At 37.3% G+C, this 72089-nt stretch overlaps 1 protein-coding gene and 2 long non-coding RNA genes across 3 annotated transcripts; all 3 read left to right on the top strand.

Moving 5' to 3' along the window:
- The first annotated feature begins 22449 nt into the window (after nucleotides 1-22449).
- On the top strand, nucleotides 22450-26821 carry LOC107771284 (uncharacterized). Its single transcript, XR_001644788.2, has 3 exons — nucleotides 22450-22586; nucleotides 22746-23035; nucleotides 26561-26821. It is a non-coding gene; the product is annotated as an uncharacterized LOC107771284 (long non-coding RNA).
- An 8094-nt stretch (nucleotides 26822-34915) lies between these two features.
- On the top strand, nucleotides 34916-35632 carry LOC142174607 (secreted RxLR effector protein 161-like). Its single transcript, XM_075240433.1, has one exon. The coding sequence runs from the start codon at nucleotides 34916-34918 to the stop codon at nucleotides 35630-35632; it is 717 nt and encodes a 238-aa protein (XP_075096534.1).
- Nucleotides 35633-43337: 7705 nt separating this feature from the next.
- LOC142174743 (uncharacterized) lies at nucleotides 43338-46839 on the top strand. The gene is made up of 2 exons (XR_012703790.1): nucleotides 43338-43911; nucleotides 45654-46839. It is a non-coding gene; the product is annotated as an uncharacterized LOC142174743 (long non-coding RNA).
- The last annotated feature ends 25250 nt before the right edge of the window (nucleotides 46840-72089 follow it).

A 72089-nucleotide genomic window follows, 5' to 3' on the forward strand; every position in this document is an offset into this window, starting at 1 on the left:
ATCAGGATCGTGATGGTGCCTAACTCTTAGAATGCTAGGCAAGCCAACAGATACAGTTCTAACACATTAATCATTAACCAAAACAGTAATTAACAATAATTTAAACTAAACAAATATGCGTCGCACCTCCTTTTTCCGCACCCGAGGGGCGCAGGGGAGTTTTTTCCAATTAAAGGACAATCGAAAGGGGATTGGTTTATTTATTTCAGAGTCGCCACTTGGGAGATTTAGGGTGTCCCAAGTCACCAGTTTTAATCCCGAATTGAGGAAAAGAATGACTCTATATTATAGTCTGCGTACCAGAAATCCGGATAAGGAATTCTGTTAACCCGGGAGAAGGTGTTAGGCATTCCCGAGTTCCGTGGTTCTAGCACGGTCGCTCAATTGTTATATTCGGCTTGATTATCTGATTTTATACAAGTATGAACTTATGTGCAAATTTTAACTTTTAACCGCTTTATTATTATTGTTTTTACAAGAATGTGAACATCGCTTAAAACACGTCTTTGGACTGCGTCACATGAAATGCACCCACAATCCGGAACGCATTTTATTTGATGTTTTGAGATTTGGATTTGGGTCACATGAAATGCATACCCGAGTTTAAGAAAGTAGATTATTAAACACGCGCCTAAAGAGACTATCGTGTTATTATTTTGGGAAGGCCACGAAATTCGCTAAGCGGCCCTCCTGAATTCTAAATATTTTTAATATATATACATTTAGAGGGCCCCGCAGCTTCTACATTTTTGTTTGTCGAGGCTCGTCTCATTCATTATTTTTAAAAGAATTTGCAACGTCATGGAAATGCATCTCGGGCCACGCCATAATCAATATACCCGCGTTTAGAGACACATTTCGATTCCGTCGAGATTTAGATTTGGGTCACATAAATGTGCACCCGAATTTAGGAAAAATTAAATTATTAGAGGCGCGCCTAAAGCCACTAGCGCATTATTATTTTTGGGTAGGGCCGTGAAATTTGCTAAACGGCCCGTCCTGGAATCTAAGTATTTAATATATACATTTGGAGGGCCCCACAGCTTGTATTTTTTGGCGAGGCTCGTCTCATTTTATTTATTTATTTATTTTTCTCTTTTTTTTTTCTTTTAGAAATAGGACAAGGCTAAAATAACTATGTTTTTTGCTACTTCGCGAGATCATAGGTTATAGATTGAACCTATTTGATGAAGCGAGTATTTTTCCACGGAATTAAAATTGCTACTATAATTTCAACATTACTACCACATGTATAAACAACTATTAAGACAAACTAAATAATTAACACCTTTCGGAATATGTGCAAACCTCTATTACGACAAATATTTGGATAACAACAATTTAAACATGAAGAAACAAAATGTCAAATAGCTACTTAAAATAACGAAACAACGGAAAAGACATTCACGGCCAAATTTCAATACCATACGGAGTTAATTATCAAATATAGCAATTCGCAATCATCATGTATATATGTCTCGCGTAATTTCGCGTACTATCCGCATGAACTAGGATTATATTTCAACAACGCATGTACATGTTACTAAACAGCAAATATGAAGGACACGGACAAAGATGACCTACTTGATATTATCGTCCGATGCGTTGGACCTGCGACGAAACCTCGGACAACAACCTCGAAGCTTCGATACTCGCCTCCGAACAGACCTCAACAAACGATCTCCAAAAATGGACTCAAACTAACGGGCTGGGATGCAATGACACTTTGAATGACAAAAAGAGATCGCACAACAAAATGGAACGCAGGGAACCAACATGCTGGACAGTAGCGTGAATGACCCATTATGGAGGTTCAACTGATCGTGTGGTTGTGGTGTGTGGGGGACGACGGACGAAGCAGAAATGGTGGACTGCTGGTGGTCGCCGGGGGGTGACGGACTGGGCAGTGACAACGAGGCTGGTGCGTTAGGGGGTTTGGACGTGGTGTTGGGTCGAGCTGGGGGTTTGGTGGTCGTTTGGTGGTGGTGTTTGGTCGACGCAGGCGAGACGGAGAGGGGTCAGCTGGCCGGGACGGAGTGGTCGTTTAGTGATGGGTGGTTGCTGGTTGGAGGTGGGTCGACGGAGGGAAGGTGACACAGCAGCAGCAGCAGCAACAGCTGCTGCTCGACGGGGCCGGTGGTTCGAGCGTCGGGGGAAGCTGGTTCGGGTAGGTTTGACGATGGTTTAGGGTGTAGGACTGGTTGGTTTGGACAGTGAGGGTTTTCGGTGGTTTTTTGGTCTGTAGGGTTTGCTTCTTCTTCTTTTGAAGAAGAAGAAGAAAGGTGAACAGTAGTCCCTCCCAAAATTTTTCAAAGTCCTCCCCTTTCAAAATGCTTTTGTCCGTGTATTTAGCATGGGTTTGCCCAGAAAAATGAGCCCACGCGTGGTGGGGTTCAAGGCATATGTCCCCTACGCGTGGTGGGGTTCCCCACGTGTCCTGGACACGGTTTATTATGGGCTAGGTCCGAAAATTAGGCCTAAAACCGGGTAGTTTGAACCCGAATATTATTCTTTTGCCCGGACCCGAGAAATAGGAACACGTTGCTTAACTAGTCCTATGTAAGCAAAATAACTACCAAAAATAAGACTAGTATTTAAACAAAACTATATCTTTTTAAATATTTTTCAAGATTTAAAATAGCTACAAAATATTAATGAAACTATTTTTTTGTAATTTTCGTTTTAAATATTAAGATAAAATATGAGGTAATATTTTTGTATTTTTCAAAGTTAAAATGACTATAAAACCTTAATAGAACTATATTTTATTTATTTATTTATTTGTAATTTTCGAAATTATATAAAGTACAAAAATAAAGTGCAATTTTTGTATTTTTCGAGTTTATGAGAGATACATAAACTAAAATTTACATATATATTTTTTTTGAAATGTTTTCCTTTTTTGCAACGAAATAAAGTAAAAATAGTTAAAATGGCTATATTAGACCCAATTACATATTTATGCTAAAAAGGTGTGAAAATCCTCAGGGAGGGTCAAAAATCACGTGCTTACAGCTGCCCCTCTTTGACTGGAAACACGAAGAGTTTTCCGACAAAGAACGACTAGACGTGTTTTTGACCCGACCATTACTTGGACTGACTACACTGAAGGAAAGGGAGGGAATGTGACCGAGCCCTGGTATCTGAGCTGCCTACATATCCTTGGTTATACAGGAATCAGGCCACGTGTAGTTCGGGAATGAGAGAGATGGTAAAGTGTACCGAGGTGAAGAGCCGATCGAGGTGCCGTTCCGTTGAGGTTCCGGTCCGCGGTCCTGTCATTACAACAAAAATGAAAACTGAAAAAGACTAACTAAGCCTATCAGCTACTAGTTACAAGGATTCCTATCTCTTAAGTCTTCTGAAACTTGGTCTTGAGTCTTGAATGGTGCTTCATACAGACTTTGGATTTGAACCTTGATACTTGCTAGTTGTAGGTGTTAGTTCTTGAGCAGACCACATCTGTTCTCCACTTCCGTATTTTTCTCTTTTTTGTTTTTCTCTTTTCTTTCTTCTTGTTTTTGCTTTTTTTTTGTGTGACCAGCTTCTGTTGATCATCCCAGACTGTTGACTTGCATTCTTGGGGCGAGCTTCTTGTTGCTTCTATCTTGGATTGAGTGCTGGGGATTTCTGTTGTAATCCTTCTGCTTTCCAGTGGGTCACTGCTTGATCTTTGACAGGCGGACTCCTGACTTCTTCGATCTTTGACATACCACAAACTCCGTTCTACAGGCGGGTCCCTGACAATCAAAACAAACAAAACAAACAAAATTTCCTAACCCAGTTTGCACTGGGAAGGTTTGTGAGTCGTTAGCAAAATCGTAGCCCACTGATACTACTGATGCAGTGCTGAGAGTGAACTAAACACTAGATTAGGATGTATTCCCTTGTTATACAGGTGGGCGCCTAACTTCAATGCTTGAAATGTAAGGACTGAAATGTATCCCTCTGTTCTATGGGCGGGCTCCCAACTTCAACACTTGTAATGAAAAAAATTGAAATGTATTCCTCTCGTTATACAGGTGGGCGCCTGGGTTTAGGAAAATGACTCTTTTTTTCAAAATGTTTTTTTTAGCATCTTAGGAGAAAGATTCATCGGACTAAGATTTTGATCCTAGGAGATGGTTCGTCAGACTAGGTCTCTATCTTAGGAGAAAAATTCGTCAGACTAAGATTTTGATCCTAGGAGAAGGTTCATCAGACTAGGTCTTTTCTTTTTGGTATCTTAGGAGAAAGATTTATCAGACTAAGATTTTGATCCTAGGAGAAGGTTCATCAGACTAGGTCATTTTTGTTTTTTGGTTATCTTAGGAGAAAGATTCATCAGACTAAGATTTTGATCCTAGGAGAAAGTTCGTCAGACTAGGTCTCTATCTTAGGAGAAAAATTCGTCAGACTAAGATTTTGATCCCAGGAGAAGGTTCATCAGACTAGGTCATTTTTTGTTTGTTATCTTAGGAGAAAGATTCATCAGACTAAGATTTTGATCCTAGGAGAAGGTTCGTCAGACTAGGTCTCTATCTTAGGAGAAAAATTCGTCAGACTAAGATTTTGATCCTAGGAGAAGGTTCATCAGACTAGGTTTTTCTTTTTGGTATCTTAGGAGAATGATTCATCAGACTAAGATTTTGATCCTAGGAGAAAGTTCATCAGACTAGGTCATTTTTTTTGGTATCTTAGGAGAAAGATTCATCAGACTAAGATTTTGATCCTAGGAGAAAGTTCGTCAGACTAGGTCTCTATCTTAGGAGAAAAATTCGTCAGACTAAGATTTTGATCCTAGGAGAAGGTTCGTCAGACTAGGTCTCTATCTTAGGAGAAAAATTCGTCAGACTAAGATTTTGATCCTAGGAGAAGGTTCATCAGACTAGGTCTTTTCTTTTTGGTATCTTAGGAGAAAGATTCATCAGACTAAGATTTGGATCCTAGGAGAAGGTTCATCAGACTAGGTCTCTATCTTAGGAGAAAAATTCGTCAGACTAAGATTTTGATCCTAGGAGAAGGTTCATCAGACTAGGTCATTTTTTGTTTGTTATCTTAGGAGAAAGATTCATCAGACTAAGATTTTGATCCTAGGAGAAGGTTCATCAGACTAGGTCTTTTCTTTTTGTTATCTTAGGAGAAAGATTCATCAGACTAAGATTTTGATCCTAGGAGAAGGTTCGTCAGACTAGGTCTCTATCTTAGGAGAAAAATTCGTCAGACTAAGATTTTGATCCTAGGAGAAAGTTCATCAGACTAGGTCTTTTCTTTTTGGTATCTTAGGAGAAAGATTCATCAGACTAAGATTTTGATCCTAGGAGAAGGTTCGTCAGACTAGGTCTCTATCTTAGGAGAAAAATTCGTCAGACTAAGATTTGGATCCTAGGAGAAGGTTCATCAGACTAGGTCTTTTCTTTTTGGTATCTTAGGAGAAAGATTCATCAGACTAAGATTTTGATCCTAGGAGAAGGTTCGTCAGACTAGGTCTCTATCTTAGGAGAAAAATTCGTCAGACTAAGATTTTGATCCTAGGAGAAGGTTCATCAGACTAGGTCTTGTTTTTTTTTTTTCAAAAACAACTTAGGAGGAAATGCATCTCCTATGGGTAAAACTTAACTTAGGAAGTGCGTCTCCTATTGGTGAAATCAACTTAGGAAGTGCGTCTCGTACTGGTGAAACTTGTCTTTAGGAAGTGCGTCTCCTACTGGTAAAACTTATCTTAGGAAGTGCGTCTCCTATTGGTAAAACTTTTCTTAGGAAGTGCGTCTCCTATTGGTAAAACTTTTCTTAGGAAGTGCGTCTCCTATTGGTAAAATAAACTTAGGAAGGAAATGTATGCCTCTGTTATCTGGGCGGGCTCCTAATTTCAACACTTGAAATAAAAAGACTGAAACCAACATATCCTATTTGAGGGCGGATGAACCCAACATATCCTATTTGAGGGCGGATGAACCCGACATATCCTATTTGAGGGCGGATGAACCCGACATATCCTATTTGAGGGCGGATGAACCCGACATATCCTATTTGAGGGCGGATGAACCCAACATATCCTATTTGAGGGCGGATGAACCCAACAGATCCTATTTGAGGGCGGATGAACCCGACAGATCCTATTTGAGGGCGGATGAACCCGACATATCCTATTTGAGGGCGGATGAACCCAACATATCCTATTTGAGGGCGGATGAACCCGACATATCCTATTTGAGGGCGGATGAACCCGACAGATCCTATTTGAGGGCGGATGAACCCGACATATCCTATTTGAGGGCGGATGAACCCGACATATCCTATTTGAGGGCGGATGAACCCGACATATCCTATTTGAGGGCGGATGAACCCGACATATCCTATTTGAGGGCGGATGAACCCAAAATATCTTTAAGACTTGAAAATGTCTTACCTCGAATACTTTCTGGGGATTGGGATGAGTTTTCCTTTTCTACCTTCCCCATTTTTATTATTATTCCTTTTTGAAGTCTAACCGCTGAGGATACCGACTTTCCAACCTTGTGTTGGACTACTCGCAGCCGCTAGGGATAACACTGTTGGGGAGTTATTTACTCACCTATTGGGGGTAAAATGTTATCAGCTGGGGGTACCTGACTTCCAGAAAATTTTCTAAATGGAAGGAAAATTTTCTGCCCCAGTCTGATAATATCCCTTGTGGCATGCGTTTCTGCATCAATGCCATTTCCTTTACCTGTTTCAAATCAAACAAAATTTGTTAGTTTAAAACATGGTGGTTGGTTGTGATACTCCTACTGGGATGGCTTTCCCTTTCTCCTTCCTTGCTCTGCGTTCAACAACTTGTTGGGGATGATATTATGTGCTGGGGATAATCCCTTCCTGCTGGGGGATATCCCTCTTCTTTTGTGGCATAGCTTGGAAACTGGCATTTCCCCGACCTTTTAGTCTAGTATGGATTTCGCCAAATCATGCTCACTGCTCTCCTTGCTTTGTTCACGGGCCTTGTCTTTGAGGTTTATAACCTTGGTTTTGGCAAGGATATCCCTCTTGACGCTCGTCAATCCTTTTGTCAATTCCCTTTTGCTGGGGATATCTTTATTGACACTGGCCTCGCGCTTGTTCCTTGCTGACTATACCATTTGGATGTACTAGTCAGATCTCATCTTGAAAAGCTGATGGCATATTTGAAGTCATTTCATACTTGTTCTGGCCAGACAGACTCTATTGGGGATTTTTCTATGAAAGGAAAAGGGAACAGAAACAAAATAAAAGACAAAGGAAACGAATGACTCTTTTACAAAAGAAACTATAAATAAAAATCTATCAAACGCAGATACCGACTCTAATGGCCATGACATGCGTATGTGGCCTATCCTCTGCCGTCAATCATCTTTTAAGATCTTCAATTGGCGATTCCCCCTCTGATTCTCAATCTTATTCGACTTGTAGTGCCCGAAGGGTTTTCACTATCAAGTCTCTCTCATCTTTGGGTTCTTCTCTCAGCTTTCATCGCCTTATGGTGCCTGTGAAGGTTTTCACCGATAAGACTCTCTCATTTGTATCACTTTCCAGCTGGGGATTTGGAGTGTCGCCGGTATGACTCTTTCTGCTGGAGATTAGAGTCCTTTCTGCTGTGGAACAGAATGTTATGTTCACCGGTAAGACTCTTCATTTGTCTGACTTGGCATCTTTTGAAGACTGATCGGAAGGTCTTTCTTTGGACCGTAATGTGGGTTTTGGATAGGGCTAGAAAGAAAGGGTATTAAAGGCTCAAAAATGCATTAATTTTGGGTTATTAATTACAACCTTCGGAATTAGATTTATTTACATCAAACGCAACTTTTGCCCCAGTTTCTTGCTTGGGGATATTTTAATTGATTTTTTCATTTTTCAAAACTATGACCGAGCCGTGAAGCGCCTACGTATCCTCTTTGAGGAATCAGGTCAAACGTAGTTCCCAATTCCTCTTTTTTCTTGTGACTTTCTTTTCACTCATTTCTTATTTTTCTTTTGCTTTTTTTTTCGCTTGTTTTTTGTTGTTTTGCTATTCTCTTTTTTTTTTTTTATCTTCCATGTTCGCATCTTCTAGTCGTTGCTACTGATTCCGAACGAGGGGTATGAAAGAAAAAATAAATAAGGCTCAAAAGGGGTTAACGAAGGATAAAGTGTTTGGGTAGCAGAACAAAATGCCTTCGTCATTCCAGTCTTCAAAACATGCTTAGTGCAAACAACACAATTTAAATTTGTAGTCTCTTCTGATGGTGCTGGACTTGACAATTATATTCAACATCTGTTTGTTCATTTGTCACTTCTAAAGCACCGTTGGGCGACACTCTCATTCTCATTATTATGAACGACCCTCATGCCAATTTAGGCGAATCTTTCTTTAATGGTTTTCTTTGTGTTTAACTTGCCCCAGTTCCACATGACTCGAGCTCTGAATAATCTCAAACCATCCTTATTTTCTTTAAATGGTCTGATCGCCTTTCCAGGGTTTTATGATTAACTTTAAAGATTAGGCCCAAACTGTGTGCGCATGTCATGTCACTCGAATCGGCGCTGAACAAAAATGATAAAAAGACTAAACAAAAAGGTGAATGGAAATAATAAAAGATTGGATTTTGTGCTAGACTACCGGTGAAATGGTTTGAATAACAAACAAACGAAATAAAATCCTAAACAACCTGGACAAAACTTAAACAAACCGCTATGACAAACGGAAAGATAAGCGGAAAGATATTGACACAAAACAAAATCCGAATTACAATCCTAATAATCCGAACAAACAGGAATGACAACAAAATAAGCCACCAACTGCTTCTTTCTTGTTAACCAAGGAACGGAGCGTCCTCCCATTTTATCAAACTTGGCATCGTAGCCACTGAGCTTTGCATTAGTATTGCAATGACCATTGCCAACTTCCATATCATTACCCTTAGTCAACAAGTTCCCAATAGGACTCGAATGCTTCCGTCATCAGGCCTGATCCCCGCAGAGTGTGCATCAGGAGATGCAAGTAAAGGATTCTGGGTGTCATTGTCCGGCTTACCACAAACCAACCACCTTAACTTATTTGCAAAACAAACAGGTTAGAATGGACTCAGTCGGTCCTCATTATTGACAACATCTTTTCTTTTTTTTTTCTTTCTTTTTTTCATTCTTTTTCTTTTCATTTTTTCATTTTTTTTTCATTTCGTTTTTTTCATTCTTTTTTTTTCATTCTCTTTTTCCATTCTTTTTTTTGTTGTGGTCGAATCTTATGGAGATTGCCTACGTATCATGACCCCGCATGAATCAGACCTTGCATAGTTCGTGCCAATAAAAGATAAACAACAGTAATCATTTTTCAATTTTCATATTAGAACAAACTGAGTTTCAAAGGTTTGAAGATGACCCACAAACTTGAAACTCAAGCAACCCACATTATTCTAATCAAGAGATTTATAAACTCAAAAACAAAAGGCTAACTCCCTTTCTCTGTTCGACAAATGCAACCAAACAGTTATTTTTGCAAATGTGGCCCCTTCCAATTTTCACATGAATTTTGAGGCCGGGGAGGATTATTTTGACACTTTACAAACTTGTCCATTCTTTTACGAAAATAGCCTTTCGACAACTGAAAGATACTCTAAGGCTATTTCGGCAAGAACGGTTTAAGACGCGGCCGAAGCTGGCTCGGCTTATTTTATTTTTCATTTTTTTTGACTAAACATCCAAACGGCATTCACCTGACCGTTTACTCTTTGTTTTTTTTTTCAAATTACGATAAAAACCTTGTGTTGCAAACACGGCCTTTCGACGTCTCGGGGACGAAGCCTTTTAAGGCTGTGTGGGTCAATTGGACCAAACTCCTAGACATGACCCAAAAGGTGGCTGTTTATGCAAAGTCAGCCTTCCGGCGTCCCTTTCGGGAACATTCGGCTATGTCTTGATAAAACAGCGTCACCCGACTTCTTTATGACAAAAACTAAAATTTGACATGTATTTTTTGTTATTATTATTATTATTTGTTTTTTTTTTTGGCTTTTTTAGCAAAAGGTGGGGTTGGACCCGATGAGGGTTGCCTACGTATCTCACATCCGGTGAGAATCAAACCCGCGTAGTTCGGGCAAATAGACTATTTTTGAGAAGACCCTTTTCCATTTTCTATTTTATATATATATATATATAACACAAACAAACTATTATTTTTCATTCATAACGAACAAACTAACTAACGTAAAACCTAAAACATTCCTTCTTTTATTTTTCATTTGTTTTTCCTATTCTAAAGAAAAAGAAAATGTTTTTTTTTTTTTGGAGTTTTTACCTTTAGTAAAAGAAATGCTTGAACTTTTAAAGAAGAGTCAAAATATTTTTGCATTTTTTTTTTTGGATTATATATGTTTATTTTCGGAACAAATAATAAAATCACATTCAACGCCGGACTCTTTTTATTTTTATTTCTGGCATTTTCATAGACAAACAAAATAAAATAAAATAAAACATTTTTTAAAAAAAACCAGACTCTTTTTCATTTTCATTTAATGGCAAAACAAACTATTTTCTTTAATATTTTAAAAAAACCAGACAGAACAATGATGATTTTTTTTATTTTTCCTTTGCTTTTAATATAACAAACTAACAAGACATTTTTCATTTTCAAAATTTCGGCAGAGTTTCGACTCTACTCGGACTTCTATGCTGTTATTTTCTCCTTTTTTCACGATTTTCTTATATGTGGAAAATGATGACAACATACAAAATCTTTTTGAATTTTCATGCTTTGTTTTTATTTGTATTTTTATTTTTTATATTTATTATTTCTTTCAAAAATGTGGCATGGGAGACATAATGATTTCCAAGACTTCTTGGATTCCGCAAATGCTCCCCATGCGCTTTTCCCAACATATGAAGCGTGGGGGACATAGGGGAATTCCAAGATTTCTTGGATTCCACAAATGTTCCCCATGTGCTTTCCCAAAAAGCAAGCGTGGGGGACATAGGGAATTCCAAGGCTTCTTGGATTCCACAAATGTTCCCCATGCTTTGATTAAAATAACATCATGCTGGAAATGACCAAATGACTCATACGCCCTTGACTAAATACAACATGTAGCACATAGGATGCCGAAAGATTGTCTATTATTTTCAGGTTGCTTGTCCTAGCCGGACCCAACCCCTATGTTGAGTCCCCTAAGTCAAATGCACATGATGCAAATAAACGTTCCTACTAGGGATCCGGCATGTGGCTTTGTTATACTAGGTTCAAAAACCTGGGTCGGTGTTCTAGACAGTGTACCCGAGCGGACAACTCGAGCTGAGAAAGGAGCTCCTTTCCGGGAACCAAAAGGTCAGCCGGCTTAGAAACTTTCCGAGCCTCTTTTATTTAGGGTATGACACTAACAGAATAGGGAGTCTCAACCAGTAAGCACATCCCCGGAGGTAAGAAGAGAAAGGTTTCGGCACAGTTTATATACAGTTCAAATAATATCAAAGCGGTAAAAGCAGCATTTAGCACATTAGGCTCAAAACATGTAATAATCAGATAATAAATAAAGCCAAATAATAACAATTATTCTAAGCTCGAATTCTTAACCCTGAACCAGTGGTTCTGGGTGTTACGTCCCCAGCGGAGTCGCCAGAGCTGTCGCACCTCCTTTTTCCGCACCCGAGGGGGCGCAGGGGAGTTTTTTCCAATTAAAGGACAATCGAAAGGGGATTGGTTTATTTATTTCAGAGTCGCCACTTGGGAGATTTAGGGTGTCCCAAGTCACCAGTTTTAATCCCGAATCGAGGAAAAGAATGACTCTATATTATAGTCTGCGTACCAGAAATCCGGATAAGGAATTCTGTTAACCCGGGAGAAGGTGTTAGGCATTCCCGAGTTCCGTGGTTCTAGCACGGTCGCTCAATTGTTATATTCGGCTTGATTATCTGATTTTATACAAGTATGAACTTATGTGCAAATTTTAACTTTTAACCGCTTTATTATTATTGTTTTTACAAGAATGTGAACATCGCTTAAAACACATCTTTGGACTGCGTCACATGAAATGCACCCACAATCCGGAACGCATTTTATTTGATGTTTTGAGATTTGGATTTGGGTCACATGAAATGCACACCCGAGTTTAAGAAAGTAGATTATTAAACACGCGCCTAAAGAGACTATCGTGTTATTATTTTGGGAAGGCCACGAAATTCGCTAAGCGGCCCTCCTGAATTCTAAATATTTTTAATATATATACATTTAGAGGGCCCCGTAGCTTCTACATTTTTGTTTGTCAAGGCTCGTCTCATTCATTATTTTTAAAAGAATTTGCAACGTCATGGAAATGCATCTCGGGCCACGCCATAATCAATATACCCGCGTTTAGAGACACATTTCGATTCCGTCGAGATTTAGATTTGGGTCACATAAATGTGCACCCGAATTTAGGAAAAATTAAATTATTAGAGGCGCGCCTAAAGCCACTAGCGCATTATTATTTTTGGGTAGGGCCGTGAAATTTGCTAAACGGCCCGTCCCGGAATCTAAGTATTTAATATATACATTTGGAGGGCCCCGCAGCTTGTATTTTTTGGCGAGGCTCGTCTCATTTTATTTATTTATTTATTTTTCTCTTTTTTTTTTAGAAATAGGACAAGGCTAAAATAACTATGTTTTTTGCTACTTCGCGAGATCATAGGTTATAGATTGAACCTATTTGATGAAGCGAGTATTTTTCTGCGGAATTAAAATTGCTACTATAATTTCAACATTACTACCACACGTATAAACAACTATTAAGACAAACTAAATAATTAACACCTTTCGGAATATGTGCAAACCTCTATTACGACAAATATTTGGATAACAATAATTTAAACATGAAGAAACAAAATGTCAAATAGCTACTTAAAATAACGAAACAACGGAAAAGACATTCACGGCCAAATTTCAATACCATACGGAGTTAATTATCAAATATAGCAATTCGCAATCATCATGTATATATGTCTCGAGTAATTTCGCGTACTATCCGCATGAACTAGGATTATATTTCAACAACGCATGTACATGTTACTAAACAGCAAATATGAAGGACACGGACAGAGATGACCTACTTGATATTATCGTCCGATGCGTTGGACCTGCGACGAAACCTCGGACAACAACCTCGAAGCTTCGATACTCGCCTCCGAACAGACCTCAACAAACGATCTCCAAAAATGGACTCAAACTAACGGGCTGGGATGCAATGACACTTTGAATGACAAAAAGAGATCGCACAACAAAATGGAACGCAGGGAACCAACATGTTGGACAGTAGCGTGAATGACCCATTATGGAGGTTCAACTGATCGTGTGGTTGTGGTGTGTGGGGGACGACGGACGAAGCAGAAATGGTGGACTGCTGGTGGTCGCCGGGGGGTGACGGACTGGGCAGTGACAACGAGGCTGGTGCGTTAGGGGGTTTGGACGTGGTGTTGGGTCGAGCTGGGGGTTTGGTGGTCGTTTGGTGGTGGTGTTTGGTCGACGCAGGCGAGACGGAGAGGGGTCAGCTGGCCGGGACGGAGTGGTCGTTTGGTGATGGGTGGTTGCTGGTTGGAGGTGGGTCGACGGAGGGAAGGTGACACAGCTGCTGCTCGACGGGTCCGGTGGTTCGAGCGTCGGGGGAAGCTGGTTCGGGTAGGTTTGACGATGGTTTAGGGTGTAGGACTGGTTGGTTTGGACAGTGAGGGTTTTCGGTGGTTTTTTGGTCTGTAGGGTTTGCTTCTTCTTCTTTTCAAAGTCCTCCCCTTTCAAAATGCTTTTGTCCGTGTATTTAGCATGGGTTTGCCCAGAAAAATGAGCCCACGCGTGGTGGGGTTCAAGGCATATGTCCCCCACGCGTGGTGGGGTTCCCCACGTGTCCTGGACACGGTTTATTATGGGCTAGGTCCGAAAATTAGGCCTAAAACCGGGTAGTTTGAACCCGAATATTATTCTTTTGCCCGGACCCGAGAAATAGGAACACGTTGCTTAACTAGTCCTATGTAAGCAAAATAACTACCAAAAATAAGACTAGTATTTAAACAAAACTATATCTTTTTAAATATTTTTCAAGATTTAAAATAGCTACAAAATATTAATGAAACTATTTTTTTGTAATTTTCGTTTTAAATATTAAGATAAAATATGAGGTAATATTTTTGTATTTTTCAAAGTTAAAATGACTATAAAACCTTAATAGAACTATATTTTATTTATTTGTTTTTTGTAATTTTCGAAATTATATAAAGTACAAAAATAAAGTGCAATTTTTGTATTTTTCAAGTTTATGAGAGATACATAAACTAAAATTTACATATATATTTTCTTTGAAATTTTTTCCTTTTTTGCAACGAAATAAAGTAAAAATCGTTAAAATGGCTATATTAGACCCAATTACATATTTATGCTAAAAAGGTGTGAAAATCCTCAGGGAGGGTCAAAAATCACGTGCTTACAATATGAAGTGCGGAAATTTTATAATAGTTTAAAATACTAATACACGACTACCCGAAAGATCTGGTGTCACAATCCACGAACTTCTAAGAGTTTCTACAAATACTGGTTTAAAGGAAATACATGGAAAACTAGGATATAAGTAAAGGGACTCCAGGGTCTGCGAACGCCGGCAGATCTACCTTAGGTCTCCTGTGGACTGAAGGCAGCAACCCAAACTCTGATCAGTGTGGTCCAGTACCGGGATCTGCACAGAAGTACAGAATATAGTATCAGTACAACCGACCCCATGTACTGATAAGTGTCGAGCCTAACCTCGGCGAAGTAGTGACGAGGCTAGGACACGACAATAATATAAACCTGTGCAGTTAATTCATATATGAGAAAATAATAATAACGGAAATTCAACAGGTACTAACGGGAAGGGGGAAAACATGATGAGGGGGAGGTCGAATTCTAAAAATAGTACAGTACAGAAACACAGTAAATATCATGCTTTGAACCAACAGAAATAATAACATAGCAACATGTGCACGACATCACCCTTTGTGCTTTTACTCTCGTCCTTACCATAAGAAACAACAGAAACGGCACGGCATCACCCTTCGTGCATTAACTCTCTCACAACATGGCACGACATCATCCTTCATGCATTATCAATATAGAAATACGGCACGACATCACCCTTCATGCATTAACACTTACAGGATATGGCACGACATCACCCTTCGTGCTATATCACTCACTCACAAAATATTGCACGGCATCACCCTTCATGTTTTACACTCTTTCTCACCCAAACAGCAGAAACAATAATAACCCAACAAGGGAATCATCAATAAACAACCATGTTCCAACATTTAACTTCACAATATAAATCTCAACTTGAGTCAATACTCAAAAAATATCCAATACCAGAAAAACATACTGAAACTTGTTTAACATGAAGAATAACCAGTTTAAGCATGAACAATATGTATAAAAAAACATAATAGTCATACGTATAAGACCCACTCTCATGCTATGACTCGACAACAACGTATAGATACTCGTCACCTCACCTATATGTCGTACTCAACAACTAAACATGTAGCAAATAAGGCAACAATACCTAATCTCTCAAGCTAAGGTTAGCCGTAACATTTACCTCGATTCCATGACCAAACTCAAGCCTCAAATACCATTTTTCCTTTAGATTCCACCTCCAATCCACTCATATCTAATCATAATTAACTTTATAACATTAATTATTGCTAAATAAATCAATTCCAATATAAAATTATAGGTTTCCCAACAATTTCCCAAAATGTCAAAAATCGACCCCGGGCCCGCTTGGTCAAAACTCGAGGTTCGGACCAAAACTCATTCACCCACGAGCCCAAATATGTAATTAGTTTCGGAATCCAACCCTAAATCGAGGTCTAAATCCCAATTATACAAAAAGCCTTAATTCTACCCAAATCCCCAATTTCCACCATGAAAATCCTAGATTTTAGGTTAAAGATTGATGAAAAATAATGGGTAATTGGAAGAAAGTGGTTTAGAATCATTTACCAACACTTTGGGGAAGAACCCGTCTCTTGAAAATCGCCTATAAGCCTTCTTGGTTTTGAAAATACAAAATTATGGAAGACTCCCATTTTTTATTTTGTTTTTAAAACACTGGACAGACCTTCTTCGCGTTCGCGAGAGGTCTGTTGCGTTCGCGAAGATCTCGGGATATATAATTGGAGACTTTTGACTGATGATTTGAGGGACAAATTGAGGTCCGATTTTGGTACTTTTGATATGACTGAACTAGTGAGAGTGCAAGGGTTCTAGAAATATACATTTTACCCGATTTCGAGATGTGGGCCCCTCGGGGTATTTTGGTTATTTTACATAATTTTGCGTATTAGCTTAGAATTTAATTGTAGAATCAGTTAATTGAATTGTAATTTACATTATGCAATTGAATTGAATAGATTTGGGCCATTTGGAGTCGAGTACTCATGGCAAGAGCGTGGTTTCAGGTTGATTTTGAGCCGGTTCGAGGTAAGTGGCTTGTCTAACCTTGTGTGGGGGACCTTTTCCTTAGGATATGATATATTTGATAATTTAAATGCCTTGTACGTGAGGTGACGAGTGCGGACTTGAGCTAATTGTTGAAAATCCGATTTTTCTTTAAGTGTTTCAATTGAGTTCCTTTTTCCTGTTTTATTCTACTTGCGAATTTAGCCTGTTGTTAGTTAGAAAAGCATGTTTAGTTGTCTTAATTGCCTATTTGCTTAAACTGCCTCAATTGTATTTCGTGAAGGATGTTAGATTAGAATTAACTGTTTACTTAGTACGGAATTTAGCAATTATTGAGTATTCTTGGGTTGTTGTTGTGTGTTTTTAATTTGGGACTACGGGATGGCATCCCGGGAGATCCCCTGTACGTATTTTTGATCTAGACTGAGGTGCGGGATACCAAGAGATCCTTGGCACGTATATTGAGGATACCAAGAGATCCTCGGGATACCAAGAGATCCCCAATATATATTGAGGATACTAAGAGATCTCCAACATATATTGAGGATACCAAGAGATCCTCGGGATACCAAGAGATCCCTTGTATACATAGAGGATACCAAGAGATCCCCGATTATCATTCTTGTTATGAGTGGTACTTCCTTGTGGTTTGCCTTCATCTCTAATTCCGTTATTGTACTCTTATTATCCTGTATAGTTTCTTACTATAGATTCTCAATTGTACTGCTTATCTTATCATGTCATCTTTATATTTATTTTAATTTCAGTAGGGCCATGACCTTCCTCGTCACTACCCAACCGAGGTTAGGCTTGGCACTTACTGAGTACCGTTGTGGTGTAGCCATGCCCCTTCTGCACATATTTTTCATGTGCAGATCCAGGTACCGCTACTCAGGCCTACCATCCTTGAGGAGGCGACTGCTCTAGAGACTTCGAGGTACATCTACCGCATCCGCAGACCGAGAAGTCCCTTTCTATTCTAGCTGTTAAACATTGTCCTTCTGTATTTTCTTTCTTGTTAGATATTCTGGAGTTAGATTGTTAGATATTCCAAAGGCTTGTGTTTCCGTGAGTGTTCGGATTTTGGGATAGTCTAATTGGTTTTGAGAATGTTGTATTGTATATGCCGAGTGGTATTATAACTATTGTTTCCATTCAGTTATTTTGGTTTTTGATTATTTCTTCCGCAAGTTTCGTTTATGTTCTGCATTTGCTAGGCTTACCTAGTCGTAGAGACTTGGTGCCGTCACGACAGTTCACGGAAGGCGAACTGGGGTCGTGACAGTTCATATCAAAATTAAAACTATTTAATAATAGCAAGCCTAAGGTTTGAATTGCTTGCCTTTTACACCTTTCTGGAATTGTAAAGTTTTGATTTCTATAGTGAAGTTTTGTCTGTACATGAGAATTTTGACAGAACTGATGTGGAGCAACACTGTCAAGGCCTTAGAATAGGCAAGTGATGAGACTACTCCAACTTCAGGTACCCAAAGTAGAGTAACAACGTAATAAATATGATTTGATCTTCCCTGCAAATATTGATCCAATTATGGCTAAATTATGTCATGTTTACTCTAATTTATATTTTCTTTTTCTTTTTAGACATCATTTTGAGGTACAATTAAGAATTTAGGTTTATTGCATACAAGAGGTAGTGCATTGCGCTATGTAGTCCAAAATACTCAGTTATTTGGTGGAGGAGGCCTATATTTGTGCGAAAAAGAGGAAATACAATTTCCTCGATTAACTCTTGAGCTTGAGGAAAGTTTTATGTTTGAACAAAAACATATATTGTTTCTAGATAGGGCCTTATATTCTTCCTACTTATGCGAGAGGTAACTGCTAAAATGGACGAAAATTTCTTTAACTATTCACCTAAAAGTTAATCATTTTCTTAGCATCAAATATGAGAGAGTGAAAGAGCGCCTATCTATAAGAGCAATGAAAAATACATGTATAGCAGACTACAAATTAAGTAACTAGAGTAGAGAAGATGGACAAGTTGAAAAAAGATGGACAAGCATAAAAGCAAACACATTTGTGTGTAGTATGAATGCGTAAGTTCCTCTTTCCATTAGATCGTTTAAACTTGTGATTTGTGTATTGAGCTAATTTTGTATTATGGTATATGCAGGGCCCATGTAATATGTTTTGTTCGTGGAAAGTTTATATTCTGAGACCTTAATCCAGTATATTTAGTATTTTTGGCAAGGTTGCTTCCATAGAGAGAAGTGTACTTTAGCTGAAGGAGTTAGTGGCTTATTTACACGTTCACATGGATACAGTAAGAACTATTTGAAAGGAAAAATCTGCCAAAAGAGTTTCTTATTTCCAGAATGCATTATCAGAGTTTCTTATATATATATATATATATATGTGTGTGTGTGTGTGTGTGTGTTTTCATGTATTTATGCACTGTTATAGTCTTTTTTCTCATACTTCATATTTCTCTTTGCTAATAGGATTACTCTTTGAGGGAGTATAACATGTTTAAAAATCAGGATTGGGATGTTTTGTTATAAATCTGTTCGCATTCCTCCTTGTGAGGTAAGACACTAATCTTTAATTCTGGCAAGACATATTGGCTCGATAAATAAGTATGGTGGGTTTCATCGTTTGCACTTACATGTATTTATGAACTGTGATATAATCATTTGCATTGCAATCTTTCCACGACAACAACAACAACACCGGCCCAGTATAATCCCACAAGTGGGGTCTGAGGAGGGTAATATGTACGCAGACCTTACCCCTACCCCGAGGGGCAGAGAGGCTGTTTCTACGAGACTCTCGGCTCCAATATGACAGAAAAGCTGAAGTAGCTCTTTGGTGAATTGCTGTAATTCGTTTGAAACTTTGTCGACAAAAAATGATAAACAGATCAGAGAGTTTTAAGCTACTATATTATATATTTCTAACCCTGTGGTGTGGGATAATACTGGATATGTTGTTGTTTTTGTTGTTGTTATATATTATTTCTTTCTAAATTAAGTCACTTTTGGTACAATGATTTGTGTAGTTATCTTGAGGCATGCCTGCTGTACGATTTTATCTTTATCTAACAGCTTTTTGACGATCCGATATTATCTAGGCAACTTCTTTCCTTCTCAACTTTGATTTATTAAAGCTACTTCCTTGCAGTAAGGGTGTTCAATGGTAAGCATTTCAATTGCAAAAACAAAGAGAAGAAGCATTCCAATTGTAAAAACAGAAGAGAGAATTCATGTTGGAACAGCTATTTGATCATCTTACTTTATCAAATTGTACATTATGCGCGAACATATAAAGATATTAAAATTATAGTTTTACGTTGTCTTAGTGTCTGTGGATATTGCTGTAGTTGATGTGTTATTTTTTTCTACCTATAGCTAAGAAAGAAAAGTTGATGTCCAACTTGTGGATACTACTAGACATATGCTACTTCATTTACTTGCAAAGCTATAAGTCAATTTTCTCTTGATAATTTGGAACCATATAAATAAGTGTAACATTTTGGGATATATCCCTAAGTGTGGATATGTGGAAGTTGGCTCGAAATATGATCCTAAATGAATAATGAAAAGACCTGCTAAAGTTAAGGTTGAGCCTGATTGATATTTAAGATAACTAAAATGTTCTCTCAGAACTATTAGGTAAAACTTCAAAGTCCCGCTCTTTGTTGCTCTTCACTATTGCTTTGAAAGACTCTTACTACTAATCCCAATGTCTATTTCATTCTTGGTTTTTTTGGCATTGTCATTTACTATTATACATCTTGATAACTCTCTTCAGTAAATAAGCTTTCTTTGTTGACCAAGCAAATTTTCGATCATATGTGCAAAGGTAGATAAGGCATGCCTTGCACTTAGGAACAACAACAACAAACCCAGTGCAATCCCACACAGTGGGGTCTGAAGAGAGTAATGTGATGCAGACCTTACCCTTACCCTTATCTTACAAAGGGAGAGAGGTTATTTCCGATAGACATGCCTTGCATTGAGGAAGTCTGCAATAATTTCTTATAGTTCCATCTTAAGTGTTTAAATTGTCCGATTAAAATTAATATTTTTATCTAAATCATGAACTTGACAAGAACTATATTACTTAAACAAATTTTGCATTTAAGAGGGTGTTTGACTAAGGTTATACGCTGGTCAAACTAGCTTATAAGCACTTTTCGGCTTGTCTACGCATTTGGTAAAGTTAAAGTGCTTATAAGCCAAGTGCTTATAAGTCAAAAATAAGCCAAAAGCCATAAGCTGGTCACCCCTAGCTTATGAATTTTTAGCTTATAATCACTTTAAGTTTGACCAAGATTTTTATTATTTTATTCTTAAAATACTCTTTTTCAAAACAAAACTCCTACATCGATACTCACTGCCTCACGTATTTTTTCAACCTTAACCCCCCGCTTCTTCAAGTCTGCAATTCTCATTGACTATTTAAGATATGCAAATTCTCTATTCCTTTGCATATTTATATCTATGTAATTGTATATTAATCTTTGAACTATATATAATAAAGGAGGACATATTAATTTTTTGGAGTACTGCTTTCTAAGTGTTGTGGTGATGAAGACAATGTTTGTTTCTCTTCAAATATTTAGTCCTATTTAGGTTTTATTTTTTAGTGAGAAAATTTTGTCAATTTATTAATTATTATAACTTATGATTATATGCTTATCATAAAATAAATTTTATTTATCATAAAAATTATCTTATCTAAGCACAGTTGTATTTAAAATAAAATGACAAATAAAATATTGTGTATCTGAATCGATCTGGAATCTAAAATTTTGAAGAAATTACGTCCTTATAAGTGTAAACAATTCTAAGGTTATTTAAGTCATTTTAACAGAAAAAGAGCTTGTCAACACTTTTTATCAAATATTGCAGCAACTTATTATCTATTCCAGCACTTGTACCCAAACACGTAACTTCTTATTTATTAAATCAGTTTCAGCACTAAAAACTACTTTTCAGCACCTAATGCTTATCAGCTACTTCAAATCAACTAATCTAAACGAGCTCTTATCTGTTAAAGATATGGGCACTTACGTTTGACATTGCATCATAATTCTGTAGGTTTTCTGGCAAAGACGGCAAAAAGGAAGACTAATTGCAGCAGGAAATATGTCACCTTTTGTCAATGTGTAATAGTACTACTACATATATATAAAGATGATAATGTCTCAAGGAACTACATAACATCCATGAGTGGAGATCTTGCTTCCAAATGCATGTGAATGATATCCGACTATTAGTTTGTTATGTTGTTTATATCTGGCAATCGTTGCCATGCACCAATTGTTTCAACTCGTGCAATATTGGGGCCGTGCTAAGCGAGGGCCATCACCACCTAGTAACTTTAAATGAGGTATCATAGGTGAAACATGATAATCCGGTATAGTTTATAGTTATCCAACAAGATAGCTAGGTAGGATAAAGCATGAAATCCTAATGTTTTGTTATAACTTGCTTGCTATCGTTTTTATCGGATGTCCCCGAAGGCACTGCTTGCTATCCTTCTGGAATGCTTTTTCCCTCTTTTGTTTGTAATTTTAAAATTATGACAACCTTGTATAGTTTGTGTGTTATGCAACATAATAGCTACTTAAGTTGAATAGAATATGAAATCCTACCAATTTGTCATGCATGACGTAGTTTACCCATTTTGGTTGCTCTTGTCACCATCTTTGCCGTGCAACCTAATTAGAGTAGTAAGTCCTAATTATTTTATTAAATGCGCATCTATATATATTAGGGTCATTTCAGTAATATTATTAGTTCCAGTGATAAAATTTCATGATCAACCCCCAAAAATCACTTTTGTGTCAATCACCCATATTTTGTGACCAGGAAAAAAAGGAAAAATGATATTGTATAACCGCTTTCAAAAGAGCAGCTGAGTGTGTGTGTATATATATATATATATATATATATATATATATATATATATAGTATATAATATACAAAAAAATTATAATTTTTATACATTTTTTGGACTATCGAATAAATAATTTCTGCGGCGTTAAAAGTGGAAAAAACCCGAAACAAAATGGTTGCCGAGCCTTGTTAGCCCATTGACCCGATACAGTTTTAGTCCTTTGCTCCGATTGACTGCAGCAGGCAGCAGCATTCATTTCCAAATCACATTCGCAAATCCTCTCAATCAACGACCAGCAAAGGTAAGTTCGTATCTTCCACATGTTTCACTTGTACTAAAATTCGATCCCCTAAAATGGAGTTACGAATCTCAGATTTCTAAGTTGAATTACCTAGGGTTTTCTTTTTCCTCTTTGGAATTAATTAGACGCAAATTTTGTTTTTGCTGGCATAATTCTCAGGATAAAAATGGGATTCATAATGGAATTTGCGGAGAACTTGATATTGAGATTAATGGAGGATCCGAAGGAGAGAGATCGCAAGTTTCGGGAACACGTTTACGCAACAAAGGAGAGGTGCAGCAAGACTAGAGAGATGTGGAGTTATCCGCTGCGTCCTTATGGTTTCTGGACATTTGATCGGCACAATGCTCAGAACTTCTGGGACCCACAGATCAGCCAAGTCCCCGGCCGCCGCGATCCTTATGATGACCTCCTTCAGGACGGCGCCTCTACTTCCAAATGACTTTTTGGTGAGTAGTAAATTTAAGATATGATTGTAGCTTTTGCTGGAGATTCTTCATTTTTTTTCTGTAATGGCTTAAGGAGGAGAAAAATTGAGGCTTATGTTATAGAATTATTGTGATTGAGAAAGTTTAAAATTGTTTTTGGCTGAATACATATGCGGCCCCTTAAACTTGCCTTGAGTTTTCATTTAGACACTGAATTAAGAATTGTATCTATTGAACACCTAAACTCGAGCCATATTATACCTATTACGCACACATTGCTGACATGGCACAATGTGTGTGAAACACCAAATGTGACCGCGTGAGACAATTTTCTTTAACATTTTTTTTTCATCTTACATTCTTTTCTCGCTAGTTTTGTGAAAAACGTTAGTGATTTATTTTTGTTTTTCTTTCTTCTTTGTGCTTGAGAGGTGCAAAACCTTGAAAGTACATAGGCAAAGACTCTCAAATATAGATGGCACCTAATTTTACACTGTGTCGCCTACTTATTCGCTTGTTTTACCATGTCATAGTGTTTGAAAGTCACGCACTTCATTTTTTGGAAGATTGTCCAGTGAGGTGTCTAATAGGTACAATTTGGCTCAAGTTCAGCTGTTCAATAAGTACAACCCCTAGGTCAAGTGTCTAAATGAAAAATTCAGGCAAGTTTAAGGGGTCGTACATGTCAGCCACTATTTTTTTTATTTGAAAATTTGTATGTTACTTCTTTGTGGTAATGCTTGTTTGGTTTGGATTATAAGAGGTTTACTTATTAGACATGTGATGCATCTGCTTGGGTATTAGTCGAACCCGTCTCTTCATAATATAAACCAATGAGAATATCAAATGAATCCCTAGTTCTCTTTTCTTTTTTCATTGATAAAGTCAGTCTTTTTTTCTTTTTGATCTGTTAGCTTATGGTAATTCCCCTAATTAGACCAGCAAGGGCTTGCTATATCCATTGTTTGAGCTCAGCTGCTACTAAACCGAGAGCCTTGAGCATCATACAAGGCATGCTGTAGGAGTGGTTGTAGGATTATAATAAGTCAATGTACGCTCTCTGATACCAGCTTTGACTCTACCACTTGCTTTAGTCTCTATTTGTGGTATCATAAATCCCTCGCAACAAATCTTGAATCATGAATTCCCACAAGAAGAAGGTCAACTGGACACTGCGGGCGTTTGTGAAACTTTTTGCAGTTACCGTTCACTAAATTATACCTAAATTTTTTGAGTTCATTCTGTTCTATTTTGGTTTTTGTTTCTTTTAGATACAAGTTCCCACTATAGAGACTGGAGGATCATGCTGCAGTTTACTGTATTCTAACAGTTGAAAGCAACCTCTTTATTTTGGTATCCTGTAACAAAAACTGCTTGTATCGTTTTCTGTAGTACAGATGTGTCTATTCCTCTAGAGCTTGATTAGTTTTTACTCTGATGCACTAGCGAGATACTTTCAAGTTTGATCATTCCCACATTGAAGATTCTAAACCACTGGTATTGTGAAAATATATGAACATCTTTGTCAATTTATATTGTGACCTGCCATGGACTCGAATATGGGCAAAGAAGAGCGCGCAGTCTGACTGTTACCCGTTCATGCCTGGAAATGCTTGTACTTAGCTTCCTTCTGCCCATTAAATTGGTATGAGGATAGTACTAAGTGCTAACTGTTGTACGACAGACAAAGTACTCCTTTAGTTTATTTTGTTAATGATTACTCCTACTAGATTTTACCTAAAACATTAGGAACTTATCTACTAGTTTACAGGTATAGAACCATGATAATAGGAATTATTAAAAGGGCTTAGGGAGACCTAAAATCATGGAAATAAGCTTTCCTCAAAAGATCTATAATTTGTGGGAATTCATGCACATCTAGCGAAAAATGTACCATTAAGGTTTAGTCATGTTAGTACTCTTAGGTCCAGTTTTTGTTAGTTCTTTAATTTTTTGAGAAAAGGGTCAAATATGCCCCTGAACCATGAGAAATGGTCTATATATGCCATCCTTCAGTAATTGGGGTCAATCATGCCTTCACTGTTAAAAAAAATGCCACATATATGCCCTTACTGACGGTTGATAACTAAAAAATGATTAATCTCTAATTAGTCCACGTGTCCAATATGTAGCTTAAAATTAAAGAAAGGAAGGAGGTTGGAGGCACTCAGCGGGGGTTTGTCAACAGTGCTGCTTCACCATTTCACCACCAACATAATGCTGCTGGATATGCATCAGCAGTTGCAAATTCAAGAACTCCCATCATACCTGACAATTTTCACTGGGAACCTCTTAGAGGTTTTTAGAGTAAATATTGAACAACCCCCATTTTATCTCTCCATGTTTTAGTTCTTCAAAGGCATGGCCTTTCTTGATGAGTTGGTGCTACAAAATTTAAATCTGAAACTACAGAAACATCTGATTGGCTAAAATATTCATCTTCCATTAGTGCTGGCATGTTAAGATCAATGAACCCATTTGCTCTCTTAGAAGAATTTGAGTCCATTAAACTACCATTGCACCACCTCCTCTGCCACCAGCACTACTGCCATCACCTCTCATTCTTTGTCTGCTCCCGCCACCACTATTAGCCATCAAATACCTGAAGCATTTCCACTCCTCTTGCTGGTTCCTTCTCCGGCTAGAACCCAAGTCACATGAAAAACAACCTGGATATTTCTTCACCTCTAAGTTATCACCGAGTCAGACTCAACCCATTTCCTTCTTGACCAAGGACGTTTTTGGATATCCCAAGAATGGACCTTTTTAGGTTTCCTTTGTTGAAGGAAGAGGTGTGTCATTAAGCTCGATTTCCTGAGTAGAGTGAGTTTGAAATATATTAATTGCTTCAATATACTCAAATAAATGCTTGAATGGGGGATTCTAACCTCTGAGGGAAAACTAAAGACTCTTTTTGGATTAAAATAGAAATCACAAGGGACAGTAAAAGGAATAATCTTTAGTTGTTGAGGACGTTGCTTTTGGATTAGTTAGTCCTTATTTGATCTGGGTTCTATTTCTTTTCGCTAACTGCTGCAGATTCCTAGGCCTTAGCACTTTTGTTTCAAGGTGGAGAAGAAGGGAGGCGGAGGAGAAGGCGGGTGGTGGAAAGGGGAAGCCATTGATGGTACTGATCAGATTAGTATTAAGCCATGTGGCTATTGTGGATACTAATCAAATTAATTAGAAATTAATCAATTTTTATAGTAATTAACTGCAACTATTGATGGATAGCATATCTAGACCATTACGTGTAGTTCAGTGGCATATTTTTCCATGTTCCCTAAATTTTTTGGCTGTGTATGTCAATAGCGAATGTAGAGAACCTTAGTATTAGAGACCTCAAATTATTGAATATTGGAAAGAAACGAGTCCGTATGGGGCGTAACGGCAGTGAAGATTTATGGCAAACCCACTTCATCCAAAAAAAAAAGGAGGATTTATGGCAAACCCAAAGATGTTGCTACTGAGGCATTGTTTTTGTATTAAATTGTGATTGACAACACTATAAGAACATTGAAGTTCAAGTCTTGGTTTTACTTGCAGGATAGCCAGGAGAGGTCAGCAAAGGAGCTCTTTTACCGTACTTGGTGATCCAGATTGTTTCTAATGTGTATTATCTGGTTTCTAAACATTCTCCATGCTCAACTAGTGGAACAATTGAATAAATCACGACATTATCAATGATGTCAAAGGTACCTTGTTTTCATAAGGATATTTAGCTTTTGTTTAAAATTTGCATTTGAATGATCGAATCCTTAATTTCATGAATCTATGAGGCTGTGTTATTTGCCTTGGTTCTGCTTATCTCATGATGTTAAAGTTGAAGGTGTGCACTAATTGAAAGAAGCTACAAGATTGGGTGCAAATGCCATTTGGTTATGTTATTCGTAGACTTATTTTGCACGAAGTGTTTAGCTTCAGGACTGAGACGACCTGTTATGTTTGACGGACATCGTCAAACTTATCAGTAGTAAACTTAGTACTTGAAGAATGTAAGAGTGGTCTTGAAGGTTAGAATTCAAAGCTTTATTTTGTAGAGGGAAAATCAATGAAGCTTGCTATAGATGATGGACGATGGTGCTGAAAATCTTCCATCCTGTAACAACTACTTTAAGGTAAAGAATAACACAAAGTTAAAGACTATAGATGAGGATAAAACATGCTTACGTTATTTGCAATGGTAATACATCTCAGTGCTCTAGCTACCAGATGCTGGGTACATAAACTAGCCCTAATCTATGAAATAAGTGGCAGGCATTAATTACTTTGCAACTAAACTGTAATAAGTTGAAATTGCACAAAAACACCCATAATGCAGATGCTTCTATTGCGTGGAAGGTGTAAATGCGCATTTACAAATTTGTTTAACCCAAAAAATAATTTTCAAGGTCAAAGCAATTAATTTTATATATGATGGGCCACAAGCAACCGATTCGATCCGAAAGATATAAATTTTCGTTAATACAACGTGATAGAGAAGAGGATAATAAATTCAATGACAACATGAATCAGACGTTTGGTTGAAGGACTAGAAGTTCTTGAACTTAAGAAAAGTTCAACTTGTGGTTTGATCTTTGATTCTTAGATGTAATGATCCCATCTGTAGTTGGAGGCCTTGGATATGTCCGATAGTATTGACGGACTTGTTGGCATGATTGGAGGGGGTCCTGGATGGCTCAAGTGAGTCTTGGACCACCCGGAGCATGTTTGTGATGGCTGATTTCTGCTGGTGTTTGGTGTTCATCACGTTCGCGAGGGGAGTCTCGCCTTCGTGATGAAGGAGTTGGGCTGGAGGTCGTTTGTTCTTCGCGTTCACTCTAGGTGAATCGCGTTTGCGAAAGCCTGGGGCAGTGGTACTAAAAACAAAGTAGATAAAATGTTGTCATACATAGCAGATTTGTGCAACTACAAGATTGCCTGTTTGGTGAGAGACATGAAACAACTACTCCAATGATTCTCTTGTACGTGTCCCTTAAGAAAAATTAATTAGGATGAAATTTTGACTACTTTACCCTTATTTGTCTTAATATTTAATTTTTTTTCATTGTTATTTGAACAAAGTTATTTATAATTGAGGTGTTTGTAATCTTCAAGGATAATTATTACTACTAAAAGTAAAAAGGAAAAAAAGGTAATCAATTTTGTCTTGAACTTCTAAAGTGACAAATAATTCGAGATAACTATTTTTCGTAACAACGACTGATAATATGAGACGAGGGAGTATAATTCAATGAGTTTTTATAACTCTCTGCGCACTGATGAAAGCTAGAAATGGTCATAACAAATAGCAATGGACCCTTTTGCTTGAACCAGCAGTATTGCAGTAGGACCTAAATGAGAAATTTACCCAAAATACAACCTATTAAATACCTATTTAAATAAGTCACAATTAATTTTAAAAAATTACATATCATACAACTTATTTTAAAACATACAACTATTTATATTTATAATATATCTCTCTTGAGATTCTCTTACCTAAAATGTATCCTTGTATATCTCTCTTGAGATTCTCTTACCCAACTACATATGTGCTCCTTTTTCTTTTTCAAAATTTTTCCTGTTCTCTCTCTTCTAGTTGTGTATATGATTATAGTATATTTGATATACCATTACTATATGTAAAAACCTATATTGCATATTTCAAATAAATATAATATATCAATATACTCAAATACACAAATATTATACCAGTATGCTAATATCTTATTAATCAATGATATATTAATTATTACATATTTAGTATCGATGAATATATATTTCATATATTTTTAACATATATGCAGTATACTATATACATATACTTAATTTTTAAACTTTCCTAGTAAGTCTATGTAAGTAATATATTTTAAATATATACAGTATACTATATACATGTGCTGCTCAAGTAGATCAATTGGTATATTAACTATTATTTATTAGAGTACATACAAAAATGGAATAAGTCGATTAAGTTTTTGGTCTGTAGCAGCTTATTAATATTCTTTATGACCCAAATGCTATTTTTTTTCTTTTACCCTACAAAAAAGTATGATACATTATGTTGCCTTTTTTCTTTTTACTCCCAATAGAATAGAATCATAGATCTAATTTTGTTGGGAAAAAATATCCCAAGATAAAGAAGGAATCTGAAAGAATGAAAACATATCAAAATAGAGTACCTATCGTTGCCAAGGAATGATGATTGGTTCATAATCACCATTTAACGAAATGGAGGATTTTTAGGGATAATTAAATATGCTTCATAGTCAATTTCCTTATTTACCGGGAAGGTACCACACTTGAAAAATATCTTCTTTATTTATGATTATGTTGTAGAATATGTTATTTATTTAACAGTTGTAGATTATGAAATATTTTATGATTTCATATGTAATTATGAAAATTCCCCGACTTAAATCCCATTCAAGAAATACTGCTCTAATTAATAGTGTAGGAAAATTGGGTCCACCCATAAGGGGTGCTTTAAGGCCCAATAGAGTTATTAGTTAATCCTAATATTCTCTATATAAGTACACTTAGTGTGTACATTAAAGTATATACTCTGCAGTATTTTTCTACGCTTTTCTCTGGTTTAGACTGTGGAATTAGGGGTTGCTCCAACACACCGTGACAACCACCACCGACCAATGATTTCAGTCGCGGTTCAATTCGTTTTCGCTTCCGCTTCACGAAGAACAAATAAGTTCTCGTTTTACGATTTACACGCTATCTAATGTGTTTAGATTAACGTGTTCCTTCATTGGTATCAGAGCAGTAGGCTAGTTTTCTGGTCCGAAATATATATTAGAATAGTTCTATTACTCTATGTAAATATAGAACTATGTCTGCCACGCAATTGAAAATAATAATAATGTTAGCTGTATATAGTGGTATCTAGAATTAAGTGTTTATTCATATCAAATTTTCTGTGCAACTGGAACAAGTTAATCAATTTAACTTTTTAATGATTTTTTATTAATTTGATCTGAATTCGTTTTTAAGAATCTTATTAATAAAATAAAATAAAATCAGTGTTCATTAAGTTTTATCAATTACTGTATGTAATTGAAATAGTATATCAGTATTCAACACTGACTTGAAACAATCTGGAATTTTATTCGAAATTTTTTTTACAAAAAAAAAAGAGAAAAAAGCAAAGAGATCAGTTTTTTTTGTTGTCTCGATCTGCCACCGCCTTGTAGTAGCCGGAATACTGCCGCCGTCGGATTACCGCCGCCGTCGCTGGTGGTGGATATCCACATTTTTTTTTTTGTTTTTCATCCACTAAAAAGAAGAAGAAGGCTAGAGAGGCTTTGGCTTCCCCCTTCTCTGAGAATAAACAAAAAAAAAGGGCGGGGGGGTTGAAGCTTGGTGCTTCAATGAAGAGTGGCGACTAAAAGAGTTGGAGAAAAAGTGGAGAAGAAACTTAGGGTTTTTCTCTCCTTAAAATCTGATTAATCTGTTAAAATAAGCCTAAAAATATTTTTTTTTCTGGTGGCTTCAATTTAATAGCTTCTTATTTTTCTTGATGGGCTAAAGGCCTACTTAGAGTTGATTAAAAGGGAAGAATTAACCTTTAATTGGGCTTGGAGTTGATGTACTTCTTTTAAAAAGAGGCAGATTTATAACCTTGGGCTAAATGCCCATTATATATAATCTCTTTAGTTTTTACTATGGGCTAATGGCCTAATTAAATACTACCAAGAGAATTTTATTTTTTATTAATAAATTTCAGATTATAAAATTAGTCATATGGACTTAATTTTTAGAATATAAATTTAGTATTTGTATTCTTTTAATGAAACTATAATTGTTTTATTATCCCAATTGCTTGTAATGTTAATTTGTTTAACATGCTTTAAAATGTTAATTTATTTAACATTATAATTATTTGTTAATTTGTTTAACATGCTTTAAAATGTTAATTTATTTAACATGCTTGAAATGTTAATTGTTTTAACATTACTTTGGTTAATTAGTTTAACACATGCTTTATGTTAATTAATTTAGCATGAAATCAATATTAATTAGTTTAATATTAACAATACTTGTTAATTTGTTCAACATGTATAATATGTTAATTAGTTTAACATTAAAGTAAAATTTTATGTGAATTTGTATAGCATGTAATGAATGTTAATTAGTTTGACACTAATTTTATTTACATGCTAATATAAGTTATTTTTTAACTTATAATCCACGTGGAATTGTAAAATCATGATAGATAATTATGTTGTCTTAAACATGATTAAGACACTTAGCTAGATAATTGAATAGGTTAATTTTCAGCATATTTTAATTCTTGGACGATGATTGGGAACATAGTGAATTTTCGACTCCATAATTAATATATGTGTTTATTAACCTAATCAATTAATGCTTAGTGTCATAATATGTATGTATGTAGAACATCGTGCCTTGCGTTATTTTTTTACATGATCCTCATTTTAATTTTTATTTTGTTAAAGAATGACTACTGCTTCGAAAAACATTGTTGCTGAGCTCAACAAAGGGTTGAAACTCAATGGTGACAATTATGAAACCTGGAGCTTGAAAGTCCAGTATGTGCTAGAGGAGCAAGAGGCTCTGGAGGCCATCAACAATGTCATGAATGAGCCTGAGGAAGGTAACACTGCTCAGCATAGGCGTGAGCGTGAAGCCTATGACAGTTGGAAGAAAAAGAACTCCATTGCTCGCATTACGTTGTTGAGCACCTTAGATGATGACATTCTAAGAGAGTTTAAGGATCACCAAAGAGCTATGGATCTTTGGAATGCTTTGAGGAAAAGGTTTGGTACCTGTTCCACTGCAAGGCTGAGATCCTTAACGATCAAATTTGACTCATATAAGAAACGCCCAGAACATTCAATGAAAACACATTTGAGGCAAATGACAAATATGATCGGGGAGTTGAAAGATGTTGGTCATGTGTTGACTAATGAACAACAAATTCAAGCTGTCATACGTTCTTTACCTAGTTCTTGGGATCATATGAAAATGCATTTGACCCATAATGAGATAATCACAACTCTGGAAGATGTCCGGAGACACCTTAAGTTAGAGGAGGAACGATTTGAGGCTGCAAAGTCAATAGCTGAGTTGCACATGGCAACAATCTCCAAAATCAAGAGTGATTCAAAGAAAAAAAACTGGGGAAAAAAGAGAGGGCCACCTCAAGTTCAGCCTGCTAAAAGAGCAAAGACTGAAAAAGGCAAGAACAGACGTCCCAAACCTATGAAAGTTGCTAAAGTGAAATGCTATAATTGTGACAAGAAGGGTCATTATGCTAGAGATTGCTCTGAGCCTCCTAGAAAGGTATTTCACGATGCTCGAATTAGTGAACTTTGTGTTTCTAGTTCTGTTTTTCTAGCTGAATCTAATCCTTTGTGGATTGTAGACTCAGGAGCAACGAACCACATAGCCTGGGAACGCAGTGCCTTTGTTGAATTTCGGCGAGTTCCACGTGGAGCAAAGTGGATATATGTAGGCAACAACAATAAAGTTGTTGTTGAAGGGATCAGTACATGCAAGTTAGTCCTGCGTGGTGGTCGAGACCTAATACTACACGATGTTCTCTTTGCACCAACAATTCGCCGGAATGTTATTTCAGTTTCAGTTTTGCTTAAGTTAGGATTTGACTTGTTTTGTCATGGCAATTCTGCCAAGTTGACTTTTGGTTCAACTTTATTTGGTTTTGGTCATGTGACCGGAGGTTTAATTATTATGGATTTGGATTATGATTCATTTAATAATAATGCTAGTTTTTCTATGTTTGTTTCTTCACATAAATATGATAGTGATGTAAACATATGGCATGCTAGACTTGGTCATATTGGCCAAGAAAGAATGCAAAGGTTAGCAAAACTAGGTTTGCTTTCTAGCATTAAACATGAGGAATTGTCCACTTGTAAAAATTGTCTAGCTGAAAAATCTGCAAGAAAACCTTTTGGTCAGGCGACTAGAGCCGAATATCCTTTGCAATTAGTCCATTCGGACATCTGTGGACCTATGAATGTTAGGGCTAGGCATGGAGCAAATTATTTCATCACATTTATTGATGACTTTACCCGTTTCAGTTATGTTTATTTGATTTCCCACAAATCAGAAGCAATAAGTTGCTTCAAAAGCTATATGAGCTTAGTGAAAAATCAATTAGACAAGAAGATAAAAGCTCTTCGAACTGATCGTGGTCGTGAATATTTATCAACTCAGTTTAATAATTTATGTGATGAAAAGGGAATAGTTCATCAGTTGATTATCCCAAATACTCCACAACAAAATGGTATTGCGGAGAGAAGAAACAGAACACTCCTAAAAATGGTTAGGTCAATGATGGCACAAGCCAACCTCCCAATTAGTTACTGGGGTGATGCGTTGCTAACTTCTACCTTTGTACTTAACCGAGTGCCAACAAAATCAGTTACCACCACTCCATATGAGTTATGGACTGGAAGACAACCCGACCTAAGTGTATTAAGACCTTGGGGTTGTGCTGCCTATACACATGATTCCTCTCACAAATATGGCAAATTGGGCCCGAGGGGAAAGAAAAGTATCTTTATAAGATACTCTGAAACCTCAAAGGTTTATGTGTTTATAGGTCAACAAGACAGTGGGAGTGTAACCGAGTTTGAATCACGAGATGTCACATTCTTAGAGGATGAGTTCCCTAAGAAGGGAGAGGTAGGTCAAGACCTAACCTTATTTGAGATAATGGATCAAGAAGTACAAGGATCACTTAATTCGAGTAGGAGAATTTTAGAAAATGGTGAATTAGTTTCTCATCAAAGACCTCCTTCACCATCAGATGCGAATGAGAGTAATCCCTCTACTTTTAGTGGAAGTGACCAAATGGATCTTGTTCCAAGTGGGAGCGAGATGGTCACAGATCTTGTTCCAAGTGGGAGCAGGATGAATGATCTTGATCCGAGTGAGAGCAACATTGATCCAAATGGGAACAATGATGAATCACAAGTAAAACGTGGTTCTTGTAAAAAGATTCCCCGTCGACGATTTGATATTGAAGGCGGAGAACTATTTATGATGCTCCTACAAGAAGAAAATGAGCCTAAAAATGTAAAAGAGTCTCTCTCATGCCCTTCTAAGGATAAATGGACAAAAGCAATGGAAGATGAATTGGAGTCTATGAGAGTCAACAAAGTTTGGGAACTAGTTGACCTCCCTGAAGGACGCAAAGCAATTGGGAGCAAATGGGTTCTCAAAATTAAGCTCAAGGCTGATGACACAGTTGAGAGATTTAAGGCTCGACTGGTGGCGAAAGGGTATACACAGTAGAAAGGAATAGACTACGAAGAGACTTTCTCGCCTGCTATACGATTTACCTCTGTTCGCCTGGTTCTAGCTATTGTTGCAAGCCTGGATCTTGAATTACATCAGATGGATGTAAAGACTGCCTTTCTCAATGGAGAACTAGATGAAGAAATCTATATGAAACAACCTGGGTGTTTCATTGAAAAGGGCCACGAACAAAAGGTTTGTAGACTTTTGAAGTCTATTTATGGCCTCAAACAATCTTCAAGGCAGTGGTATATACGCTTTCAAAATATTCTTGTATCCAATGGTTTTACCATGATGGATGAAGACCATTGTGTTTATACCAAGAGATCAAGAAACAAGTTTGTGATTTTAACATTGTATGTAGATGACATACTTATAGCTGGAAATGATAAGGAGTTTATAACCAAGATAAAGTCATGGTTATCATCCCAATTTGAGATGAAAGATATGGGTGAAGCTGCATATATTCTTGAAGTTTAGATTTCAAGAGATCGTCCAAAGAAACTATTGTATCTCTCACAAGAGAATTACATTAGAAAAGTTCTTGAACGATTTAATATGCAAAATAGTAGCCTAGTTGAAACTCCTATCAGTAAAGGCCATACCTCGGGAAGTCAGATGTGTCCTAAGACTCTTAAAGAGACAGAAAGAATGATCCGAGTTCCTTATAGGAGCGCAGTCGGAAGTCTAATGTATGCTATGGTGTGCACTAGACCTGATATCTGCCAAGCAGTTGGCTTGGTAAGTAGATATCAGACCGACACAGGTTTAGCACATTGGCAAACAGTAAAGAGGATTATGAGATATCTGAAGGGAACTGCTGATTATGCCCTTTGTTATCAAGGCGGCAAGGATCTGCGATTAGTTGGATACAGTGATGCTGACCATGGAGGAGATCTAGACGAGAGAAAGTCTACCTCAGGATATGTATTCTTACTCAGTGATAGGGCCATATCATGGAGTAGTAAGAAAAAATCATGTGTATCACTATCTACGATGGAAGCCGAATACATGGCTCTCGCATCAGCAGCACAAGAAGATATTTGGTTGAAAAAGTGCTTGGAGCACTTGTTGGATATTGCTGAAAATACTGAAGCAGTATTAGTCTACTGTGACAGTGAGGCTGCAATATCCTCCACCAAGGACCCAAAGTTTCATTGTAAAACCAAACATATAGATATCAAGTATAACTATGCGAGGGACATGGTTAAACGCAAGGTAGTGAATGTGAAGTATGTGTCTACAAAAGATATATTAGCAGATCCATTGACCAAGCCTTTGTCTAGAGATGCATTTGTGAGGCACACTAGGTCTCAAGGCTTGCGTAGACTCTGAGATACTTTATTTTGTTATTTATTTTCCCGTGTTCTCAAACTGATGTTCTTTGATTATCAATAAAGTTGATTTACATACATACATATTTTTATTGTTGAATGTTATGTACATTCTTTGTTCATTTTTTAAGTATGTCGAGTAGACATGAGGTTGGCCTTCTCACACAGGAAACCGCCTCCTTATCTTAGTGATGTGAGGAGATAAGACATGATTTTAAGCAAAATTATCATAAGGATAATTTGAGAGCTATTCGCTTAAAATTAGAATGTCGCTTAAACAATGACATAAGGTCATTAGGGTGAAAAATGTTCACCTAGTCTACTTTGTGAGCTAGATGTGAGTTAAAAATGATATTGTGGATCAAAGAACTCAAATTTAGATACTTATGGCGTCTAAATATCATCTGTATAGCATTCTTTATGAGATAAAGACATACGCTCCATGAAAAAAGGGAGAAAATGCTGTAGCACATGTTCATACCATGTGTGCTAATGTCGACCAATTGGGTTAACATAAGTCCATTCTCAACTTATTATTGTGTGAGACCCAGAGCTTTAGGATGGCTCAAGATTTTGTACCCTTAGAGACTCTGATCAGATACTTGAGACTTAGTGTGATGTTAGCTATCTTAGTGTATTTCCAAAAGACCATGGACACAGATTCGGTCTAGCGGAGCATAACTAGAAAAGCAGTCATACTAATGTTAAGGGAATCGTGAGAAGAGGAAGATCATTGATGGAATCTCATTTATTTGTATTCACTGGTGCACCAATTATAACTTATGAGTTATAATTGTGAATACAAGAAATAATGATATATGAGATTTTGAGACTATATCAAATGTGATTTACATGATCTAGGGTATTGCATACTTTATGATTTACTTGCAGGTTTTCACTCGACGAAAGGCTATATACTCCTAACAGATATATAGCACTTAGCTCTCACAGTATGCTGGTCGCACGATCTACTTCCCTGTATGAATGATTGAGGAGATGAGAATATGTTTCTCATATTAGATGAACACTCCCATTATGTGTGAGTGAGAGATGTAGGAAAATTGGGTCCACCCATAAGGGGTGCTTTAAGGCCCAATAGGGTTATTAGTTAACCCTAATATTCTCTATATAAGTACACTTAGTGTGTACATTAAAGTATATACTCCGCAGTATTTTTCTACGCTCTTCTCTCTCAATTATGATTAGGGTTTAGATTGTAGAATTAAGGGTTGCTCTAACACACCGTGACAATCACCACCGACCAATAATTCCAGCCGCGGTTCAATTTGTTTAGAAGATGGAGACCAAAGGGATTATCAATAAAATTGACCGAAATCTTTTGACAGAATGAATTCGTCAATTTCTTTCGTATATTTCAAATGAGTTGTCAATTCCGTAGCAATAACTCTGACAATTCCGTGTTATTTCTCCACTGCAATTGCAAATATGCTAACTAAATTGATTCTTTTCTAAAAAAAAAAAATATTAATTAAAAATTTATACATAATATAGAAGTATTTTCTAGTAAATGGCATCGAAGAAGGTAAAAGTCCGGCACTAGACCGGATTTTGGCTAATATCAAAATAAAATGAAATGAATTTGATTTCCTACTACTAATATTAAAAATTATCCTGTGTCAATCGCTGCTTTAATTTTTTTTCAAGTGGATTTCATATCTAAACACAATCACAAACTATTTTCCAACTGCAATCTCAAAGTTTTCCTTTTTTGAACTTCAACCAAATATTTTTTCTCTCTCAATGACAATGAGAATCCAAACTTACTCTATGTTAAATTAGAGATTCACATTCTTTCATAAAATACCCAAAAAACCGAACTTATTGTCCTTTAGTGCTTAGAACTTTCTAAAATTAAATTGATTTAACACATCATTATACTTGTGATAATATCAGATTAATTTAACGCATCATTACACTGGAAGGGTTGACTGAGTTAGTTGAGTGAGCTTGCCTAGTGCAGCCTACATTTTCTGTGTAGTTTACCAGCTATTGTAACATAAACAGATTAACCAGTGTTCACCCAAAGGATTGCGGCTGCGAGTTTCTCTAGGCAGTTTCTATATAAATAAAAAATTAATGCATCATTATACTTGTGATTAAAGGAATTTAGCAAAAAGAAATATTTGAATTTAAATAGCTTAATTCACAATTTCTTGATGTCTATATGCCATATAAGTTTTATGTTTTTCCAATTCATTATCCCAACAATTCCATTCGGGGTCGTTAGGTAGGATGCATTAAATAAAATAATGTATGCATTAGTTTTATGTATTAATAATATTTTATTTGTACACTTTTTGAACTTATGCATTAGCTATGCAAACATTAGTTATATACCCTATTTGCTATTATCCTATGCATAATTAATGCATAGAAAATCATGGGATTAACAATGCAATGAGTTTTAATGTATGCATTAATTTAGTTAAAGATAAAATTGCCCTTAAAAAATAGCTTGATTAAAATATGTTATTATATTAATGCAAGTTTGATATTGAAATTGCTCCCGCTATTTATATCTATACTTCGTCAATTTCTTCATTATAAATTTATAAATCCTTACTCTACTATTATGTATTGGAATGCACTTGTAATCAACTCATTTTCCTTTCATTTTCTTAAATCGAACTTCATTTGCCTAGTAATTCAAGAAAGTGGGAAATAAAATTATATCCCTAGTATATAAATAAATACTTAGCATATTTTCTGTTTTATAAATAAATATTCAGTTCTATACTACAATATAGGTAGACAAATGAAATAATATTTCTAAAACCTTTTTTTATAAAAATATTTCTCAACATGTATTTTTTTAAAAACGATAAAGTAATGGGAGAGTATTTTTGAAAACAAACAATTCTTTTAGAAATTGTACAATGCTATATAAATCAAACCAAAAATGGATAAAAAATATGTAAGCATAGCTAATGCAATCATAACAAATAACAGTATTACTAATATATTCTATTTAGCATTATTCTTATGCACGCTGTCAAACAGAAAGCTAATAAACCACGTAGAAAAATCGCAAAGCAAAAAAGAAATTTATAATAAATTTAAAAGAAAAAGCATCAAAAGTGGGTAAGTTTACTAGAATACCCTTGTTAGGTAACCTCCATAATATACAGACTTTAAAGTTTTAAACCCTAAATCCTTAAAAAAAAAAAAAAGTAAACCCTAAAAAGAGTACACTCAAAATCGCGGCTCTCACTTGTACCATCTTCAATTCAATGGCGGATTCAGTGATATCGTTGAACAAAGTCAAAGCTTTCTGGAATTCTCAGGTCCATGATGAGGAAAAGTGGAATCTCAACATGGTAACTCCTTTTCCTCTTCTTTCTTAGAAGTAATAGGTGATAGAATTTTTTGATCTGTCCCTAATTTGCTTAAATACAACTTATCTAATACTTTAAATGAAGTGGATTGAATGAAGCAGAATGGATACAGAGGATTTATATATATAGCCGACTTTAACTAGTTTTCAATTGAGATGTAGTTGATTGATTGTTAAATTTTAATAAAAGTAATTGGGTTAACAAGTTAATGAAAAGGTAAAACCCCTAGGGCTTTGGTTCAGCGGTGAGGATGGTGTATTTTACGAGTTTGAACCCTGCAATCAATAGCGGAACTAGGATTTTCACTAAGGGAAGTTAAAAAATTTGAAAAACATAAATACACGAAGAAGTGAAGGGGATTCATATTCAATACGTAGTGTATATGCATAAAACATAATTGACACCCCTTGGAGCTATGTTGCTCCACCACTGCCTGCAATTTCTCGTATTTAAGTGGGAGCAGGATAGAGGGCGGGCCTATACTCCTCCCAGTTTTGAACCTATGGATTGCTTAGTCATAAATTTATAATAAAAAAAGCTAATGATGTTACTAATTCTCAAGAGAGATCGCCGCTGAACTTTGCGCTGGGGTCTGTTTTTGAGGTAATATAAGAGGATTACATGTTGGAACTTATATTTCAAGTATGAGCGAAGAAACAGAGGAAGGATATGGTGGGGGGGGGGGAGGGGACTTTTGGAAGCCTATCACTTACATCAACAACATGACCATAATTTTTTTGTGTGCAAAGCTTTGGTCAACAATGCAACTTTTCGTGGACATGTTCGGTTACCAACCTTGTTGTTTTGGAGGAGGGGAAGGGGGTGAAAGGATACAGATTATATTGCTTAACAAAAATAGCTCTAGTTGTTTACCAGAATCCTGCATATTTTCTTTGGATTCTGTTTTGTGTATGACCATGTCGATGTGTACCTAATCAGCAGTTGTTGAGGGGATAACATTGCAAATCCCTTGATTTTTTCAGCTCTATTCTTTAGTAAGAGAAGAATTTCCAGCAAAAATATATTTTGTGTGCTTCAAGAACAAATTTTGTATGCTTGTTTGTTGTCACTTTTTTGGTCTACAGGCTTTTTATGAGACCATAAATTTTCTTTTGGGATTTGGGTCTGAACAAAAAGAGTTTTTTTTTTGTGAAAAGCATTTCTCAACTAATTTTGATTTGAACCCTGTTTGTTTATTTTAAATTTGGGTCAGAAAAAAAGGATATTGTTCTCGTGGAAAACATTTCTCAACTAATTTTGATTTGTGCCCTGTTCGTTTTTTTATTTGGGCCCTGTTCATCCTTTTTATTTGGGCCCTGTTCATAGTTTCAGCATAGTTGATCTTCCCTCTTGATCAAAAGATGATAATGTATGTTGGTCTACTCGGGATTGTGTTGATGCAGATGTAGAACCAATAAGGTTTAGTTGGTGAGATTACATCTGATAAAGATGCCCTTAACTAGCCTATATGCTGGATTTTGTTGTCTGACGTTTAAACTGACAGTGTGCCCGAGTTTCCAAAATCTACCGTGCCCAGCCGGTGCAAAAGAAATTTATTGGTTGGACTTAAGACCTTAAGACTGAGACCTGTAAATGTGGTGCTGGAGTGGATTTAATTTTTGTAAGCCCAAAACTAAAACCACCCATGCTAACCATATTAAACATGTGCTTTCTTTGTTAAAAGATCATCTCATTTGTGTTTGATACTATGTATTCAACCCGTGCTCACTATATTGAATGTGTAATTTCTTTGTCAAATATCATCTCATTCTTGTTTGATACTGTGTATTCGATAATGACTAATAATTAATTTACCATTATCTTGACTCTGTAATCTGATTTTGTTTGCAGCTGTTACATACATTGTGATTTTGCTAGTCAATGTTTTATGGGGTACATAAGAAGCATATCGAACCGATGCTTTTCAATGAATAGAATAACAACAACAACAACAACAACAACAAATCCAGTTTAATCCCATAAGTGAGGTCTAGGGAGGGTAGTGTGTACGCAGACCTTACCCCTACCCTATAAAGGTATAACCATTTAAAAGAAAAATTGCCTGGAGAAAATGAAATGTAGGCGTGTCAGTTAGCTATTCGTAAACAGCTTCTGCCCCACGCCCCTCAAAAATATGGGTGGATGAAAGCAGTTTTATTGTTCATAATAAGTCGCTTTGCAGGTTCTTGGTGGTATATCCGATGTTCAATGGTTATATCAACGAATATTTGTCATGCTTGTTTAAAAATTTAAGCAGATAATAGTACATTATTTTTGTGCTTGTCCGAAACAAAATGATAGCATTTTAGTCTCACGTCCTATTTAACTTTTGGTTTTGCATACCTTTTTGCAGAAACTGCTTCGAGCTTCAGCACTCTTTGCAGGTTCCATCATTTTGATGCGCCAATATGGTGATCTCATGGCTATCTGAGGAGCCATGGATATACATTCTCAAGGTCACGTTTCCAGTTGGACGATGACCTAAAATCTCAGATCACCTCTTTTTCTAAGTATGAAAGACTTCCTATGTAAGAAAATAGCTTACTGTTATTGATATTGGATTTCCTCAACATCTCCTTTATGGAGTCTATTCTGCTGATAGTCACATTTCATTCTAATTTTCCTTTATCAGCCAGCTATTACTTGATTTTTTTTTTGTACTAATAATCAATTAGCAGATTGCTTTCAGTGCTGTAGGTGCAAACGAGAGAGCCTTTTGTTTAAATGTGCAAAAGAGTTGGAAAGATTGCAACGAGATTTAAAAACACGACCATGTGGATTTGTAGTTTGTGGAAATTCATACTAGATCGAAAAGTTTGTGCAGTTTATAGATGAATGGGATAAATGTGGATTGTAGTTCCAACAATCCGACGAATGTTTTATCCTTTAAACACTACTCCTTCTGTCTCACAATAGGTGAACAATTTACTTTTTTATTTTGGTCCAAACTAAGTGTCCATTTGTATAATCAAGACAAAATTCAATTTGTTTTTTCAAAATTACCCTTATGTATGTATCCCTAAAAAGTCTTTTATTCTTCACATTACATTATGTTGCAATATTTAATTAAGAGTAGTTTATTCGCACTAATTATTTCTGTCTAGATTTTAGTATTTTCTTAATGGGTGTGCCTAAAGCAAATTGATCACTTAGAGGGTGTTTGGCTAAGTAAGCTGGTCAAACTGGCTTATAAGCGCTTTTTGCCTTATCTACGCGTTTGGTAAAATTAAAAGTACTTATAAGTTAAATGCTTATAAGCCAAAAGCCATAAGTTGGTCTCCCATAACTTATTAAATTTTAGCTTATAAGCACTTTAGGTTGACCAAAATATTTACTATTCTATTTTTAAAATATTTCTTTTTAAAACAAAACTCTTCGTATAGCCAGTTTTTCAGCTGCTTAATATTAATTTCAGCTCTTTTATTCAAATACATAACTGCTTATTTTTTAAATCAGTTTCAACGCTTAAAAGTACTTTTTAACATATAATGCTTATGAGCTACTCTAAATCAGCTAAGTCAAACGGGCTCTTAATGTGAAACGGAGGGAGTAAGTCAAACGAGCTCTTATTGTGAAACGGAGGGAGTAAGATATCTCTTTAACCATAATATATAAACGATGTAAAAGCAGTTCATACTTAAATATAAATGGCTTATTAAGCAAATAGACACGTATTCACACGGAATTATGGTGTCCGATCTGCTTTTTCTCTTTAGTTTACCTTTTTCCTCACTTCTACTATATAATCTTTTCTGAATGTTATAGAAATGTTCCAAATAAGTTTAAACTTACCAACCTTTAGTCATTAATTATATATTTGTTGGAAAAATATTGGAAGGTATTAGATTATGGATAATAAGATTTAGCTTGAGATGTGTCAAAGACATTGTCCTTAAAGATATTTCGTCCATATCGTGATAAATAAAATTAGGCGTATCCTTCAGGATTCAACAAACTCTTCTAGTATAAACTAGGAGCAGAAACAACAAAGATTAACAAAGATAATCCAGCAAACTACAAGAAAAGAGAAGAAAATTTTGTCTTCAAATCTGTCTTCTAATGAAAGGACTACATAATATTGTAGACATGTGATTTTTGACCCTCCCCAAGATTTTTCATATTTTAGCACGTAAATATTTAATTTAGGCCTAATATAGCTATTTCAACTCATTTTTACTCTTTTAATTTATTTTATTACAAGAAAATAAAAATTACAAAAAAATAGTTTCATTAATATTTTGTAGTCATTTTTAATCTTGAAAAATACCCAAAAATAGTTTTGTTTTAACTGTCAGTCTTATTTTAATAGTTATTTTACTTAAGTAGGATGAATTAATAAATAAGGTCGCATTTTTAATCTCGTTCGGGGGGAAAGAATAAATCTTGGGCTCGAGCAACCTATTTTTAGGCCTAATTTTTGGACCTAGCCCATAATTCCCAAGCCCATTTCCTGAGCCCAATACCCTTAACACCTTTCTTAAAACCTAGGGACCTAATACACAAAAGACCTAGGGACTAATTAGCAAAATATAAGAAATAACCTAAACCTAGACCTATACTATGGAGGGGTCCACCGTTTTGACACAGAAAAAAGAGAAATGGACCTTCGATCATCATCTTCTTCAGAAGACAAAATAAAAAATAGACCTTAGGCACTCTCAAACCAACGCCGCAACAACCAAAACCAAATGACCCTCCGTTCTTCATCTTCTTCTTCGTTTCTGAATACACACACACACATACAAAACAGAGATCGGGAATTTCAGTCCAAAAAAATCAAGTGAACAGTAGTGAAAACAGATCTGGGACGAGCCAAAAACAGGGTCAAACCCTTTCTGATTTCAAGCGATGTTCAGCTGCCAAAGTTCCGGTGGCGATTTGGTCTTTGTTCTGGTTTATATTTCGATTTTTATTCGCGTTTCAGGTATGAACTTTCGATTCGAAATGCTGTAATCGTTATTGGATGCTCTATTACACTGAAATATATAATAATTTTTCCTTTATCACTCTGAAAATTTCGTTACTCGTTTTCCTTTTCCTCTGTTTCATTTCGTCATTTATATGATGATTTGAGGCCTCAATTTTGACTATTGATCAGTTACGTGAGGTTATGCGGTATTTTGAACAGTATATACTTTGTATACCCAGTTGGGAAATGCTTGGATATTTGTGTTTTCTTGTTTGTCTTTCAATTTAGTGTCGTTTCTATTTGGTTTAATTATAGTATGCTTTTGTGAGTCTTAACGAAATGTGGATCCCGTTGTGTTGTTCTCTTAATCGGGTTCTGTGGGTCTAATATAGAATTCAAGAATTAATACGTAATATGGTTATTGGTTGATATAAAAGGGTTAATAAATTTTTCCAATATTAATTAGGATGACACTTTGAAATGATTTAGAGTTACCCTCCTTTTGATGAGGTATCGTTGTTGCTAATAGTCTAAATTTCATTTGCAAGTGATTCTAAGGGATGAAAAATGTTCTTTCCTGTAGCTTAAGTGCGACAGAGCTGAGCGTTGCATCAAAGTTTTGGGCTCGGTTCTGAGTTTCCGTGATCTTGCATAGCTCAGTTAAAGACCATATCTTGTAATCAAATCTCGAGTTAATTTAGGAATTACGTCATGAATCTCGTAGTTTGATTTAGGCACATAATTAAACTATTACAACTACGGGTACGATTCTCGTGACGTGGTTGGGGTACTTGTTTTTTTTTTTAAATTAAATAAATAGGAATATCTTTAGTTTGCCTTCAAAAGTATATATACAAACCTTCTTCTTTAAAATAATTTGAGATGCGCCATACGCAAATAAAATTCATAACATATGGCCCTCACATAAATACAAAGCCAGTTTAGAAAATGCTCCGAACTCTCGTAGCTTTCTTTAGGAGCGTTAATTATATAATTGTCATAGCTACGGGTACGGTTCCCGTGACGTAGTTGTGACGCTTAACCACTAAAATTCGGGGGTACATTTATGTGACCCGACCACAATTTAATCTTGTTAATAAAATAAACATGTTGTGGATCGTGGGTACGGTTCCCGTGATATAATTTGCAACGTGTAATCAAATAATTAATTGTATAATAATTGGATTATTAAAAGCGGTTCTTAAAAAAGAGTTTTAAAATGCACATAGGTTTCAAAGATGTTTTAAAATCAGATAAATAGGCCAATAATAACAGTTGAGCGACCGTGCTAGAACCACGGAACTCGAAAATGCCTAACACCTTCTCCCAGGTTAACAGAATTCCTTACCAGAATTTCTGTGTTCGCGGAATGTAAAACAGAGTCAATCTTTCTTCGATTCGGGATTTTAAACCGGTGACATGGGACACCATAAATTATCCCAAGTGGCGACTCTGAATTTTAAATAAATAATCCCGTTTCGATTGTCACTTAAATTAGAAAAACTCCCTTATATCCCTTACGAGGGTAGTAAAAAAGAGGTGTGATAGCTCTGACGACTTTGCTGGGGACAAGAACCCAGAATCTCTGGTTCAGGGTTCAAGAATTCAAGCTTAAAATAATCGTTATATTTGGCTTTGTTTATTATCTGATTTTTTACGTGTGTGAGCCTAATATGCTAAATGTCGGGTTTTTACCACTTTGATATTATTTGAATTGTATATAAACTGCTACGAAACCCTTTTCTTCTCATTTCCAGGAATGTGCACGCTGACATGACTCCTCTTCTGTTAGTGTCATACCTTAAATTAGGAAGAGGCTCAGAAAAGTTACAAAGCCGGATGGCTTTTGGTTCCCGGTACGTAGCCCCCCTCGGCTCGAGTTATCCGCTCGGGTACACAAGTCTAGAACAACATACCCAGGTTTTGAACTTATAATAACTCAGCCTCATGCCGGATCCCTAGTAGGAACGTTTGTTTGCATCATGTGCATCTGACTTTGGGGACTCAACACAGGGGCTAGGTCCGTCTAGGACAGGTGTGCCCAAAAATAAAAGACCATCCTGATGCATCCTATGTGCTACATGTTACAATTTTCAAGGGTAAAAGGGTCATTTGGCGGATCAATGATAGATGAGGGCAAATGAAAAAGAAAAAAAAAGAGAAAAAGAGGGTGAAGTGTGAAAAATAAAGCAAGTAGGGCCCGATTATATTTTCTGTCACATTTTTGTTAAGGAAAAAAAAAAGCATGAAAAGTCAAAAAAAGATTTTGCACTTTTTCATCATTTTCCGAAAATAAAAAAAAAACCAAAAAAAAAGAGAAAAAAGAAAATCCAAAAAGAGTTTACATGTTTCATCATTTTTCAAAACAAAAGACAAAAATATTTTTTTTCTCTGAATTAGTTGTTATTTTTATTTCTCGCCCGTATCCAATTTGCCCGAACTACGCATACCTGATTCTCGTCTTTCGGGGCGTGATACGTAGGCAACCCATATAGGGTTCAGTCTTCCTAGTGAATCTTAGGTTCTTGGCTTTGCGGGGTCTTAGTCAAATTTTGCACTTCTAGCCACCTTTTGGTCACATAAGCTATTTTGCAAAAATAGCCTCAATCATGTCTTGCATGCGTATAATAGGGAGTGTTATTGTCTCACCTAGTGTTGTTTTGAGTTTTTTTTTTATACATGTGTGGATCTACTTACCGGAGTTTGAGCATCACAGACACTCTGTGACCATCCAGTAAGGATCGCTCATTCAAGAGTTGCTTAAGGAGATTTGTTTTATTTTTTTTTTTTATGTTTTGAGTCTGTTCTTCATTTTATGTCGTCTTTTACTTTCTAGTTTTGTACAATAATGTCGAGTCTTTGTTATTCTACTTTCTACCTTTTATTTAAAAAAGTGTGCTGTAACTCAAAAATTCAAAAAAGAAGAAGAGATTTCGCGTTTTATATTTCTATTAGAAGTTTTTTTGAGAATATTAATTCTTTCAACGTGGTTTTCCTTTAGGAAATTAATTTCTAGAACTCAAAATAAAAAAAATGACAGTTATATTTCCTTTTAGTACATTAAGACTAAAAATTCAAAAAAAAAAAGAGAATTTTCTTTTAGTACCTCTTTAAAAGTTTTCTTTAAGATTTTAGTTCCAAAAATCCAAAAAAGATTTTCTTTTGAGGTTCTTCTTTGGGAAATTAACAAAAAATGAAAAAAAATTCTTTTTATTTCTGCTAGAATTTTAGGATATTGTACATAGAAGAAAAAAATGTACTTTATCTTTGGTTTATTTTCAGAGTTTCTCCCTTAGGTAATCAAATTAAATCCAAAAACATTTGTTTTTATTTTTTTCATTTCTTGGTTCGAAATCTTTCTTTCAGGATATCAAACGAAAATCAAAATATTTTTCTTTGGTTCATCCTTTAGGTTTCCTATCTAAGAAACAAGAATCAAAAAATATTTCTCTCTTCTAATGGGCTTTCCTTAATAATTTCTCATCAGAGTATTCATTAAGGTAAAAAAATGGGAACGTTAGTTTGTTTACTTTATTCCTGATCTTCCCGAACTACGCAAAGATCTGATTCATGCGGCGTCATGATACGTAGGCAACCTACCTAGGGTTCGATCGAATCATTTTTCTTTTTATTAAAACAAAAGAAAAAAAAAGGAAAAAAAAGGTGAAATTATGGGATGTGAGAAATGAGAGGAAAGAAAAGAGCGATAATCTGAATAAAAAGGAAGGAAAATGAGCAAGCAAGTGCTAGAAAAGCAAAGAAAAGAGAGGATTGAGATGAACAAATTGGGATGATGCCAACTGACCTTCGTACCCTCGGAGTCATTTTAGAACCAATAACTCTGGCTAGGTGCATTGCACATAAAGTGAGATTATCTTATGTTAAATACCCTAACGGTAATGTGATGACTTCATTTTTTTTCCTTTTGTTATCTTCATTATAGCAGAAAGGTGGTTAGTTTGTGGTTCTTAAAGTGGTAACTCTTCTCTACAACATAAAGTTGAAAGGCAATGACAGATGGCAACAGAACTGAGTTGGTTGATACGGGCGCCCAAAAGCAATTGGTTGAATAAGACAATGGGTTGGTTGAAGAGGTGAGGATGTTAAGACAACACATGACAGACATGAATCGGGCTTGGATGACTGGGAAAGCACCACCATCGCCACCACTTACCTTCCTAGATGCTACCCTTACCAAACTCCAGACATAGTGCCAGATGATTCCCCATACTCTCCAGATTTTCTCGCTTATCACAACCTTCCCAATCACCCTAGTAGATCCATCACTCGTCCTCCAATTACCTTTCCCCAAAATTGCCCTCCTGTCATATCCACTATCCCCAACAATGAATACCCACTCAAAGCTCATGATGCCTAATACTACCCCTCAGAGGTTGCCCACAAAGTTCTTGACTCATACAAGCAGAGCCCTCGGAATGAGCCTCATGCTGAAAATGAAAAGGTCATAAGAAAAGGAGGGCGAGATGAAATATCCAGGAAGCTGAAAGGTATAGAACAGTCCTTAAAGAGCATGTAAGGGATGAGATATCAGATTCATATGTTCCCTGATGTTCATCTGTCTGTGGGGTTTTAAGTGCCAAAGTTCAATTTGTATGAGGGGCGTGGAGATCCGGTATCCTATCTGAGGGGTTATTGCAGGGAAATGAGAAGTGTTGGCGAGGAAGATGATTTGTTGATGGCGTATTTCAGTGAGATCTTGATGGGGCAGCTTTGGAATGACATAATCGTCAAGATGTCGGTAAGTGACATACATTGGGCGACATGGCTCAAGATTTTGTTTAACACTTTCAATACAAATTAGACATTACCCCAGACCGCTCCTCCCTATCTAAGATGGAAAAGAAATCGGAGGAAAGCTTTAGGGAGTTTGGGCTCAGATGGAGGGAGCAAGTTACTCGAGTCAGTCCCCCGATTGGTGAAGAAGAAATGGTTGAGCTTTTCCTACAAGCCCGGGGGCCCACCTATTTCAGTCATTTGATTCTGACCTTGGGTAAACCTTTCAATGATGTGGTAAAAATGGGGGAGATGGTAGAAGAGGGAATCAAGTCAGGCAAAATCATGAGTTATTCGGCAATGAAAGATATTACGGAAGACATTCAGAACATCCCAGTAAGTTTGGGTAAAAGAAAGAGAAGTAGAAAAGATGATCCACTGGGCATTCCTGCTCAACGCTTTCAGCCTCGACATCGACCCCATGGATATCCTTGTGCACCAGATGATCCTTCCCAATGCTACTTCTCTCTACAGAAACCCCAAAGTCAAACATCACTTTCCCATTACCCTATCCATAATGCACCACCATATGCTCCACACCCGCGAGGCCCGCGATGGCCCGCACCACTTCCCCAAATGTCTTACCCGCCCCCTCAAGCATATCAGCCACCTGCTCGCAAAAGGTTCCAACCGAGGCTAGAATACAAACTGAAAAGACAACAGAAAAAAGAAAAGGCTTTCACTTATATTGGAGAATCGTATGCCAGTTTGTTCCAAAGGTTGAGGCAATTGGACCTGCTGAAGCCGATTCAGATAAAAATGCCAAACCCTCTGCCAAAGAAGTTTAATTTTTCTCAAAGGTACGCATATTGCTCTAATGCCCCGGGTCACAGCACAGAAAAGTGTTGGCACCTGAAAAAAGCAATTCAGAAGCTTATTGATGCAGGTGACATTATCGTGCAAAATCCAGATGCAGTAGACACTAGCCAAAGTACATCGCCTGTTCATAATGAGACGCATACAGTGGGTATGATTTGTTTTGAAAAGGAATATGAGAATTCTTCTGAGGTCCTCAGAGGTCCACGTGCTGCGAAGCTTTCAGCGCTATCAAAGCTTGATCTTAAAAACGAGCCGGCAAAAGGGACCCAAACGCAATTCGCTAAAGTCAATGTGGTGAAGACTTGTGAAGGTCCTAGTAATGGTGATGCGAAACCCAGTGGCTAAGATATTGTGCCTGGTAATTGGAAAGACGCTCCATTCTTGGTTATCCCGGGGAGGAGTTGTGGTGGTTTATTTTGTTGTCATTTCTGTTGTTCGGATTATTTTTAGGGTTGTAATCCGAATATTGCTTTGTGACTCGAACCCTTCTATCCTTTTATTTTGCCTAGTTTGTTTAGTCGTAGTAGCTCGTTTAGTGTTGTCTAGTTTTGTTCCAGGGTTGTACCCCAGTTTATTTTGCTTGTCTTGTTGTTCAAACCCTTTCACCGTCTGTCTAATGCAATTTCCTGTTTTCTGTTATCTCTGGTCATTTTTTGTTTAGCTCTATTCTCCTTTTATAGTTTTTTTCTTTTCTCATGCTGGCTCTAGTGACATGATATGCATGCATAATTCTAGGCCTGGTTTTAAAGTTAGTTTAATCACGAAACAATGAAACAATTTTGAAGATAATAAGGACATTTGATCGAATTAAGTAAAGGGATTTTGAGATCACTTAAAGCCCGAATTGTGTGAAACTGGGGAAGATAATTTGGAAAGTTAATAGGGCGACAAGAATTCGTTAAGGGAGAGTGCATCCCGGATGATTTGGAGCAAGCAACTTTGAGTTCAAGTGCATCTAAAGTTACAAGATAAAGTCAAGGAAGTTTTCTCCGAATTGACGGAGGCATGTCCCTTCTTTCTAACCCTATCCAAAAGCCATATTGCAGTCCAAAATAGACCTCCTAGATAATCTTTGAGAGTGCTGAGTTTAGACATGCCCAGAGTATATGATGTTTTTACCATGGTTAATGCTTTGTCATCTGCAGAATCAAAGAAAATAAGAAGAAACGAACAAAATGAGAGAGTCTTATTGGTGAAAACCTTCACAGGCACCATAGGGCGATGGTGAGTTGAGAGAAGGAACAAAATGAGAGAGGCTTGATGGTGAAAACCCTTCGGGCCCCACAAGTCGAATAGGAATCGAGAATCAGATAGAATAATCGGAGCATTGAAGCCCAGTTTCACGGCGAAAAGGTACAACAAGAGTTGAACATTAGACTTTCTTGATAGATTAGGTCATTAATACAAAAATGCATGTCATGGTCATTAGAGTTGGTATCCACATCCGATAAGTTTCTACTTTGTAATTTTCTTGTTAGGAATGATCCTTCCATTGTCCTTTACTCTGTTCCTTTGTCTTGTTTACTTCCTCTTCCTGAGTCTGTTTGGTCGGAACATATGAGAAATGACTACAAAATTTGCTACCAGCTTTCCAATTGCACAAACGGAATATGTCTGGCACATCAAAGTGGCATAAGTCAAAAAAAGAACAGTAGACGCACTGAGTTGGCAACACTCAACGTGTTTTGGATTCATGTAAAATACAAAGGTTCTATATGGGTCAATTTATGAGCAATGCAATAGATAGAGGGTATTGGGTTTAAACGGATCAGAGGTACTTTCTGTGATAAGGTTGACAGAGAAAATGGTTAACCAATGACAAGCAAGGTCTTCCAAGCGGAAATCAAAGTTATCATGGCAAGTGAAGGGGCAATAGACCTCAAGGCCAAGGCCAGTGGGTTAAGTTAGGAAAGAACAGCATGCGCACTAAGTGGGTGGCAATTGACGTGCTTTGGGATTCTTATGAAACACAAAGGCTCAGTATATGTCAATGCCTAAGCACAATGCAATAGATGAATTGTATTGGGTTTGAACGGATCAGAGGTATTTTCCGTGGTAAGGGTGACAGAGAAAGTGGTTATAAACAAGCAAGGTCTTTCGAGTTGAAATCAAAGTTATCATGGGAAGTGAAGGAGCAATCGCCCTCAAAATCAAGGCCACAAACCAACCACCATATTTATAAACTCACAAGTTCTCTTTGTTTGAAACAGGCACGAAAATTGTGTCCAAATCAAAGCTTGGAAGTTTAAATTTTTTCAAGTGTCGTGCTCAAATTTTGTCAGCACAAAGACGGTTTGAGAAGTAGAAAGAATATTTGTTCGATCTACAGGAACCCTCCATGAGGAAAAGCGTGGTTTAGGGGCAAGGAATTTTGTTCGGTCTACAGAGATCCTTAGGAAGAGAGCGCGGCTCAGGTAAGTTCATTCTCGGCCTCTCAGGACCATCCTGGATATTGAGACTTAATTTAAGTGTTCAGGACCCTCCTGGATAATGAGATTAATTTAAAGTTCTCAGGACCTCCTGGATAATGGGATCTAGTTTTAAGTTTTAAGACCTTCATAGATAAGAAGATTTAGCGTAAGCTTTACCTTTAGGAAATAGAATTTAGCTTTGAAGTTGTCACTCTTAAGATGAGATTTAATTATAAATTTTCAGGACCCTCCTGGATAATGGGATTTAGCTTTTAAATTCTTAGAGCTTTCGGGTACCATGATTCGGTTAACACTCACATATGTTCCCGATATCAAACTGGGGCAGAAAAATTTCTTTTTTTTTGTCTTTTGTTGTAATCAGGTTCAAAAGGAGCGAGGTTCAAAGGAGTTCAGCAATCAGGAGCCCACCTGAAGAACAAAGGGAAACAGTTCAAGTTTCGAGGAAAAACAGCACAAGTGTTGGTAATCAGGAGTCCACCTAGAGAACGAAGGGAAGCATCAATGTTCAAAGGAAGACATCAATTAGGAGCCCACCTGGAGAACGAAGGGAAACAGGAATATTCAAAGGAAGACAGCAATCAGGAGCCCACCTGGAGAACAAAGGGAAAGCAGCGAGGTTCAAAGGAGTTCAGCAATCAGGAGCCCACCTGAAGAACAAAGGGAAGCAGTTCAAGTTTCGAGGAAAAGCAGCGCAAGTGTTGGTAATCAGGAGACCACCTGGAGAACGAAGGGAAGCAACAATGTTCAAAGGAAGACAGCAATCAGGAGCCCACCTAGAGAACAAAGGGAAGCAATGAGGTTCAAAGGAGTTCAGCAATCAGGAGCCCGCCTGAAGAACAAAGGGAAGCCGTTCAAGTTTCGAGGAAAAGCAGCGCAATTGTTGGTAATCAGGAGCACACCCGGAGAACGAAGGGAAGCAGCAGGGTTCAAAGGAAGACAACAATCAGGAGCTCACTTGAAGAACAAAGGAAAGCAGCAAGGTTCAAAGGAAGTTCGGCAATCAGGAGACCACCTGGAGAACAAAGGGAGAACAAGACAAGTTTCGGAGGAAAGGAAGATAATTCAAATGCTTGAAATCAGGAGCCCACCCAGAGAACAAAGGGAAGGAAACAGTGGTCAAAGGAGGACGGTTCAAGTTCAACAATCAGGCACCTACCTGGAGAATAAGAGAATTCACTTTAGAATACAATTCAAGTCAGCAACAAAAGAAGCTCGCGAAAAGAATGCGAGTCAACAGTCCAAGGTGATCAACAGAAGTTAGTCACAATAAAAAAAAAAGAGAAAGGCAAGAAGTGAATCCAGATGCAGAAGTTGATGAAAATGTGAGCTACTCAAGACATGACTGAAGTCACAAGCATGGTGTGGTGTCCGGGTTTGGTCCAAAAAGCTGAAAAGAATGAACTAGCACCTACAGCTAGCAAGCGTCAAGGTTCAAATCCAAAGTCTGCATGAAGAACCATTTAAGACTCAAGATCAAGTTTAAGAAGATTATAGATATGAATCTTGTAACTCATAGTTGACAGGCTTAGTTAGTCTTTTTTATTTCTTTTGATTTTGGTGAAATAACAGGACCACGGACCGGAACCTCGACGAAACGACACCTCGACTGGCTCTCTACCTCGGCATACTCCATCATCTCACTCACTTCTGAACTACACGTGGCCTGATTCCTTTATAGCCAAGGATATGTAGACAGCTCAGATACCAGGGCTCGGTCACATTCCCCTTTTCTCTTAGTTTTAGTTTCTCCAAATAAGGCTCGGGTCAAAAAGCATGTCTAGTCGTTCTTTGTCTGAAAACTGTTCGCGTTTCCAGTCAAAAAGGGGCAGGTGTAGACATGTGATTTTCGACCCTCCCCAATTTTTTTTCATATTTTAGCACGTAAATATTTAATTTAGGCCTAATATAGCTATTTCAACTCATTTTTACTCTTTTACTTTATTTTATTACAAGAAAATAAAAATTACAAAATAATAGTTTCATTAATATTTGTAGTCATTTTTAATCTTGAAAAATACCCAAAAATAGTTTTGTTTTAACTGTCAGTCTTATTTTAATAGTTATTTTACTTAAGTAGGATAAATTAATAAATAAGGTCGCATTTTTAATCTCGTTCGTGGGGAAAGAATAAATTTTGGACTCGAGCAACCTATTTTTAGGCCTAATTTTCGGACCTAGCCCATAATTCCCAAGCCCATTCCCTGAGCCCAATAACCTTAACATCTTTATTAAAACCTAGGGACCTAATACACAAAAGACCTAGGGATTAATTAGCAAAATACAAGAAATAACCTAAACCTAGACCTATACTATGGAGGGCTCCGCTGTTTTGACACAAAAAAAAAGAGAAAGGGACCTTCGATCATCATCTTCTTCAGGAGACAAAATTAAAAACAGGCCTTAGGCACTCTCAAACCAATGCCGCAGCAACCAAAACCAAACGACCCTCTGTTCTTCAATTTCTTCTTCGTTTTTGAATACACACATACATACAAAACAAAGATGGGGAATTTCGGTCCAAAAAAATTGAGTGAACAGTAGTGAAAACAGATCTGGGACGAGCCAAAAACAGGGTCAAACCCTTTCCGATTTCAAGCGATGTTCAGCTGCCGAAGTTCCGGTGGTGATTTGGTCATTGTTATGGTTTATATTTCGACTTTTATTCGCGTTTCAGGTATGAACTTTCGATTCGAAATGCTGTAATCGTCATTGGATGCTCTATTACACTGAAATATATAATAATTTTTCCTTTATCACTCTGATACTCGTTTTCCTTTTCCTCTGTTTCATTTCGTCATTTATGTGATGATTTGAGGCCTCAATTTTGACTATTGATCAGTTACGTGAGGTTATGCGGTATTTTGAACAGTATATACTTTGTATACCCAGTTGGGAAATGCTTGGATATTTGTGTTTTCTTGTTTGTCTTTCAATTTAGTGTCGTTTCTATTTGGTTTAATTATAGTATGCTTTTGTGAGTCTTAACGAAATGTGGATCCCGTTGTGTTGTTCTCTTAATCGGGTTCTGTGGGTCTAATATAGAATTCAAGAATTAATACGTAATATGGTTATTGGTTGATATAAAAGGGTTAATAAATTTTTCCAATATTAATTAGGATGACACTTTGAAATGATTTAGAGTTACCCTCCTTTTGATGAGGTATCGTTGTTGCTAATAGTCTAAATTTCATTTGCAAGTGATTCTAAGGGATGAAAAATGTTCTTTCCTGTAGCTTAAGTGCGACAGAGCTGAGCGTTGCATCAAAGTTTTGGGCTCGGTTCTGAGTTTCCGTGATCTTGCATAGCTCAGTTAAAGACCATATCTTGTAATCAAATCTCGAGTTAATTTAGGAATTACGTCATGAATCTCGTAGTTTGATTTAGGCACATAATTAAACTATTACAACTACGGGTACGATTCTCGTGACATGGTTGGGGTACTTGTTTTTTTTTAAATTAAATAAATAGGAATATCTTTAGTTTGCCTTCAAAAGTATATATACAAACCTTCTTCTTTAAAATAATTTGAGGTGCGCCATACGCAAATAAAATTCATAACATATGGCCCTCACATAAATACAAAGCCAGTTTAGAAAATGCTCCAAACTCTCGTAGCTTTCTTTAGGAGCGTTAATTATATAATTGTCATAACTACGGGTACGGTTCCCGTGACGTAGTTGTGACGCTTAACCACTAAAATCCGGGGGTACATTTATGTGACACGGCCACAATTTAATCTTGTTAATAAAATAATCATGTTGTGGATCGTGGGTACGGTTCACGTGATATAATTTGCAACGTGTAATCAAATAATTAATTGTATAACAATTGGATTATTAAAAGCGGTTCTTAAAAAAGAGTTTTAAAATGCACATAGGTTTCAAAAAAATCAGATCAATAGGCCAATAATAACAGTTGAGCGATCCTGCTAGAACCACAGAACTCGGGAATGCCTAACACCTTCTCCCAGGTTAATAGAATTCCGTACTCGGATTTCTGTGTTCGCGGACTATAAAACATAGTCAATCTTTCCTCGATTCAGAATTTTAAACCGGTGACTTGGGACACCATAAATTATTCCAAGTGGCGAATCTGAATTTTAAATAAATAATTCCGTTTCGATTGTCACTTAAATTGAAAAAACTCCCTTATACCCCTTATGGGGTAGTAAAAAGGAGGTGTATAAATATATATATATATATATATATATATATATATATATATATATATATATATAGTAGGATGGCTAACTCTTGATAGTCAACCAAAGTTATATTCAAATAACCTTAAATGATAAAAATAATGGATATAAGGCTAACATTCTGTTACAAAAGAAGACATCTTAATATTGAATATTAGTAAATGCCATTAAGGCTATTTAATTGTCTTATCCGTTTTGAACAATATTTCAAAATCATATTTGCACTAAATAAATATGAAGAGAATAAATCAAATTGATTAGTACAATAAATATCATTAATGTTATATTAAGAGACTGAACCTAGACATAATTATTTGAATATTTCTTTTTGAGTTATCAAATTATTTTTCCAACAATCCCCCATATAACTCAAAAAGAATATTAAGTAATAGAGTAAAATACAAAATTTTGCCGGGTTTTCATAATGAGCATAATGCGTTGAATCTGGTGTTTCTTGGACTATGAACCGGACCTAGATAAAATAAGATTAAACTTACAGAAAAATTGGTGAAGTTTAAAACTTCTATTAACCAAGAATTTTTTTGTAAGTTTAGTGTCTTATCTATCACATTATATCCCCACACACTTTGTTGTTTATCACGGTTTTGCGCTAATAGGCCATGCGCGCGTTTGGTTTTCATGAGTGCTCTAGAAATTTTTGCCACAAATTTCATAGGAGCGGCCCCACTCCACACTCATATAGATCCATCCATCAAGTGTATTCTGCAGCACAATACACCACCTATAAAAGATTACAGATTATTGGATTAAGAGTTTAATAACTCAACCTCACATTTCTTGCAGTCTTGCACTATATACACACACACCATAGGAAGAAACATAATTTAATAGTGCACATTTGATCAACTAATGACTTGTTATTACCCATATGAACCTACTTCATGGGATCCCCAATCACATAGGTTGGGTTACCATCATTGTTGATACATCTCAAATTGGCAAAAGTCTCAACCCCTCGATGTTTTACTTATAAGTCAAAGGATTTGCCAAATCCTCGTTTGACTACACATAATATGTATAAAAATTTCTTTTTAAGCAATTGCTTTATCACATTATGTCTCAAGAGAATGTATCTTGTGATGACCCAAAAGGTCATCACTTGTTTTAGAAATAAATTCTGCGTTCCGAGGCCTTAAAAGCCTCTTTCAGTATCACCTCAATTTACGTGCACAGTCCGGACGCGCAGCTGGAAAGCCATTATGTGAAAATCTATGAAAAATGATGAATTTTGCCTTTAAAATGAATTTAAGTTGATTTCGGTCAATATTCTAGGTAAACGGGCTCGGACCCGTGATTTGACGGTCCCGAAGGGTCCGTAGAAAAATATGGGACTTGGGCGTATGACCGGAATCGAGTTCCGAGGTCCCAAGCCCAAGAAATAATTTTTTAAAGAAAATTATTTTCTGGAATTATTTATGAGTTTTGGAAATGAAATGCGTTTAAATTTTGATGGTATCGAGCCCATATTTTAGTTATGGAGCCCGGTACAGATCTTATATGTGATTTAAGACGAGTCTGTGAAATTTGATAAGAAACGGAAGTTGTTTGAGGTGATTCGGACCTGTAGTTGTGAAAGTTGAAACTTTGAAAGTTTTGAGATTTTCTTAGATTTCTATGCTAAATTCGTTGGTTAAGAGGTTATTTTGGCGATTTGATTGCACGGATAAGTTCATATGATGTTTTTGAGTTAGTATGCATGTTTGGTTTGGAGCCCCGAGGGCTGGGGTGAGTTTCGGAAGGTTTTGAACTTGTGAAAAATTGCAAAAACTGTTGTTCTGATGCACAGGCTCTCTGTGCTTCGCGATCGCGAAGCCCTTCACGCGATCGCGAAAGGGAAAATGGGCACGGGTGGATTTTGTTAAATGCAAACGCGAGGTAGGGATCGCAAACGTGGATCACTCGGGGGTTGCTCTACGCGAACACGACTCACGTCCCGCGAACGCGTAGCATAAATGGGGAGCTGGTCTGGGAAGTAATCACTCCTCTATGTGAACACGTGCATAGGCCCGCGAACGCGAAGGTTATGAGGGTCAACCCTTCGCGATTGCGTAAGAGGACTCGCGATTGCATAAGCCTGAGGAAGGCCGCTCTTCGCGAACGCGGCAGACCCATCGCGAACACGATGAAAGTCTGCCCATCGATTTTTAAATAGTAAACAGCACACTCGGGAATAAATCAAAATTTCATAACTTCTTCTTTTAAACTCCAAATTGGGCGATTTTTGAAAGAAAACTTCATCACAAATTCATAGGTATGTAATCTTAGACTCATTTTCTTCAATTTTCATTAACACCCATTAGATTTCAAGGCCTAAATCATGTTCTTAAGGGTAAAAAATTAAGGATTTGGGTAGAGTTAGGGCTTTTTGCATAATTGGATTTAGACCTCGTTTTGGGGTCGGATTTTGGAACTAATTACATATTCGGGCTCGTGGGTGAATGGGTGATCTGGTTTTGGTACGAACCTTGGGTTTTGACCATGCGGGCCAGGGTCAATTTTTGACTTTTTGGGGAAAATGATAGAAAACCTATAATTGAGCACTGGGTATGAATTTTTTAGCATTTATTGATGTTGTTAAATCAATTTGTACTAGATACGAGTTGTTTGGAGGCGAATTCTAAAGGAAAAGCAGTGTTTGAGGCTTGAGTTGGCCGTGGAAGTTCGAGGTAAGTGTTTGGTCTAACCTTAGTTTGAGGGATTAGGAGTTTTGTCCTATTTGTTACATGTTACTTGTTGAGTATGACGTATAGGTATGATGACGAGTATCTATACATTGGTGTCAAGCATGACCGTGAGTCTTAAATTGAAATTGTTGTGTTTTTATTAAATACTACGAATGCCTAAGTTGTTGATTCTCTGTGTTGAGCAAGGATTATGATTATTCTCGTGGAAATTACTTATGACTGAGTATTGGTGCTAGTTGAGGTAGTTAGATGTTGGAACAAGTTTGGTTATAACTGATTTTCCCTTGTCTGGACGTATTTACTTATATTGTCGATTTCCTTGCCGGGATAGTGTTGTTTCTTTATTGATCCCTTGCCGGGACTCTTGTTGTGATTGGTGTTGAACTGTATATGTGGATCAGGTTATGCGCCGCAACAATATTATATTTGAATCGGGTTGCACGCCGCAACAATATTATGCTTGGATCGGGTTGCACGCCACAACAATGATATAATTGGATCGGGTTGCACGCCGCAATAATGTATAATTGGATCGGGTTGCACGCCACAAAAATAATATAATTGGATCGGGTTGCATGCCGCAACAGTGATAAAAGATATGGATCGGGTTGCACGCCACAACAGTGTTATTATGTTTTGGGATCGGGTTGCGCGCCGCAACAATTGATAATACAAAGTGTTTATAGATTGGTAACGAGTTCCTTATCGTTTTACTGTAAATTTTAAATTGTCCTTACGCCCTTCCCTTAATTTACTGATGGTATTGATATTCCCCTACATCATGTACCCCATTCCATCTTTACTTGTTTATTCCTGTTTTATTTTCCGCTATATATTATATAACTGCACAGGTTTATTTGGTAGTCTGGTCCTAGCCTCGTCACTACTTCGCTGGGGTTAGACCAGGCACTTACTAGAACATGGAGTCGGTTGTGTTGATACTGCACTCTACACTATGTGCAGATCTCGGAGCGGTAGCTTTTGGACCGTAGCATTGGGTGGCTGCCTTCAGTCCAGTTAGAGATCCCGAGGTAGTCCTGTAGGCGTCCGCAGACCCGACGTTCTCTTCTATCCTTATATGTATTCTGTTTTTATTTACTTTAGAGACAAATCGTACCTTTCTTTCCAGACATTTGTATGTAGTATTCGTAGGTGGTCCGTGATATTGTGACACCGGATTTCGGGTAGAGATGTATGTTGGTATTGTCGTACTGGTTTTGGCTAAGTTATCAGATTAAGTCTTCCTCATGTATTTATTTATCGTTAATATGTCATTGTTAATCGCTTGTTAATTTAAATTGTTAAAAAGGCTAAATAGAAGAGTTAGTGATTCTATATTATGCGACTTGCCTAGCTTTCACGAGTAGGCGCTATCACGACTCCCAAGGGTGGGAAATCTGGGTCGTGACAAGTTGGTATCAGAGCTCTAGGTTGTATAGGTCTCACAGTTCACGGACAAGCTTAGTAGAGTTTGGGGGATCAGTACGAAGATAGTTGTATTTATCCCAGAGGCTATAGAGTTAGGAAAAACTTCACATTTATTCTTTCCTGTTGTGCGGTTTGGTTTATCAATGCTAATTGAATTTCTACTCTGTTCTTTCGCAGATGGCGAGAACACGCGCTTCCTTATCCACCGATCAATAGCCCGAGCCCCCAGTAGCAGCTCCCATGAGGGGCAGAGGGCGAGGCCGAGGCCGTGCTAGAGGCCGAGGTAGGGACAGAGCTCAGCCCAAAGCAGCAGCACCAGTGGTGGAGCCTCAAGTTGACTTTGATGACGAGGTTCCCGCCCAGACAGTTTCGGTTGGCCCAACTTAGGTCCTAGAGGGGTTTATTACTACCCCCGTACTCCAGGATGCTCTGGTCCGTATAGTGGGCCTCATGGAGAGTGTCACCTGGGCAGGCTTGCTTCCTGTAGCACCAACCGTTTCTCAGGCTGGAAAAGGATCCCAGACTCATGCTACTCACACTCCAGAGCAGATGGCTCCCCAGTTTCAAACTCCAGCAGCTCAGCCAATTGGAGTAGTTCAGCCGGGTGTGGTAGCTCAGATCGGTGATGGAGCAGTTATGTTTGCCGATGCTTTGTGGAGATTGGACAGGTTCACCAAGATCTTCCCTACTACTTTCAGCGGTGCATCTTCTAAGGATCCCCAGGATTATCTAGACAGTTGTCATGAGGTTCTCAGGAACATGGGGATAGTGGAGACCTATGAGGTCGATTTTGCTACTTTTCACTTATTTGGATCCGCCAAGACTTGGTGGAGAGATTTTTGTTCGGCTAGACCAGCCGGATCACCAACTTTGACTTGGGAGCAGTTTACTTAGCTATTTATGGAGAAGTTTATCCCTATCACTCAGAGAGAGGACTATCAGAGGTAGTTTGAGCGTCTCCAGCAGGGTTCTATGACTATTACCCAGTATGAGACCATATTCATCGACTTGGCCCGTCATGCTCTTATCATACTTCCCACCGAGAGAGAGAGAGAGGGTGAGAAGGTTCATTGAGGGACTTATTCAGCCGATTCGACTTCATATGGCTAAGGAGACAGGGAGTGAGATTTCTTTCCAGGACGCGACCAATGTGTCTAGGAGAGTGGAGATCGTTCTGTCGCAGGAAGGTGGTCAGGGGTCTGAAAAGAGGCCTCGTCATTTAGGTAGATTCAGTGGTTCCTCGTCTGGAGGCAGGGATTTGTATGGTAGAGGCCATCCTCCTAGGCCCTTTCAGCCAGCACTTCAGGTTTCTTACGGCGCTTCAGGTGGTCGTGGATCTCATATGCAGTATTCTGATCAGCAGCCCTATAGTGAACCACCAGCTCCTATCAGTGCACCGCCGCTCTAGAGTTTTCGGGGTGGTTATTCAGGTCGCTAGGGTCAGTCTCAATTTCCTTAGCCGCAACATCCAGGTGGATGTTTTGAGTGCGATGAGTATGGTCATACAGAGGGCTTGTTCGAGATTGGTGGGTACTCAGTTGCAGTAGCAGGGTTCCCATGCTATGGTTCAGGCACCAGGTGTTCCACCGCCTGCTCTGTCAGCTAGAGGTGGGGGGTGGAGGTAAAGGTGTTAGAGGTGGAGCTCAGACCGCTATAGGTGGAGGCCATCCAGCTGCAGGCCATCCCAGAGATGTAGTCTAGGATGGTGGGGCCCAACCCCGATGTTATGCTCTTCCAGCCAGGCCTGAGGCTGAGGCTTCCAATGCAGTTATCACAGGTACTGTTCTAGTTTGTGGCAGAGATGATTCAGTTTTATTTGACCAGGGTCTACATACTCCTATGTGTCATCTTATTTTGCATCATATCTGGTCATGCCTAGTGATTCCTTGAGTGCCCCTGTATATGTGTATACACCGGTAGGTGATTCTATTGTGGTAGATCGAGTCCATCGTTCTTGTATAGTTGTGATTGGGGGCCTTGAGACTCGTGTAGATTTGTTACTTCTAGACATGGTTGATTTTGATGTCATACTGGGGATGGACTGGTTATCACCTTACCACGCTATCTTGGACTGTCATGCCAAGGCTGTGACCTTAGCCTTGCCGGGTTTACCTTATTTAGAGTGGAGAGGGACTCTGGTCATTCTACCCGTAGTGTTATCTCTTATGTGAAGGCTCGACGTATGGTCGAGAAGGGGTGTTTGGCCTATTTGGCATATGTTCGTGATTCTAGTGCCGAGGTTCCTCCTATTGATTCTGTGCCTGTTGTTCGTGAGTTCCCTAAGGTATTTCCTTCAGACCCGCCGGGTATGCCACCCGACAGGGATATTGGCTTTTGTATTGATTTGGCTCTAGGCACTTAGCCCATTTCTGTTCCGCCATATCGTATGGCCCCGCTTGAGTTGAAAGAGTTGAAGGAATAGTTGCAAGACTTTCTTGAAAAAGGTTTTATTAGACCTAGTGTTTCGCCTTGGGGTGCGCCGGTGTTGTTTGTTATGAAGAAGGATGGATCGATGTGAATGTGTATAGATTACCGGCAGTTGAACAAGGTTACAATCAAGAATAAGTATCCATTGCCAAGGATTGATGATTTGTTTGATCAGCTTCAGGGTGCCAAGGTATTTTCGAAGATTGACTTGATATCTGGCTACCATCAGTTGAGGATTAGGGCATTCGATGTCCCTAAGACAGCTTTTCGCACTCGGTATGGGCATTATGAGTTCTTGGTGATGTCATTCGGATTGACAAATGCCCCAACAACTTTTATGGATTTGATGAACTGAGTGTTCAGGCCTTACTTGGATTTGTTCATGATAGTCTTCTTTGATGATATTTTAATTTATTCCTGCAGTTGGGAAGAGCACGAGCAACATCTTAGAATAGTTCTTCAGACTCTGAGGGATAGTCAGTTATATTCCATGTTTTCAAAGTGTGAGTTCTGGTTGAGTTCAGTTACATTCTTGGATCGTGTGGTATCGACATAGGGTATTCAGGTTGATCCGAAGAAGATTGAGGCAGTCAAGAACTAGCCTAGACCATCATCAGCTACAGAGATCCGGAGTTTCTTGGGGTTGGCAGGCTATTATCGTCGGTTTGTGGAGGGGTTTTCGTCTATTGCAGCCCCGATGACCAGGTTGACCCAAAAGGGTGCCCAGTTCAGGTGGTCGGACGAGTGTGAGGTGAGCTTCCAGAAGCTCAATACAGCTTTGACTACGGCACCGATGTTGGTTTTGCCCACATGTTCAGGGCCATATACAGTTTATTGCGATGCATCTCGTATTGGACTTGGTGCGGTGTTGATGTAGGATGGCAAGGTCATTGCCTATGCTTCACGGCAGTTGAAGATTCATGAGAAGAACTATCCAGTTCATGATTTGGAGTTAGCAGCCATTGTTCATGCATTGAAGGTTTGGAGGCACTATCTGTATGGGGTGTCATGTGAGGTGTTCACGGATCATAAGACTTTGCAATACTTGTTCAAGCAGAAGGAGCTAAATTTGAGGCAGAGAAGGTGGTTGGAGCTATTGAAAGACTATGATATCACCATCTTATATCATCCGGGAAAGGCCAATGTGGTGGCCGATGCTTTGAGTAGGAAGTCAGCCAGTATGGGCAGTCTTGCTTATATTTCGGTCGGTGAGAGGCCACTTGCCTTGGATGCTCAGGCTTTGGCCAATCAGTTCATGGTGTTGGATGTTTCTGAACCCAGCCGTGTGTTAGCTTGCACGGTTGCTCGTTCTTCTTTATTGGAGCGTATATGTGATCGGCAGTATAATGATCCCTATTTGTGTGTCCTTAGAGGCACGGTGCAGCACAGAGGTTTCAAGCAGGTTACCTTAGGTGATGATGGAGTTCTGAGATTGCAGGGTCGAGTTTGTGTACCTAATATGGATGGACTCCGAGAGTTGATTTTAGAGGAGGCCCATAGTTCCCGGTTCTCTATTCACCCGGGCGCCACTAAGTTGTATCAGGATTTGCGGCAACATTATTGGTGGCAGAGAATGAAGAAGGACTTTGTTGCGCATGTGGATCGGTATTTGAACTGTCAGTAGGTTAATTACGAGCATCAGATGCCTGGTGGTTTGTTCTAGAAGATTGATATTCCTGAGTGGAAGTGAGAGCGTATCACTATGGACTTCGTTGTTGGACTCCCTCAGACTCAGAGGAAGTTCGATGCAGTGTGGGTTATTATTGATAGGCTGACCAAGTCAACACATTTCATTCCCATGGCAGACTTCTATTCTTTCGAGAGGTTAGCTGAAATCTATATCCGGGAGATTGTTCGTCTTCATGGTGTGCCCATGTCTACCATTTCGGATCGAGGTACGCAGTTTACCTCACATTTCTGGAGAGCAGTTCAGTGAGAGTTGGGCACACGAGTTGAGTTGAGCACAACGTTTTATCCTCAGATGGACGGGCAGTCCGAGCGGACTATTCAGATTTTGGAGGATATGCTCCGAGCTTGTGTCATTGACTTTGGAGGCTCGTGGGATCAGTTTTTGACTTTAGCAGAGTTTGCCTACAACAACAGCTACCAGTCGAGTATCCATATGGCTCCTTATGAGGCTTTGCATGGCAGGCAATGTCGGTTACCGGTTGGATGGTTTGAGCCGAGGGAGGCTCGGTTGTTGGGTACGGATTTGGTTCAGAATGACTTGGACAAGGTCAAGATTGTTTAGGATAGGCTTCGTACAACTCAGTCCAGGCAAAAGCGTTATGCCGACCGCAAGGTTCATGATTTGGCATTCATGGTCGGTGAGCGGATATTGCTTCGAGTGTCGCCTATGAAGGGCATGATGAGATTTGGGAAGAAGGGCAAGCTTAGCCCTAGGTTTATTGGCCCGTTTGAGATTCTTGATCGAGTGGGAGAGGTGGCTTACGAACTTGCGTTGCCACCGAGCTTATCAGCCGTGCATCCAATGTTTCATGTGTTAATGCTTCAGAAATATCACGGCGATCCATCCCACGTATTAGATTTCAGCACTGTCTAGTTGGACAAGGTCTTGTCTTAGAAGGAGGAGCCGGTAGCTATTTTAGACAGGCATGTTCGTCAGTTGAGATCGAAGAGCTTTCCTTCTAGTCATGTTCCGTGGAGGAGTCAGCCTGTTGAGTCATCGACCTGGGAGTTCGAGTCCGATATGCGGAGCCGTTATTCCCATCTTTTCCCCGACTCAGGTACTTCCTTCTTATGTCCGTTCGAGGACGAACAGTTGTTTTAGAGGTGGAGGGTCATCACTTGTTTTAGAAACAAATTCTGCATTTCGAGGCCTTAAAAGCCTCTTTCAGCATCACCTCAATTTGCATGCGTAGTCCGGGTGCGTAGCCGGAAAGCCATTATGTGAAAATGTGTGAAAAATGATGAATTTTGCCTTTAAAATAGATTTAAGTTGACTTCGGTCAACATTTTGGGTAAACGGGCCCAGACCCGTGATTTGACGGTCTCAAAGGGTCCGTAGGAAAATATGGGACTTGGTCTTAGAAGTCGTTTGAGGTGATTCAAACCCGTAGTTGTGAAAGTTGATACTTTCTTAGTTTTGAGCTCCGAGGGCTCCTGTGAGTTTCGGATGAGTTTCAGAAGGTTTTGAACTTGTGAAAAATTGCAGAAACTGTTGTTCTGATGCACAGGCCCTCTGTGCTTTGCGATCGCGAAAGGAAAAATGGACAAGGGTGATTTTGTTCAATGTGAACGGGAGGTAGGGATCACGAACACGGAGCACTGGGGGTTGCAATAAGCGAACGCGACCCACGTCCCGCGAACGCGTAGCATAAATGGGGGGCTGGTCTGGGAAGTAATCGTTCCTCTACGCAAATGCGTGCACAGGCCCGCGAACGCGAAGGTCAAGGGGTCCAACCCTTCGCGAACGCGTAAGAGGACTCGCAATCGCGTAAGCCTGAGGAAGGCTGCTCTTCGCGAATGCGGCAGACCTATCACGAACGCGATGAAGGTCTGCCCAGCGATTTTTAAACAGTAACAACACACTCGGGATTAAACCAAAAATTCATAACTTCTTCTTCCAAACTCCAAATTGGGCAATTTTTGAAAGAGAACTTCACCACAAATTCATAGGTATGTAATCTTAGACTCATTTTCTTCAATTTCCATTAACACCCATTAGATTTCTAGGCCTAAATCATGTTCTTAAGGATAGAAAATTAGGGATTTGGGTAGAGTTAGAGCTTTTTGCATAATTGAAATTTATAGCCTGTTTGGCCAAGCTTATTTTTGGCCAAAAGTGCTTTTTTTGGCCAAAAGCACTTTTGGCCTCAATTTGAGGTGTTTGGACAAGCTTCTGGAAGGAAAAATGTGCTTTTGAGGAGAAACAAAAGCAGTTTTGGAGAAGCAGAAAAAAGTAGCTTCTCTCCAAAAGCACTTTTTTGAGAAGCACTTTTGAGAAAAATACACTTAGAAGCATTTTTTAAAGCTTGGCCAAACACTAATTGTTGCTCAGAAGTGCTTTTCAAACTAATTAGGCAAACACAAACTGCTTCTCACCAAAATTACTTTTGAGAAAAGCACTTTTGAAAAAAAGCACTTCTCAAAATAAGCTGATTTTTGTAGCTTGGCCAAATGGGCTATTAGACCTCGTTTTGGGGTCGGATTTTGGAACTAATTACATATTCGGGCTCGTGGGTGAATGGGTGATCGGGTTTTGGTCCGAACCTCGTGTTTTGACCATGCGGGCCCAGGGTTGATTTTTGACTTTTTGGGAAAAATGATAGAAAACCTATAATTGAGCATTGAGTATGAATTCTTTAGCATTTATTGATGTTGTTAAATCAATTTGGACTAGATACGAGTTGTTTGGAGGCAAATTCTAAAGGAAAAGCGGTGTTTGAGGCATGAGTTGGCCGTGGAAGTTCGAGGTAAGTGTTTGGTCTAACCTTAGCTTGAGGGATTAGGAGTTGTGTCCTATTTGCTACATATTACTTGTTGAGTACGGCGTATATGCATGGTGACGAGTATCTATACATTGGTATCAAGCATGACCGTGAGTCTTAAATTGAAATTGTTGTGTTCTTAATAAATACTACGAATACCTAAGTTGTTGATTCTCTGTATTGAGAAAGGATTATGATTATTCTCGTGGAAATACTTATGATTGAGTATTGGTGTTAGTTGAGGTAGTTAGATGTTGGAACAAGTTTGGTTATAGCTGATTTTTCCTTGTCGGGATGTATTTACTACTGTCGATTCCCTTGCCGGGATAGTGTTGTTTCTTTATTGATCCCTTGCTGGGACTCTTGTTTTGATTGGTGTTGAACTGTATATGTGGATCGGGTTGTGCGTCGCAATAATATTATATTTGGATCGGGTTGTGCGGCGCAATAATATTATGCTTGGATCGGGTTGTACGCCGCAACAATGATATAATTGGATCGGGTTGCACGCCGCAAAAATGATATAATTGGATCGGGTTGCACGCCACAACAATAATATAATTGGATCAGGTTGCACGCTGCAATAGTGATAAATGATATGGATCGGGTTGCAAACTGCAACAATGTTATTATGTTTTGGGATCGGGTTGCGCGCCGCAACAATAGATAATACAAAATATTTATAGATTGGTTATGAGTTCCTTATCATTTTACTGTAAATTCTAAATTGTCCTTATTCCCTTCCCTTAATTTACTGATGGTATTGATATTCCCCCGCAGCATGTACCCCCTCCCATCCTTACTTGTTTATTCCTGTTTTATTTTCCGTTGCATATTATATAACTGTACACGTTTATTTGGTAGTCTGGTCCTAGCCTCGTCACTACTTCGCAGGGTTAGGCCAGGCACTTACCAGCACATGGGGTCGGTTGTGCTGATAGCATACTCTGCACTATGTGCAGATCCCAAAGCGATAGCTTTTGGACCGTAGCTTTGGGTGGCTGCCTTCAGTCCGGTTAGAGATCCCAAGGTAGTCCTGCAGGCGTCCGCAGGCCCAACGTTCTCTTCTATGCTTATATGTATTCTGTTTTTATTTACTTCAGAGACAGATCGTACCTTTCTTTCCAGACATTTGTATGTAGTATTCATAGGTGGTTCGTGATATTGTGACACCGGATTCCGGATAGAGATGTATGTTGGTATTGCCGTACTGATTTTGGCTAAGTTATCAGATTAAGTCTTCCGCATGTATTTATTTATCGTTAATATTTCATTATTATTCACATGTTAATTTAAATTGTTAAAAAGGCTAAATAAAAGAGTTAGTGATTCTATATTACGCGGCTTGCCTAGCTTTCACGAGTAGGCGCTATCACGACTCCCGAAGGTGGGAAATCCGGGTCGTGAAATATCTACTCTTCCCATTGAAAGATTTATTTTCTTACAATGGCTATTGCGCCTTGGAAATCACAATTCATCGACATAATTGTTGTCAGTTTAACTCACCAAGAGGTTGCTTAATCAACCTTATTGCTAGAAAATTCCAATATCGTAACAACCACCAAAAGGTGATCACACAACAACTAGCTAGTTTTTTTCTCATCTGAATCAGAAATTCAATATCATCACTGTATCCTTCTAATACAGTGGAAGATTCACATACAAAATACTAAATCATAGTATTTCTCAAATAAGGCATAAAATCATCTCAAATGAAACAAAACTTGACTTCTGTACCAGTGCTTTTTGAAACATCTTTCAACACATGAAAATTTATTTTCTTTATGTATCTTCCATAGTCAAGCACCAAAATAAAATTTTCTAAAATATAAAAGCAACTTTAACTTCTATAAAAATATCTCAAATCAATAGGAAGCAGATCATAATTCAATAATTTCTTCATCACCCAAATGACTAAGAGATCCGTAATGAAATAACTTTTTAGAGCCAAAAATACAACATACTTTTGATCTTCCAATATAATTTCTTTTCCACAAAAAATCTCATTTTTGTAAGGCTTCAATGTTATAATTTTAATAAACAGTTTTTTTCCCTTAGGATCAAGCTAGATAACTCAGGACACCATGGTCCCCATATTTTCGAAAATTTCAAGTTAAGGAGATAACATTTTCACAACTTATAAATAGTTCCACCAATTTATAAATAGCAAGCTAATGATATAGCTTCACCAAATAAGTCACAAGAACACGGAGATCTTATCTTATCTATTATTTCTATCATACTAATACAGAGGAGGTTTATAAAATTAACACATTAATCATCATCTTCCCTTTCATAAGAAAAATCTATCAAATTCTGTTTGACATGAATGATTATCATGTATATGTATAGTAAATTATTCGCTCTTTCATTCTCATAGAATTAACAAAGAACTTATACAACTTGGGTATAGAAATCAACCGTGCTTTTATTTATAACACCAAATTCAAAACTCGAATTTATTGAAATTGAAGAATAAATTTAAACCCACTATCTTAGAGCTTTCAAGATTTTAAAAAATAGATAACAAAAAAGTCTACATTTTTGTAGGCTTAGGCGCATTTAAATACTATAAAAAGCATACCTTAATTTTATGGTGCAATTTACCCTCCATAATGCGATAATGCACAAAATTGAAATAGCAATTTGATATACATTTCGTTGCTCACAAAAATAATTTTAATAAAGAGTGGTATTCTCCATAAGACCATTGTGCAAACTTGAAGTGTAGGTTCCATTTTCAGAATTAGAACAATAACTTGGACAACGTCAAATTCGATTCTCCATAATAAAAAAATGTGGAAATATCCTTAATATTGTTGAAAAAATATTGGAAGATATTGGATTATGGAGAATAAGATTTAGCTTGAGGCGTGTCAAAGACACTGTTCTTAAGGATATTTCTCCCACACCATGATAAATAAAATTAGGCGTATCCCCCGGGATTAAATAAGCTCTTCTAGTATAAACTAGGAGCAGAAACAACAAAGATTAACAAAGATAACCCAACATAGTACAAGAAAAGAGAAGAAAATTTTGTCTTCAAATCTGTCTTCTAATGAAAGGACTACATAATATGTATATATATATATATATATATATATATATATATATATATATATATATATATATATATATATATATATATAGTAGGATGTCTAACTCTTGATAGTCAACCAAAGTTCTATTCAAATAACCTTAAATGATGAAAATAATTGATATAAGGCTAACATTCTGTTACAAAAGAAGACATCTCAGAATATTAGTAAATGCCATTAAGACTATTTAATTGTCTTAGCCGTTTTGAACAATTTTTCAAAATCATGTTTGCACTAAATAAATATGAAGAAAATAAATCAAATTGATTAGTACAATAAATATCATTAATATTATATTAAGAGAATGAACCTAGACATAATTATTTGAATATTTCTTTTTGAGTTATCAAATTATTTTTCCAACAATATTTACCAGAACTAGTCAATCACATATAAAAATTAAAAACCCAAATAAATAAGGTTCTTTATCTCCAAGAATAACACGCAAAGATCTCTTTCCATATTTTTAAGTGTGACTAGTAACACAAGATGCAAGACGGAAAGAAAATTTCATGGATGGGATAATAAATATTGTTATGAAATACAAAAAATATATATACAAGATTCTAAAAATCTAAGCAAAAATGATCTTTTTCAATGTGTACGGTTAAAATTCATTGAAAATATATAGATGAGTCAATATACAAATTTGAGGGAGATTGGAGGTGATTTGTATTGATTTGGTATAAAAATTCGTAAAATCGAGTTCAAAAATTCTTCTGCGCCACATGTATCAAACATGCATCACGCATGTATCTCACACACAGGTATACATGGATATACATGTGATACACATTTGATACGGATATGATACACAAATGATACAGAATGTGATACACATTTTTTTTTTCATGTTCATCTTCTACTTCGAATTTTCTATTCAAACCACCTCAAAACTCCACCAAATCATCCCAAAACTGAGATTCAAGCTCCTTAAGATTTATCCATTCTATTCTAAATAACACTAACTTAAAAGAATACAAAAATTTAACCTTTTTGACTACAAATAACTAATTGGCTAATATTAATAATATTTTATGAAATAGCTAATTTTTGTAATAAGCTACTTCTAAATGGACATAGCTAATACTCTCCCAATCTTTTCTTCCCTAGGGCCTTTTTCCGCACTTCTACTGTATAATAACTAGATGTTGTAATCGTGCTTTGCACGGCCCAAGGTTTTTCAGATTAGTTGTCAATATTGGTTCGCATGTCTCTAATATCACATGTCAGCAAAATTAACGTACTTTATGATTTTACAAACTTCTTCCTCATTAGAACTAGAAGAAAAAAAAAAAAGGTTAAATAAGACGTTTACTTTTCATTACACCTATTTCTTAATTGTGTTTCAACTTTCAAGTAACATTTCAAACATGAAAGATTAAATATTTTTCTTTATTTTTTTGCCAAGACTCCAATCCTTTCATGTTGGAAGTAATGCATAATTTTAAAGAAATGATGTCTATATTAAATCCAAGATAATTTTTGAACATATAAGATAAAAAAGGTTAAATGGGATGTGATTTTATTTTTACGTGGCTAATAAAGATTCTAGGAGTATATAACTTTATATTTTCTAAACAAATACTATACATTTTAATCTTTTTAATTAATTTTCTATTTCACAGAGGTATTTGAATCATGGGGTAAAGTGAAGTTACATTACTTATACCAAAGAAAATAAATTTATGAAACATTCCAGAAATATTGTGAGTAACGTGCAGAAGACTGAAGATGTGTATCAGTTGCAGAGGATAGGAAAGCTTTTAAGATAGCATGAAAAGTCATAATTGCCCTCTTGTAAGAATTAAATGACAACAAGCAACCAGTGGCGGAGC

The sequence above is a fragment of the Nicotiana tabacum genome, chromosome 20 (genome assembly GCF_000715075.1).
Source record: "Nicotiana tabacum cultivar K326 chromosome 20, ASM71507v2, whole genome shotgun sequence".
NCBI lineage: Eukaryota > Viridiplantae > Streptophyta > Magnoliopsida > Solanales > Solanaceae > Nicotiana > Nicotiana tabacum.

Excerpts from the sequence above, each read along its gene's own strand:
- LOC142174607 (XM_075240433.1), top strand. The coding sequence starts at position 34,916 with ATGTGTCCTAAGACTCTTAAAGAGACAGAAAGAATGATCCGAGTTCCT.